The sequence below is a fragment of the Crocodylus siamensis genome, chromosome 5 (assembly GCF_052110815.1).
Source record: "Crocodylus siamensis isolate JL-2025a chromosome 5, ASM5211081v1, whole genome shotgun sequence".
NCBI lineage: Eukaryota > Metazoa > Chordata > Crocodylia > Crocodylidae > Crocodylus > Crocodylus siamensis.
The window spans coordinates 191,779,475-191,851,563 of record NC_143399.1 but is presented as its reverse complement, the minus strand read 5'-3'; the positions used below and the strand labels follow the sequence as shown (position 1 = coordinate 191,851,563).

The window sequence follows — 72,089 nt, the reverse complement described above, 5'->3', positions numbered from 1 at the left end:
TATGGAAAAGGCGGCGGGGGGGGGGGGTAGGGACTGCTCTGATATTGACATCTTTAGCTGGCCAGTGACTGTGATCTTTCTCTGAGTTCCCTTCCAATCACAGTGCTCTGGGGGAAGGACATAGAAACAACATCTCAAGCTGTGTCTGAAGTGATCTGTGCCTTTTGTGAGCTCGCTCTCTCTTGGAGCAGCAGCGTCTGAAAGGCTCTGGCTTGCTAGCTAGTCTCTCTTCTTGTAAGTTGTATCCAGTCCTTTCCTACTTACCCTTGCCTACAATCCCTATTGTTATCCCTATCCATTCCTTTCAACTTATTCTTCTGGAGAGCTGCGAGAGCCCCCCGCCCCAAACATAGACACCCTCTTTCCTGGCAGTGCTGAGTCCTCTCCTGTGAGTGGGAGCACGGAGGTGGGAGCAGTGCCTGCGCCTGCACCACCACTGACACCTTTAACCAGCAGCAGCACGACACTCTCCACTCCAGTTTCAGTTCCCAGCGTGAGCTTTCCAGTGCCAGAGGAGGAGCTGGATCTGGAAGCAGAGGAGCTGAGGGCCCTAGCAAAGGAAATTCTGGGGAAGGAGGGGGAATCCTTTTTTTTTTTTTCTTTTGATGGTCCTTTTGCTCCAGTCAAGCTGTGTGGTTGGGCCAGCTGTATTCATCAATCAACCTGGTTTCTTTTGGAGTTTGTCCCGCAGTTTTATTTTAGTGGGCCATATAATCCAGCCCAGAAGTTTTGAGGTGCATGCATGCTGGATGGAGCCACAGTCACTCCCCACATACACACTCAGGCTCTCCTTGGGAGGAAAGATCAGCACTCTACCGCTTTTCCAGGAGCAACAAGGGGCCTCTTGCAATTCAGAAGGACCCATGCTCTCAAGCAGCTCCCCACGGTGCAGTGAACCCAAGGAGCAGCTCAGCACTCTCCGGTGTGGGCCCCCTCTCCAGCCCACTGCTGAAGGGCAGGTATAGGGGTGCAGGCCCCCAGAACTACCTGTTGGGGAGCCCCAATTCCCAGCCTGCCTGGATATGAGTGAAGCCTTCCCAGAAGGGTGCCCCCTATAGACTTTGCTCTGTAGTTAACAGTGTTTCAAAATTATATTTAATGTTCTCTTTTGTTTTATTCTCTGTAATAAATTTGGGGTTTTGTGTTTATACTGCTTGCGAGAGAGGGGCTTGTTTGCACAGGATATCCCCGCCAAATTTAGTATTCCCAAGTTTTCTGGGTGGGGGCTTGAGCCACAGGTATAATTTATGAGGAACCCCAAAATTTGAACCCATCCCTTTTTGCTGCCGAATGGTGCCCCGGCAAAAGTGTTACTTAGATATTAGAAAGAGCCTTTTAAATTAAATACAAACCTGATACAGGCAGGTCAGTGGGACAGAACTGTGCTCTTATTTTCACAGAGATGCTCCATGTTGAAGTGCCCTGAGGGATACAACCTATCATAAACCCTGGTTAGGATCCTAGTGGAAGCTAGAGCCAGCCATGGAAACAATTGGAGAAGTCATCAGATGCACTGTGAGAAGACAATGACGTCAATGGGAAACACCCTTTCACATCCTTCACTAGTTGTATGCCTAGAAGTCTTGCTGTGAACCATGGTATAAGTCTTATAAATTACTTTCTCTATTTTTGTGCTTCTAAAAAGATACTTGCTGTCTTTGCAATTGCCACAGCCACAGATAGTACTTCATCCACAGAAGCTTCATTTTGAAAACCATCCCTGAGGGAAGAAGGAAGACAGAGCTGCTCTCCAAACCCTGTTTGCCTTTTCATCTTATATCCTCTCCTATTAATTTGGATCCAGCTTCCTTCAGGGACCCATTTGGGGAGGGTAGGAAGACAGGAAAAATGTTATGAAAAAGAGTACCTGTTGGGAAATAAATTCCAAAGAGGTAAGGAGAATACAAGTAGACTAACAACAGAGGCAGGGATAAATGAATGAACCAAAGTGCCCAAACCATCTCTTTATGTGTCTTTTCTTTATGTATAGATTTCAGAAGCATGTTTTAATTGTAAAAGCAGCCATTGCTTTGAAGCTGTTGTTTTTCCCCCAGTTGCCTGTCATGCCTCTTAAATGAGCTGTTGCTTTAATCTGACATTTTGCACTGGGCTTTTTTATTCTGTGAATGGGTTCTCTGGGGGGAAGAGGGGCTGTTTTTTAAATTGCTTCCCCTTGAAAGCTCTCACCTTTCTCCCTTTTGCACTCAAAGTAGTTCCCATTTAAAATAGGTTTTTTTATTTATAGCACATATAATATATAGCGTATATATATGCAATTTTATCACATTTGTTACGTTTTTGAAAAAGGTCCCCCTGGAAGCTTCTTGCCCATCTAAAAAATCAGAAAAGTAAACAATGGCTTACTGGAAGATGCACCAGCTAGATGATGCCTCCAGCAAGTTTTTCTTAGCTAAGTGCTTTTTTCAGTGTTGCAGTATCTGCAGCCCTAATAAAAGTAGGCCTTATTGGTGACACCTGTGTCTTAAAGATTGGTGTGGGCATCTGCTCTGTCACTGGGGTAGATTTTTACATACTCAAAAAGATTAAGAAAAATGACTTATTTCCCCCCTCTCCCCCCCCCCCCCAAAAAAAAATATTAATAGTTTGAAAGGGGTTGGAAGGAGTGATTAGTAAAATAAGTCAGTCCATTCCTATCCTGCAAAGCAGAGAAGCATGTGCTTAAATTTAAGCATACAGGTAAGTGCTTTGCTGAACAGGGTTGGGCTTAAGCATTTTATGAGTTACTTTACTGAGCTAGAGACTGAAGAATTATGTCTGCCATCGTAACCAGGGACTCTGTCTGAGTTCTGGATGTAAAAGATCTAGCCACCAAGTCGAGTGCCAATAGAGTGGATGAAAGGAAATCATTGGGACTAACGGATGAAACTAGCAAAATTATTACTCTCTCAAGGGAAATGATGGCTGTTATTGTTTAGGTCATGCAAGACTAGACTGGTCAAAATACTATCAAATCACTGTCGGGAATAATTCCTTGATGGCTTAGTGCAGTGAACTGTTCCATCACCATTGTTTAGCATCTTCTGAGAAGGGTGGTAACCTGCTACACAGCAACGTGTAGCTATGCTTTTTTCCATTTTATTTGGGCTAGTGGTTTTCAGCAGATGCTTTTTTCCCTTGTGACTATACAAGAAGGTAGCTTATATTTGTTCTGAAGTTCATTGTATTATTAGACAATGATTGAATTCCGTGTGCGTTGGTTACCTTAAAAAGCCTACTTTCGACCTGCTGCAATAGAGTAACAATTGCAACAATGTCAATGAAATGTAATATACTGTATGTGGTCTTTAGGCACTCTGTCAAGGCATGAAAACTGGAATGAGACTCTGTGTTTCAGAAACTTGCTGAAACATCCCCTGAAACAGGAGACTATAATTCCTTCAGCTAATAAATGCTTGTGAAACTCTTGTATTAGAACAAAGCCAGGAAATTCTGTGTAGAAACCAAAAGGAAGACAAGGAGGATATTACCTGGAGCTTAATCTGAGAACCCATAAACTCTGGGGTCTGATACAGGGCCTACTATTCTGATCTCTGAAGATATGACACTTACATTTCTTGAAACAAATTTGTAAGATTCATTTTCGGCAACAATTATTTATCTATATTTTAAAAGGCTAATTAAAGTAACAGTTCCACCAGGTGCAAACACTGCTGGCTAAGAAGAGGTCAGAGTCCTGGAATAGAATGAAGTTGAAAGCAGATGAGGAGAGAGAAAAATCAGTAGCATTTCTAACACAATTTAGTTAGGAACATGCATTTTTTCTTCCAGTCCTGATACAGCAGAAGATATCCGTGAAATATCAGCAACCTGATGGGTTGGCGATAAACATTCATATGCGGGGACTGTACTTAACTATTCCAGAAAACATGACAAAGTATTGAATGGTGAAGTATCTCTGTAAATTGATGAACATTTGTATAATTAAGGTTAAGGAAAAAGCCTTTTTTGACAAGTTTGCTAGAAAAGGTGTGCCCTGTTGACTAACAAACCTGTAACTGAGCATCCATCCTGAACAGACATATTATTGCTTCAAAAGGTGTCATTGGTAAAAATCAGTCTTTTACTTAGTGGGCAACATGTTGCCTGACAAACCCTGTGGAAATCCATAGCAATGAGTCAAATTTCATGGGGTTACAGCAGCATCTGCCAGGTGACTGCAACTTTGGCATTATACCTACCAGGAGATTCTTATGAGGGTCTCCTGTCTTTCTGAATTATAATATTATTTTTGCCTTCCCTCCTTCTGCCTCTTTTCTTCTTTGCATAATGGGACCCCCAATAGGTTTGGTTTTTTTTTTTGTCAAGTCTTTTTATATAATTAATTTGGCAAGCTAGTCAGTGAAAGACTGATATTGCTAATTAACAAGGCAATATCCAGTACCAGGTACTATTCAAACATCATTGTATAGTTCCACAAGTGCCATTCAGTCTTTCTTTCTTATTTATTATTTGTATTACATCAGTGCCTAGGAAGCCTAGCCATATTAGACACTGCACTCGTGCCGTGCCATATTGGCCTTTTGCTAGGTAAGATGTGGATGGCTGGTTTTACCAAGTATTGTGGAATGTTTTGACTTACTCCAACTTAATATCATGTGCAGCTTTAAAATCATGCTTTAGATACTTGAGTATACGTAGTATTTAATTCTGCCTTGCCTACCTAAGTGTATGCAACGTTCCATACAGAAGGTGCGAGGTAAACAACACTCCGGCAGAGTCCCTGGGGCTGATCCGTTCAGTCATCAAACACCAGGCACTCGTCTCTTGCCAACACTTGGGGTAGCAGTGTGGGGCACCAGCCCTGAAGGCTGCATTAGAGGGGGGCCAGAATGGCAGCCCCTAAGGAGCCCATGCTGTGGCAGCAGCAGCAGCAGCAGGATGTGGGGAGACTGTGCCATGGCAGCAACAGTCAGGTTTTTTGAGCATCCAGGGTCATGTAAAACTCCCTAGAGTTTGGTTCTCTGTTCTCCGGCATTTCTGCCCAGGGCGCAAATATTGCTAGATACAACTCTATTGCTATTGGTTTCAAGAAGAAGGTGCTCTTCAGATCTTAACTGAGAGGTGAAGGTACAGGTAACAGCAATGATGCACATGAGGCCAGCTTGAACACATTGACAGCAGCACCTGATAAGAGTGTAGATTTTTATAAGGAGATAAAGTTAGTTCAAGTCTTTGCCCAGTGCAGCCTTAATGGAGGGATAAATGGTGCCAATATTCATGTGCCCTATGACTTCACTCAAAAAAGTTTGGAAACCTTGTATATTTTATTCTGAGTTAATACATTGCCAGATTAATAATTTAAAGGTACGCTTAAATCTTTTAGATGCGTTATATGCACACTGAGATTAAAAAGGCATTGATTAACCAGGTTCGGCTGTGCTAGTGATGGCAGTTCTGCATGGAAATAATACAATAACAATATGCCTAGTGGGGAACAATGGAAAATGCCCTAAAATCTAACTGGGAATATTCATACCTTTTCATTAGCCATATTTTACTAGTTGCTAATCATATCCCAAGTCCAAAGTCATGCTTAAGGGCAAGCCATAGCTAAAGACTTTTAAAGCAAAAGGTTCTTTCATTAAGGCTTATAGAGAGAATATAAACCTCCACACACCGTCTCTTACAATCTGGAACAACTGAAGAGATTCCTGCTGACCTAAGGAATGCTACTATTGTCACAATTTTTAAAAAGCGAGATAAGTCTAACTGTGGAAACTATCAAGGTATTGCCTTTCTTTCCATTGTGGGGAAGATGCTTGCTTGAATTTTGTTGAATCAGCTGCTCCCTCTTTCTGAGGAAATCCTTCCCAAGTCTCAGTGAGGCTTCAGACCACTGAGAGCCACCATGGACATGATTTTTGCAGCCCACCAGATCCAGGAAAAATGCCAAGAACAACACCTGGAACTGTATATGGCCTTTATCAATTTGACCAAAGCCTTTGGCTCCGTTAACTGTGAGGATCTATGGAAGATCTTAGCAAAGTTTGGCTGCCCAGGGAAATTTATCACCATCCTAAGACTCCTTTATGACCAGATGACTGCCTCCATCCTATGCAGTAGCTCTGCTATGGAGCCCTTTGCCATTTGAACTGGTGTCAAGCAGGGCTGCATGATCACACCAGTTCTGTTTTCCATCTTTCTAGCAGTCAAGATGCTCATCTGTGGCCATCTGCCACATGGCATTGGCATCAAGTACAGGATGGATGGGAACCTTATCAATCTCTCCTGCCTCCATGCCAAAACCAAACCAAACCAAGTACACTGATGATTGTGCTGTCATTGCACATACTGAGGAAGATCTACAAAAAGTACAAACGGCTCTGAACTGCTTTTCCCAAACATACCAGTGCTTGAGACTAACCCTTAATGTCAGAAAAACAAAGGTGCTTCACCAGCTTGCTCCAGGCCAATCAACTCCCCCAGCAAAGATCCTCGTTGACAGACAGGAGCTAGAGACTGTTGAACATTTTGCACACTTCAGCAGCCATCTTTCAAGGGAGGCTAGCACCAATAAGGAAATAGAGTATAAGAGTTAATGTGCCAGCTCTGCCTCTGGAAGACTGAATCATCATGTGTTCAACAGTCAGGATTCAAACAAAGCTCCTACTGTATAAGGCTGTGGTAACTCCAACTCTTATCCACAGCTATGAAGCTTGGGTGACACACGAGGGACCACCTGAAAAGCCTGGAATGTCTTCACCAGCACTACCTCTGGAAGATTCTTGGCATAAAGTGGGGGATCATTGCACAAATGCCCATGTCCTCACCGACACTAACACCACCAGTATGGAAGCGTTGATCATTCAACATCAGCTGCAGTGGACAGGGGATTGTGTGCACGTTCCTGATGTATATTTATTAAAACAACTGCTATACTCCCAACTTTGCCAAGCACAAAGGACATGCGGGGGCCAGAGGAAACACTTAAAGGATACTCTCAAGGTGAACATTAAGAAGTGTGGCATTGACATCACAAACTGGAAAAAAACTAGCCCAGAACAAGGCTATATGACAATGCCTTGTGAGAGAAGGTATATTTTACTTTGAGGAAAACTGTCTTCTGTCATTTTGTTGCCTCTAGGAGAAGTTGAAGAAAAGGAAACGAGACTGAGAAACTCATGGTCCAACCCTCTCTTTAAGTTCCACCTGTGGCATATGCCAGAGTCTAAAGCTGTAGGATCAGCCTTCTTATTCATCAGTGGGCTCATCTACAACTCTTTACTTGACCTGTGGGAATGATCATTCTCAAACGTGAGAGATCGCTGATGATGAGAGAGAGAATCTAAACTAGTGTTGTTTAGCCAGTGTGCCCTGAGATCTTTTCAAGGGTGCCACATGATGCTACACAAGGTTAGCACTCTTAGGTTTACAAACATGATACACAAGATAAACCAAGAGATTTAAAATAGAAATCCATACCTGTGGTCCTGTTGAGTTCTTTGCAACAGAAAAACTACTCTATTATTTTTCTGTAGTCAAAAAGGATTGAAAACTAAGTTGGCATTTTCCAAGTGGTTCCTCTAGCCTATCCAGGAGTGCTTTGAATCTAGAAAGGTTGAGAACCACTGATCTAAACGCCTGAAAGGGACAGAGCAATTGAAGACTTGTGTTTGATTCCAGATCGCTGTTCATTTATTGTCCCTTTGATCAGTCACTGGTAAAATGCTTAGAAAAGAAACAGATTTTAAAAACAATGAGCACTGAGCTTCTCAGGGGCCAAAATAGGGACTCAAAACTGATGAAGACAAACAAGTAAAGTAAGTAGCAGAGACACCCTGCATTATTCCTCCTGTACTGGCTATGCACAGAGAGTCATACCCAATGTTCAGAGGCATATAAGCTGATTTACCATTTGTCATACCCCAAGGATGAGTCAGTGTATGACTTAACTGATCTGGCACTGTATGCTGTGTACTATGCCAAGTTTGATCAGACTATTTCAGTAGTTCAGCATTATAGAAAAGAGGCACTAAAGACTAAAAGTGATGTTGACTCAGCCATTTGGCTCCTGCCAATGAACATTAGTGATTCTTGAACTCTTTAGATTCCATTTCTAATGAAAATCCATTTAGAAAAAGTAATTTACATGCACAGCTCATTTTCATATGGAGTTTGAAGCCCTCACCTCCTTGCTAAAGAGATGCAGTTCATAATGCAGTTTTTTTGTTATTTCATAATCAGTTATTTTGTTGGTCTTATGAGATAATTGTTGATATGAATGTCAACAGGATATATTTTACACGTGCCAAAATACAGTAAGGGTTCCTTACATGTGGTGATAGGGAGAACAGAAAATTCTACTAGGGAAGAGGGTTTTTTCCCCTTTGAATTGATTTGAAATTTTAGCTAGTGCATCAAGAATGTTTTGATTCCACGGCTAATTCTAAAATTACCCAGTGATTGATGGCAAGAAGTCTGCAGGCTATTAGAGTAGGTGTAAAGTGGTAGGGTGAAATACTGGCTGTACTGAAATCAGTGGCAAAAAAACTCTGTTGACTTGAATAGGGGGTCAGGATTTCATCCTTAAATAGCAATGCCAACTACATGGGTAATTTAGAGCCTACATTTAGATCTTAAGGGCCTGATCCACAAAAAGGATTATGGAACTGAGACAGAATTTAGATGTCCAAATCCAAAGTTGCAAGCCTGAAAACCTAACTACCCGAGAGATGCCCAACTCTATAAGGCATCACAGTTTTTGAGTGTAAAGCTTCCCAGGCACTTGGAAGCTCTACTTCTGCACAAGCACAGAAATATCTTGGTTTTGACAGAGCTGAGCAGTTCGTGCTGACCTTCTGCTTGAGCCTGGTCAAGATGCAGAAACCAGACAATCCTCCACCTTCATTGCATGAGGAGATCACAACATACAGATGGTGGCACTGCTTCCTTCTACAAGGCTGGCAGGAGAGGAACTCCCCTTATTATATAATGGCCTACTGGTATGAACTGCTTACTCAGGAAGTGAGAAACTGAGGTCCTGAATTCCCTTCTCTGTTTGAGGGGGTTCAACACTACCGCTCCCAGGAGTGTCCTGTAATCACCAGCCTTGAAGCTGGCCTGGGTGGGGCACTCTCCCTGCTTCCAGTTGTAGCTGTGCCACTGTGCAGGAATGAATTCAAGATTCAACAGACCCAAGAGAGGAAGTGTGAGAATGAGCCTGACTCTTGCTCAGTAGTGAGGGGATTCAGCTGGCAGGGCTCCCAGAACTGTTGCTGTATGTTTCCCACCACAGTCACTGAATGATCTGCATAGCTGTTCCCATGTCATGGGTGCAGGAACCGAGACCCAGAAGGCTAAAATAACCTAAGACTGCACAATAACTCTTTGTTAGAGCCAGGAACAGAACTCAGATTCTCTGACTCCCAGCAGTTATGTTCAGCTGGAATCATGGTTTGAGTCCACAAAGTTATTGCTAAGTCACTCATTTTGTGGACAAGGAAAACCAGATCCATGGTAGATCAAACAATAGCCAGGCCTGGAATGTCCGAGGGTCACCAACGACATGGGCTGGTCTTCCACCGGACAACTGGCGTTTTATATGAAAAGTGCCCAAGTGCAATGGTGATGACTGACTGTCTAAAACTCTACAACACAGAGAGATGTTGGAGGGGAAACATGGACTGCTTCTGCCTTTTCTGTTGATAAATGGAGGCCTCTATTTATCCTGGCACCATTCACAGACTCTACATTTACAGAATGAAATTACGTCTGATGCTGTGCTCTTTCAGCAAGCTATTTAAACTGTCTAAGGGCCTCATCTTGGAGGTACTGAGTAGTGCAGGGCAAATTTTTTTGGCACATAGTACAATCACCAAAAAATGTGCTTTGGGTTGACCTGAGGCTCCTGTGACTTTGACCTGAAGCGTTTCATCTGGCAACAAAATAATCAAGGCTAGATTTAAGAAGGATATGCCCTCTGCCTTTAATACAGTAGCTCAGACATCACTGACTCAGGATGCATAAGACCCAAGGCTAAGTTAAGCGAATACCCTACCAACCACCCTACTGGGGTAAAGTTGGGGTAGATTGCAGCTCTTCCCCCCCACCCTTTTTTTTTTTTGTATAAAATGATTCACTGGAGCAGGATCTGGAACCAAAGTGTCCCACTTCCCATGTGAGGCCCCTAACCAGCAAGTTGGAGAGACATTTTTACTTTCTGGCTCTGTCTCAATGGCCATTTCTGTATTTTAAAATTGAATGGTTCTGACAGAAAAGCCTGAGGGAGTCCTACACCAGAATGAGCTTTAGTCCAGTGGTTAGAGCTTTCTCCTGGGAAGAGAATACTTCCACTAGTGACTTTTCTGGCAGTTTTGTGAACATTGCACTTAATTGCTTTTACTTTTCTTGCAGTGGCCCAAAATTGAACGTTTTATTTGGGGTCAGATGTAATGCTATGTCTTGCAGAATGTTCTTGTATATGAAATAAATATTTTGTGCCCTTTCAGGGAGTTAAGCCAAAGCACTTTAAACTTGGCTGGGTCTAAAAGGGTATTTCTTTTGGTTAGGCTGCTGAATCAAGGGGAAAAAAAGCAGTTATCCACACAACCATAGGGCTAAAAACCTGTATGCCCCTCTCAGAGCTGACTAGAAGAGAAGGACACCTAACAACTTCATGGGAGATGATCAAGTACCTTTTTTATGAAACTCCTTATCATTTTATCATATTATAATAACAAATGAACACTGGTAGCTTGTAATTTTAAAGGGTCAATTAATTTGAATGTTAAAAGCTATACACACTTTTTTTTACATTGTACAGTTTCAGCAGTTCTTCTGTAGGTGAGTATATTATTTTTCACCTCCTGCAGACTGTTATCAATAGGACTGAAATGACATGGCCAAATTTAGCTAACTTCACTTTGAGCTGAATTTTAAAATTATCATCTCCAGTGGTGAAAGTGCTGTTCATCATTATTCTACATCATAGGACTTCAACAGAAATCAAAGGTATGAATAATGAAATTTTGGAATGTAAGAGGTAAAAGTTCAGGAAGCTTGATTTGAATATGAATTCTAACTACCAACCCTCCCCACCCTGGGGAGTCCTCTCCTCCTGAAAATACAACACAGCAGGATTTCTTGAATCACAAGTTCTGAACAAGCCTATGCTGATTTCCCAGACCTGCTAGACAAATCCATTTTAGATCATGAATAAACTGTAGAATGTCAGTCTTACTAGATATTTTAGCTTTAAAAAGGGACAATTGGAAATGAAGCTTAGCAGAGAAAATGGTCTTCTAAATACACGCAGGAAGCAAATGGGTATTTTCCAGAGCAAAACCTCAGGAATAATTAATCATTCAAGCTAACAATTCCATTTATAACACCCCTTGCCCTGGGTGCCAGAGACCCTTTCCAGGTGCAGCTCACATGTACCTAAAGACATTATATGTTTGTTCATTCTGCCATTTATATCTCAAATGTGAACATATCATCAGGGCTTTACTGAGATATCAGATTTACAGATAATATCATCCAAAACCCCTAGATCTCCCTAACGTTGTCCAAGTTCAGATGTGGGTGCTCTGTTTATGAGTCGTTTGTGTCTCTCATAATGGGTGGAACCAGAACATCTGAGCCAAACTTTCCTACACATAGGATATGGAGTGGAAATTCAGGACCATTTCTGAATACAGGGTGGTAGGGGTAGGTGGAGCCAATGCAATAAGGATTCTCTCACACTTTCAAAGAGCAAGTCATCCAAAGATAGACTAAGGTCAGTCAGTTGTTATCCTCACAGCCTTACTATCTTTTATATCTCTTTAAAAAATGAGAAAATTATGGTGCAGGGACATGAGGTGGTCTCCTTAGGTTATATTTAAAACTCATAGATATTAGAGGAATTATTATAGGAAGGGACCTCAGCAGATCATTGAGTCTGACCCCCTGCCCCGGACAGGAAAGAACACTGGAGTCCCCCCAGTGAATTTGTAGACGGCCATAAGATCACCTCTCAGCCGTCTCTTGCAGTCACCTCTTAAGATCACCTGTCAGCTCTTCTCTTAGGTGTGTCAACTCAGGTTGATGCACCTAAATAGTAGGGCTGTGTGAAGCTTTGGGTACTGATTGAATTCAGTGGTGATTCGGCCCGATTCGGTGGCCGAATCTCCAGATCCGAATCGAATTGGGAGACCAATAAAAAGGGTGAATTAGTCAGTCTTTCCCATTATTACAAAGACAAGTGAGATTCTTCAGAGCAGTCTACCATACATTTCAGTTGCAGCATGAAGGAAATAGCAGAAGGCTAGGCCAGGGAGCACTGAGTATGACATAATCTGTGCCTAACTGAGCTTCTGGGGTAACTTGCTTTTCAGGCCCTCAGACCACGAGTCTTCTGCATGGGTTGGGCATGGGTTGGATTCTCTGGTTCAGCAACCTCTTCCATGATGCACTGCCACAAAGGTATAACAGGGCATAAGACTGTTTCAGTCTTATGACTTTGTGTGTCAGTTCATGATGAAAACAAATTAAGAAATAACAGAATTTCCTACAGCATGGAAAGTCAATCAGTTCTCTTGGAATAATTCTTTATTTAGGCTGTTTTTTGTAAATTCACCACAAGCCACCTTCTGGGATATGCAAAGAGGGGTTGTCAGCTCAGACAACATACATGCATCCTATTGGCTTGCTCAGAGGAAGGCTCACTTTATGCTCTTTGAATCATCTCCCAGAGCTGCTGTTAATGAACTAAAAAGTCCAGTTTGGTTGTTACCTGTATTGAAGCACAGAGCATACCCACTGTTAGCTCAGGCTAGCAGGTAAAGCAGTCAACTGGTGAAATCTGTTGCATGGAGTCTGGGAGAAACATTGGGATGCAAGGATGGGTTAAGCTCCTGTGTGAAGCCCTAATGAGAAGGAAATTGTACAGGCTACATCCCATTTAATATAATTGCCAACCATCTAAACCCTCAAGTACTCAAGCTCCTTTGAATACTTCAGTCTAATTTAGCTTTTTTTTAAAAAATACTTGATTTGTCCCAAATATTTGATCTCGACTTTAATTGCCCTTAAATCCTGTCAATTAAGGTTTATAATAGTGAAAAACCTGTTAATAGTGAAATGAATCCCCTTGCATTTTCAAAGTGTGCAGTAAATCTTCTTAGCCAATTGTTGTAATAAAATTTGCAGCAGCATAGTTTTTGGGATCAATACAGCAGGCCAGTGTCAATCAAAGAATTTTCTACTTACTTAAAAGTTAGCAGACTTCTAGCTTCTTTGTGTAGGACTAAGGACAGTCTGAGTTACCACAGAAGATTAAATCTTTAATTTTACATTATTTCCAGCCATCTCTATAGAACAAAGTGGGCTTTACCTGTTGAATATGAGGCTTATGCAAGCTGAAGTGCTCTTGAGACATTAAGAGGCAGTCTTGAACAGTTTCTGAGATTTAAGCTGAGGGGAATTCTAAAGGGATTACTGCAGCATTTTACATAAAATGAGAAATAAAAACAGACTTGAGCAATACATGATCATAAATGCATTCCTGCTGTGATCAAGAGCCCTGTTCCCATTGCTGTTCTAAGACTGAAGCAGGAAGAACTGTCAAAGGGCAACCATACTTGTAAGGATTTGTACAAGTCCAATTTATAATGAAATTAGGGGCTGGGTAGTTTTGAAAGATTTGGGGGAAAATGGACATACTTTTCCTAGTCTCTTCATCCCAAAGGTGAGAGGCATGCATTGCTTTAATGCCATTTTTGAATGAAAGCCTACTACTTTCTATGAACAGGCTATGATAACAATTTATATGTGAATAAGTAATTTTAGCAAGTATTACTGTTGAAAGTATTTTAGCCACTGATTACTTGCATTTTGTGCAAAGTAGCTGTAGTAAACTGTAGTGAATAGACCCATAAATAAAGCATAGCCTTAGAGACAAAACTAGACAAAGCAAAATGTGGTACAAGAATGGCGTGCATATAACAGATACATAAGTTTCTGTGAGTATTATGTGATATATAAAATAACATACAAATAAACAGTGTGTGTATTTTGACAAGATCAGGCTGAAGACTTATTTATCTTATAGCCCTTTTACACTGTCAGAATAGTGAAAAAAGGGACTTGGTGTCAATGAGAAATGCAGCTTATATATACATCTAGAACATGTGTGTAAATATAAGTAAGCACATATTCATGTGCACACACATGCACACACACACACACACACACACACACACATATACACACACACACACACACACTGACATTACCAAAGAAGAATTAAGGTTTTCTCAGGACCATAGGTCAAAGTCTTCTTGCTAGCTAGCAACTCACAGACATGCGGAAAGATATTGTTATTTAGTCCTATAGCACTTACAAAACTATACCGTAAGAAAACCAAGTTTGTGTTGGTTCCAATATTTTGTTGTGGTAGCTTGCATGTGAGTGACCTTTCTGGAATAAAGGGCAGTAGGTAGTTCTTCTGCCTCTGGACATGGAAGATCATCATCTGGCTTTGCTGGGAAAGCAAGGAGTACATTGTGCTGGATCCATGCCTAGTGTCGGGGGAGGATCGTGGGGTGTACCCTGGCATAGATATGGTTCTGGGTGAATGAAAGGCAAGCAAAACTAAGGCTCCAGCCTTTCCAACCCCCCTCCCTTTCACCTGTATCACATAACCACCTAGAAATCCAAGGTGTGTCCATTAGGCCTGTGCAAAATGGTTAGTATTCACTTCGGATTTGGAATTGGTCAATTTGGGGGACAGTGATTCGATTTGGTGATTCAAATCACTGTCCCAAATTGATTCGGCCAAATCTGATCCGAATTGAACAAGCCCCATCCCAGCCCCGCTCTCCCAGCCCCATCAATAGCTGCCCCGCCCACCCCCAGGGTTCCGGCACTTAAAAAAAAAAAAGCCCCACACTCGCCAGCTCTTGCCGGGGAGGGGGCGATGATCTCTGCTATCCAGTGCTATGCTTTCCATCCATCCTGCTATTTTTAACCAGTTGCATCTCTACGTTAGGCCTTTATGTTATATGGCAAGTGTGTCAAACCTTTCATCTCATCACAGGCCAGTTTCAGTGTAGGGCACAGGGCAGGGGTAGTGGCCACAAGAGTGATGGTGGCTGCTAGCAAGGAGGCAATGACTGGGGTAAGTGGTTGTGGACTAGGTGACTGTTTGCCATCGCAGAGGGGGCACAAGTGGTGGCAGGCCAAGCAGACGCAGGAAAAGTGATGGTTGTGTCATGCAGACCCTCATTCACCCCCTGCCCCTCAGGGCTGTGTCCACCAGGGCACCAGTCCCTCAACTACAAGACCATCCTTATTCAATTAAAGCATCTTGTTGAAATTTTACCTGCAGTAGTTGTGACAGGTCATCCCAAATGAATGCCAACCAAACTTTTCTCGTATGTCATATTATTGTATTTTCTTCATAAGCCTCTTATTTTACACTGGCAGCAGAAGATGGAGTGCTATATTTTGTATTCTCCACCTGCAAAAGTAGTTGCATTAAGTACTCTGGCTAAGGCTCTGGAAGGAGATAAAATGGAATTTTTTTTGCAGCTTTTGAATGTATTAAAATAGCTTTTCCACAGATAATGTTTCAGTTCTAAAGTCTGAGCACTCATAATCCAGTATTCAATAAGAAAGAGGTTATTCCTAGCTTTTTGGTTGTGCAAAGCTCTAGTGGATATCCCTACAGATTCACAAGATGGTGAATGGTAAGTCTACTGCTGATCCAGGGATAAATGTTGTTTATCATAGGCCTCTGTGTAATGTCTTTATATGGTTTGTTGATATTATTTTTAATGATGGCTATTTGTAGCTGCTTACAAGTTTAAAGTGTTAGAATTAGTTCCAGTATCAACAGATTAGTGGGCAGAGTGCAGGTGAAACAGTCAAAGATGTACAATAGATTACATTCATCCCATGCATGGCTATAGCTTGTTACATAAAAATCATTGTCACTGGGCAAGTCTACACATGCATTTACACCAGCTTAAATTTACTGCATAGTAAGCAGGAATAGGCAAGTGTCTACACATGCAGATGACCTGAGACTAACTTTAGACCCAGGTCAGAGCAGCCTGCCATGGACCCCTGTGGCCACTGGGGGGAGCTCCAGCCTCCAGTCACATGGCTGCCAGCACTTGGCAGCCATGTTGAAGCCAGAGGCAGCTGCTGGCACTTGGCAGTCATCTTGGCAGCTCGCCCCTGCACTCTGATCCCTGGCCAGCCCCTTCACTGTTTGGGAGCTGCATGCCCAATGCAGAGGCAGCGCATGGCAGCTCCCTCCTTGCCAACCCTGCCTTCCAGTGCCATGACTGCCCCTGCCCCTTCTATCAATGACCTGTGCCCCATGCTCCTGCTGGCCATGGTGTTGGCCCTGCTGGTGTCAGGACTTCAGTGGGGCAGTAGGTGAAAGCAAGGGGTCCTGCAGGGCTGGGGCTGGGGCTGGGTGCCAGGGAGCATGGGTGCACCTGCCAGATGCAGGAGGGTGTCCAGGGCCTGGTAGTCAGTGTCCACAGCCACCACTGCCCAGCCCTGGCTCTTGAACTGTCATTTGAGGTGTGCGATGCAGTGCTCCTTGAGAGCCTCCATCTGGCCCCAGTGGTCCCACACCACCCGCTGGAATGCCTCCTCCTGGGCAATATCCCCCACCCACCATGCCAACTCCCATTCTCCCATGCCTGGTCTCATGGCTCCTACTCCTTGGCCATTGCCACCAGCTGCTGGAGGAGGATGGTCCAGTCCTAGATGTGTTGCTGTTGGTGCCGGCACCTCTGGGTGGCTCTGGCAATGGTGGCAGTGACCTGGACCCCTCATCCTCATGGGGCTGGTGGCCTCTGTCCTACATCTAGATGTTGACCCCACAGAGGTAAGAGACAGAAGCCTTTTGAGAGAGTTTGCAACAGTTCAGAGATAATATGTTCTGCACCAAGGACTGTGCATCGCTGCTGGCATCGATGCCTTCCTCAGGATATGAGAGGCCCGTGTCCACCTACCTGTGTGGACATGCACTGTCCAATTAAGTTCTGAACTGTGTCCCACCTCTCTGCATGCTGTGGGATAGCACAGGGCCAGGGGAGTGGGAGCAGTGGCTGGGGTGGGGTCTGAAACCACCTTCCCCCCCAGCATGGGACTTGCCACATGTCTGGGGCTGGTGAAGCTAGTGCCTCAGTATGGGACTCCCTGTTGGCGTGGGAGTAAGCAGCTGCACCCAGTGTCTATGGCCCATGGTGGTTGGTGGGCTGGTGCCCAGCCAGGGGCACCCCCCAGGGAGGAGCTGATGTGGCTGGCAGCCAGCAATGTCGTGACCTGCCACACCTTGTGGCAGGTTGGGGGTGTGCGGAGCTGGAGAGGCAGCCACTGGCCAGGGCTCCCCAAGCTGCTAGTGGGTGCAGTGGCTAGGGAGGTGGGCAGGGTGGGGCACTGAACAACCCAAGGCCCCCCCCCCGGGGAGGTGCCATGCCAGGGCTCTGCCAGGCTGCCCTCACTGGTGAAAACCTCAGGGTTGTGGCCTGGGTCTTGGGGGTGCCAAAATGTTGGTCAGTTCCCACATAAAGGGCATGGTCTTGCAGACATAACTGGATCATTGGCTGTGGCTGGTCACAGCCACCCACTGTGCATGCAAGGCCTTGACCTTTATGCAGCCACAGCAACTAGGAGTGGCCTCTGTCCTGCATCCCACCCACCAGGGCCTTATAAAGATGGGTGGTTGAGTGCCCACCCTGTGCAAACTGCCTCTGTATGTACTTCTGCATCCCCCACAGAGGGCCACAAGGTTGTGCATCTCCTCCTGGGGCCAGTTTAGGCCCTGGGTGCTTGGCTTGGGTGTGTGCATGCAGGTGGGGCAAGGCTTCATCAGGGAGGACATGATGTTGGTGCTGCCTGCACCAGCTCTCTGGGCCCTGATGCAGTTGCCCCTGTGTGGCCGACCCTGGACAGCGCTCAGAAATGCTCAGCAGTGGGGTAGCGCCAGGGCCTGGAAGCCACATGGCAGAGGCAAGTGTGTCACAGCATATGCGCATAGCTGGAAAGATAGGAGACAGTGCTGGGGGTGCATAGAAACAGTGAGCTGGTGCTGCCCTCCTTCCACAGCCAGGCAGGCTGGGTAGGGGGAGCCGCAGGCTGCAGCCCTTTACAACACTTAGCTGTGGCAAGGAGCAGGTCTGGCTAGTGGACATGATGAGCAGCAGCAGCCTGGGTCCTGTCCAGGGGGCACACAGGGTTCGCAGTCCCCCAATCTCCTGTGCAGTGTGCCCCAGGGCGCAAAATGGCTGCAGACTTTTATACCCTGCAGCTGTGGGATGCCAGAGAGAAGCCCAGCCCTGGGGGAGGGGAGGGGGCCAGGCCGGCCCCCTAGTGGCTGGGCAGACTCAGCAGGGGGGCCCCTGGGTTACTGTGCAGTAAAGTGTCTACACAGGCTTTACTGTACAGTAACTAATTGGGCAAAAATTTGATACCTGCACGATGCAGGTATCAAATTTATGTTCAAGTTGGTGTAACTCACCATATTCACTGCACGGTATGAGAGTACAGAGGTGAATCTAGAGCATACACTGAATCTATCTCCTCCCAAACTCTAGAGAAGTGTAAATTCAAGTCTATTGCAAAACTGTGCTACATGGACTTTCCTATGTAGAAATATGAAAATATTTAACCCTTTCATTTCCAAAATTAGTGTGCTATTTACAGATGGTATCACGGGAGATGAACATTATCCATCACACAGAATGTTTTCAATACACTTTCACTGCAACCTGGTCTTCCCTTCCCTCCCCTACTCCTAGTGTCCTTCAGAATGCTTGTCTGTAGTCTTGATAAAATGAGGAGAAAAGAAATCATGAATGGTTGTTACAGAAGGGGATTGGTTAAACTGTTACCTTGAATTAGTGGCTAACAAGTTTTGAGTTTCTGAGTTCCATCATATTTAAAAATATATGTATTTGTTCCCTAAAGAAATATGAACATTTACCATGGATAAAGATATATGTGAAACTTGGATATTTTACAGAAAGGGTGAAACATACCTTAAAACTCATGAGAGCAGCAAACACCTTATTGAGTGTGGCTGGTGATACTGACAATTTACTGTAAAGTCATCCCATTGTGAGCTGAAGATTAGATTGCTCAGTCTGGGCTGTGTTTATTTTACTGTGTTGAAAATGATATCTCAGTTGATTAAAATATATATATGTATATATATATATATATATATATATATATATATATTATAGATTAAAGACATTTTTGTCATTTTTAATGACTTACTACCAGTACTTTATAAAAAGTATTTGAGATTATGTTGACATATGCTTTAAAACAAGAAAAGCTTAAGCGGTATTTAATGGATAACTTATTACAAAGAAAGAATTCTCTAGACCTGCTTTACCTTTAATTCACATTGTTCAGACAGAGCACTTTTTCACACAGTAAAGTACTATATGTACAGATAGAAAGACGTGATCAGTTTGGCCAGAGAGCTAGTCACAGTCATGTTTTTACAAACAAGAGAGCTTCGGTGCTACTGTACATTCAAAAGAGGACTCAAAAATGCTAACTGGTGTCATGCCATTGATTTTAATAACTATGGCCTGTGTAAATGATTGTTTAGCTCAGAGAATATTAATGACACAACATGATCCATGAGAACTATTTAGCATCATTATTATCTTATTAAAGCAGTATTTGTACTGTTGAAGCACATAGGCCTATTGGAGATCAGAGACCCTTTGGATTACATGTATATGATAAGAAACAGTCCAAGATTCCCAGAGCTCACAGTATAAATAGGCAAGGCAAATGAAAGCTGAGAGAAAGGAAGTGCTTTTATTCCCATTTTACAGCTGAGGCACAGAGAGAATAAGTAACTTCTCCCCAAGCTGCACAGGAAGGCGGCTGAGGAGTTAAGAACTGAACCCAGTTGTCTTGAATCCTAGGACAATGAGTGGATTTGAATATCTAGATAAAATCCCATTTCTAAGGTCTGATTCTAGATCAGTCCCAAAACCAGCAGCCTGTTCTTCAGATGTAGTTCAAATGAGGAGCAAGTTCTGACATTTGGGCCTGAATCTCACAACAAAGACTGGGGCACTTGAATGCACACACTCTGAAATGTGGGAGAACCTTTTCCTCTTGCAGTTTTTCACAACTTAATGTAGTGCTTATATACCGTATTTCCTTGCATACAGTGTACCCCAGAACATAATACATACCTTGTTTTTGAAGGCAGAAAGAAGAGAAAAAATGGTTCTAGAGTTATGGCTTTATAGATCAGAGAAAGAGCCTAATCTTCATCTGATTTACCTTGCCTTTCCTGCTTAACTGAAGCTCAAATCATAGCTGCTGCTGAGAACTGGTCCCCATGTGTGGATCTGTGATTTTGAAAAGAGCTAAAGAGTCTCCAAGGCTGTGAAATAGGATGAGAGAGATCAGGAGCAGCTGGCAGACAGTGAGATTGCCTGATTAATGGAACATGGAGATTATTAAAAAGGAGAGACTCTTGTTGATACTTCTGGAGTGAAGAACAATGAAGCGTTAATCGACTCCTCAGCAGCCTGAATAGTAATGCAATAGTTGCTGCACTGTGGAACAGGAATCAAAGCAGAGTGCTAATATCCCAGGTAGAAAAGCAGGTTCCCCACTTAAAACATGCACCCTAATTTTAGGGAGCTGATTTTAGAGAAAGAGGTATATGTTGTATATGAGAAAAGATGGTATGTCAAGGAAGAGCAGCTTATGCTGTTTAAGAGCCAATGAAACACAAACTAATCACAGTAACTTGAATTCAAACCTGACACTATCTCTTTGGTCCCTTCTTTGTCTTGCTGCTCATTCTCTCCTTGTCACTTCTTAGGTGGCCAGATTGTGACTGGGCTGGGCTTCAGGATTGGATGTAGCTAGGCTTTTCATTTGAAGTAGAGAAGACTAGAAAATTATATTTAAAATAATGGCTTTCACCCAAAACTGACCTGAGCCACATTTTAAATGGTGACTTAGAGACACATTTTAGTGTCAGAGCTCTTGAACTCTCAGTTTAGCAGCATCCTGTTAAAATACATCTTGCCTTGATCAAGGCAAATTTTCTGTAATTATAATATGGGCTGCAGTTGTAACATCTAGGAGTTCTCAGCTTAGTTATTTTGTTGCTGTATTTTTTTCACTTGGTTGATGCAAAAAATTAATAAAGGAAAAAACTTTTGAAGTTAGTGGGAGACTGGGCAAGAAATTTGATCCAACTGACTAGTATAAAAAGGACTTTGGAAAGAAAAGTTTTCATTAAGGGCTAGATCAGACTTTAGGCCCAGCTCTGAGCAAGACATCTCTGAAGCACAGCTCTTTTCCTGCATCCTCTGTGCTGTAGATATGATAACGAAGTACAGAACCAGCAGTAAATGCCTCTCTCCCCTTCCAATGTCCTGCACAGGCTAAAGTGTGCTAGAAAGTCAAGGGGAAGGTGCAGCATGGTTATTCCTCTTCCTTGACTGTCTTCCTTTCCTCACTGATTTGAAGAGAAAATAGTTGAGCATGTCGCCCTGCTTACTTTTCTGAGCACAGACACCAAGGTCTGGGCAACCTAGTTAGGGAGGCCAAGAAGGTGCTTTCATCCCTGATGCAGCCTTGCAGGGACAGAGACCAAAAGTCACCTTCGAGACCAGAAGGTGCTTAGAGGCATCAGTGAGACAACCCCCTAATTGAACAATGCACATGTAACCTTTGGGAGATTTTGTACAGTAAAGGGGTTTCCTCATAAATTAATATCAGGTGCCATCAATTTGAATTATTTTATTACTCACCACAAAGAATGCTTTTGGCAAGGTATTTCCACAATAATTAGATAATAGTTGGAAAACATAAGTAATTATTAAAAAACTTAAAGGACTTTAATTCTCGCTGCCTTGAATGCCATTTATGTAGGATTTTTCTGTCACTTGAGAGGAAAGGGCTCGTAACGGGGCCTCTTCTGAGTCAGTTACCTGACGGCAGCATTTTTTACAAAGGATTACTCAGCACATAACAAGGGATATAGTCAGCATTCGGTGTGTGAGCCAAAAGAAACGAGCAGGAGCGGGCAAGCTCTACTAGCTCATGGAGGGAAAAATCCCAAAGAAGGGCCTTATTTTGCAGCCCCCTTGCATGTATTGTTCCAATTTACTGATATCATTGTTGTCACATGACCTACCAGAATGGGCCCCCAAATACCCAACGGGTTCAGGATTCTCTAATGCAGGACCTAGGAGATCTGGTGTTCAAGTATTATTGACTTGTGGGTATCAGGATGCATAACTGAAGAGAATAAATGCCAAGGGATGTATGTGGTTCTCATGTCCTAATAACACCTAGCCGTTATTATAGTACTGTATAGTTTTAAAGCATTCTACAACCATAAAGCCTTACAGCACCTTGTAAGGCATGAAGTGTTACTCTGCCCATTTTGGGGCTAGGGAAGCCATAAAATAACTTTGAGAGGATAAATGAGTTTGGTTTTGCCTAGATGGAGGACGTTGCACTGATTGAACAAAATAGATTGTAAACTGACCTTCTAAAACTTTTAGGAAACTCCTAAAGTAGATGTACATTGCAACCATATAACTTTTGCATAAGATGGTTTAGCCTAACCCTTGTTAATAAATAACGCACTGAACCACTGCTAAGTGCTTATGTGCATAAATGGTTTGGGAGAGCATTTTCAGAAGTCCCTTGTCAATATAGCAGTCTAAACTTTATTTTAAAAAGTGACTTAGGGCCAGGTCTTTAAGTGTATTTAGGAGGTCAGGTTCATTTTTTTTCATATTCCAGCAGGCTTCCAAATTGTCTAAGTGATTAGGTGCCTCATTCCTATTAAGACCAATGGGGTTTCCTAGCCATAGAGGTAACTACCCAGGACTAACTGTTACCTAGGTGACCACGTGTGGACACTTCTTTCAGCATAACTCTGAGCGTGAAGCAATTTTGGGGGAACAATTCTGCTTTAAATGCACCTTTTGCCTTAAATCCTTAATACTTTGATTCAGCATAACTTTCCTGTTTCCAAAAGCTCTTAAATGCCTAACCCACTGAGTCTCAGAGAAGGGTTTCCATGAATCACACCTGTGGCCTAGGTGCATCATTAAGTGTCTAAATATCTCTGCTATTCTGGCCCTATCCAGTTAAGTTGTTTTTCACAATGGGACTCAGATTCCTAAATCACTTAGAGTCTTTTGAAAATGATTACCATTCAACTAGTCTCTCAACAAGTTTAACACATGCTTGCTTACAAAGCATTTCCTTTGCTGTTTGGCTGCTCTGTTGGTCTTTGCCAGCTCGTGTGTGATATTGGCTCCTCCAGTTTGTTTTTAGACTGAGTTGAGAATGCCCTGCATTCAGTTTGCATCCTTGCCCTTAACGCAGCTCCAGAGCAAATATTACCTTAGGGGAGTATTTCCAAAGGCACCAATAGAAGTTGCATGCCCTACTCCCACTGGCTGTCAATGGGAGTTAGGCATGTGACTGCCTTTGTGCCTTTGATAAATCTTCTCTAAAAGTAATTTGTCATATTATGATGTCTCAATAACCTCATTTGATTCCCCGTCACATTCTGTCCATTTCCATCACAGCAAATGAGGAATAGCTTGAATTTTGCACTTGAATTATCCTTAAAAAATGTTCACGTTCAAAGAAAGCCACTCATGAGATCTGTGTCTGAATCTTCATACAGTACTATGCAAATATTTGCATGTTATAATTCAACTTGACATAAATCAAGATTCCTGTCGATGAATTGTTTGATTAATCAGTAACTTAATTTGTTCATCGGAGAGAGAGACAAACAACCAAAAACAGCTGTGTGACTGATTTTTTTTTCATGGACCAACCCAAAGTATTATATAAATTCTATTGTGGTTAACTTTGTGAAAGACAAAAGTAGAGATGCCAAAACTGCTTGGTTTTTTTTTCCAGTCCTCACCCTTCTTGAACATGGGTAGTTCACAGATTGGGAAAATCAAAGTATGATTTAGAGATGGTTCCAAATATTTTTGTCCACTTGGACCCTGTCTTGCTGCAATACACCAAAGGTGAATTTGGCTCTGACTCTCCTCCAACAAATATGAAATGAAACAACACTGTTGGCCTCAATAAAATGTATGTCAGGCTTTGAGTTCTTTGGCAGGTTGAACAATATGTAGCTCCAGTCATGCCATGTGGATGACCATTTAGGATACCTAGTTCAGCACTGGATATTCAAATCTCTTCAATAATGGAAGTTTACTCTGTTCCTATCTATCCATCCATCCCTCCATCCTGTGCCCCAAAACACAGCATTTTCTATCTTTGAGGCCAGTCTTCCAACTTGGAAGCTGAAATAATGACTGTGGATGGTCTGTGTCAGGGATCGACAATGTTCTGGAGCTGATGGATGCTCACAGAGAACAGCTGTGAGTGTGAACTGATTTGAACCCAATCCATGTTTCCACTTTTGCAGTCAACATCCCCCCACAGTTCTGCCACCACTATTTCTTTCTGCTGCTTGGCCACCACACAGGAGGAGTCCTCCTCATAAGCCTCCTGCCCCTGAAACACTTCGGAAAGCCCCCCCGTCCCCATGTTGAAATGCCTCTGAAACCCCCTGGGTCCAAGGACCAGATAAAATGGCTTCGTAAGCCACATCTGAGGCACAGGCCATAGGTTGCTGACCTCTAGCCTACCGCCATACCTTGCATCCTGACCTTGAGTTGGAGTATGATCAACTCCTGCCTAGTTATCTTGCTATTTAAAGACAATTCTGAAGGTACCCCTGAATCATATTCTTTGATTTCAAGACCATTTGCAAAAACTGCAGGTGCTCTTCCAGCATTTGTTTCAATTAAGTGCCTTCCTGTAGAGTGGACTGGACATTTAGGAGCAGGGACATGTCCAAAGAGCAAGAGCTTCTCATGAATACTTTGTATGAAAGAGGGAATGTTAAATTGACAGTTATGAAAGACATGCATAACCTACTTGTATGGATGAGCCAATTTTCTCTATAACAACAAGTCTATTCAAGAACAGCTATGCTAAGATACTCTGCTGTGTCACACCACATGATTCTCTGACCAAGTAAGAAATAAGAAAAGCAGGGAGACCATATGCCTTAGCCTGCATAATGAAAATGTTCATCTCGTGTGATGTCCCCCATTGTTGAGTATTTGACAGCATGAATTGAAGAGTAGGGGAGCAGTGATCACTTCCATAAACATAGGTATATGTGAATGAGAAGAACTACACAACAAGTTTTATTCTGGAGCAGTAAGAAACCCCCCAGACCCTATGTCTGTTTCTGACTGACTAGCTTACCTGAGGGACCATCTCCCAGTTATCAGTTCTTCTAAATTAGGTGTCCTAAATTATAATGATCACTACCAAGGGGACTTGTGAGGAGTTGAGGAACTAGGAGATAGAAGTCAGGCTGTTAGAAAACGGTGGTAAGGAAAGGTTGTTGGGTGGTAAACACACTGGATGGGGACTTGAAAGATCTTTTCTTAGTTCTACCACAGGTTCCTGTGACTGTGGGCAACTCACATAGTCTCTCAATCAATATTGGTTTAGCAGTAGTACCAAGAGTGTCAGAGAAACATTCAGATGCTACAATGACAGGGTCACATAAACAGATACTGTAAAATAGCCCACAGATTAAGAATCATAGGGTTGGAAAGGACTTCAAGGATGATCTGGTCTAACCCCCTGCGTGAATGCAGATATGTTATTCCTAAACTATCCTCATCAAAGACTTATCCAATCTCCTCTTGAAAACCTCCGCTGCAGGAGAATCCATCCCTTCCCTGGACGGTCGATCCCATTGCCTCACTGTTCTAACAATGAAGAAGTTTGTTTGCTTGTTTTTTCCTGAGAGCTAATCTACATCTGCTTTGCTGCAATTTAAAATCATTGTTTCATGTCCTGCCCTATGTGGTAAAGGAGAATGGTTTATGGCAGCCCTTCAGATATCTGAAAACTACTATCATGTCCCTCTTTAATTTCCTCTCTTCCAAGGTAAACATACCTCTCTCAACCTTTCCTCTGAGAGCTTGCCTTCTAGCTCCTTTTTCATTTTCGTCACTTAACTCTGGACCCTCTCCAGCCTGCTTATATCCTTAAAATGTGAAGCCCCAAACTACACACAATGCTCTAGATGAGCAACCCTCACCAAGTACAGTGGCACTATCACCTCCTGGGTGCATCTACATGTACATTAATGCACTTTTTCTTAATGCGCATTAAATTTAGTGCCTCCAATGTGAGGTGCTAAATAAATGCACATTAAGCTGCCCTAATGTGCAGTACCAGAAGCACACATTTTAAAGTAATTCTTAATGCTCAGTAGCCTATTTTACTGAGCATTAGCATAATTGCACGGTCTTTTATGTGATGCTTTCATGTACATTATAATAGACTACTTCACATTAAAGTACATGTGTAGATGTGCCCTGTCTTACACCTAATACTCCTGTTGATTCTGCCCAAATTGCTGTGTTTTGCAACTGCATCCCATTGCTTACTGACTGAAAAAGGAACACTGTTTCACTGGCTACACAAGATGTTTCACAGAGCAGTAGCATAGTTTACTATGCAGTAAGTATGTGCACAAGTTAACTGTGCAGTAAACCTCACTAATCGTGAGTAAATTTGCTAGCTGCAAATGCAAGTAGCAAATTTACTTTCAATTACTAACTGCACAGTAGTGCTTGTGTAGATGTCTGACCAGAAGCAAATGTGCTCATGGTCAGCCAGCCATCATGGGATGGGAGATTGTTCTCTGCTTCCAGGAGCTGCCTGCTGCCAGGGTGCCACTACAGCCTGGGTGGAGACTGCATCTGGCCCTGCAGGAGGGAGCTCCAAGCCTCTCACTCCAAGATTGTAATGGGGGAGTGGGGGCTGGGAGATCTTTATCTCTGGGAGATCCTTATCCTTATAATCCTTATCCTAGGAGATTTCCGTGACTGCAGAGCTGGTGCTGGGAGATAAAGGTCTACCAGCCTGGGGCCCATGACTGCAGAGCTCTGGACGGGAGATAAGAATCTCCCAGCCCCCTACTCCCAATTTGCAATCTTAGAATGGGGGAGCTTGGAGCTCCCTGCTTCTGGGGCAGGGGAACATATTCCCCACCCAGGCTTTGGTGGTGAAGCCTACCCTGGCAGCAGGCAGGTCTCAGGGACAGGGAGCAATCTCCTGTCCCCTGGTGGCCAGTTGATTGGGAGCAGATTTGCTCCCAGTCAGGTGTCTACATGAGTGATACTGTGCCGTTACTAATCAAGAATAAATTTGCTACTTGTATTTGCAGGTAGCAAATTTACTCACAATTAGTGAGGCTTACTGTGCAGTAAGCATGTACACATGTATATGTGCATGCTTATTGTGCAGTACACTGCACTACTTCACAGTAAAGCGTCTCATGTAGACACACCCACTGTCACTTGCATACAGCATTCTTGTTAATACATGCCGTTATGCTGTTTTTTGCAATGTTTATGCTGTTGACTCAGATACTATAATTTGCAGATCCTTTTCTGTAGTACTGAAGCCAGTCATTCTGCATTTTTGTATTTAGCACTTGATTGCTCAATCCAAAATATAGTACTTTGCCCTGGCCCTTAATCAATTTAATCTGCTTTATTTCAGACCATTTCTCCAATATATCAAGGTAATTCTAGATCTTAATCCTGATATGCCTGCTCTCTCACCCAGGTTGGTGTCATCTGCAAATTCACTAAATGGACACTCAGCTCTAACCTCCAAGTCGTAAATGCAAATATTGATTAGTAGTAGACAGGACAGACCCTGGGGGAACCCCACTTGATTTGTTCTGTTGCTCCCAGTTAGACATTTGAGCTATTGATGACTACTCTTTGATGACATATGATTTATTAGTTTGATCTAGACTGAACTTCTTTAGTTTACATAAAAAATTTGTAGGAAACAGTGTCAAAAAGGTAATCCTATATGAATAACATGATCCATATCCTTATCTAGATTAGATAATTTAAAAAGTGTTTCTCAACCCATGGGTCATAACCCAAAAGTGGATCGCAAGAATGTATGAAAGGGTCGTGAACAAACTTTAAAAACGGATTATCCTTTAAAGGAGAAAAATGTGGGAAATGGTAGCTTTTCCCCTGCAGGATGGCAGAGTTCCAACTGGCAAACAGCTGCTTGGGGCCCCCCATGCCTCCCCCCCATCCCACACATTGTGGGGCTGAGGCCTGCAGGTGGGGGACAGCGGGTTGGGAGTGAGGGGCACTGGGTTGGGACTGGCCATTGATATTTACAAATGGGTCCTGGTATAAAAAAGGTTGAGAACCACTAGTTTAAAGGTATATCCCTAATGGCAGTGGCCAAAGGCTCTTACCATGATCAGGAACATCTTGTTCAAGGTATAGTAGCAGAACTTGACTGCTGGCACTTAAGAGTATAAAAGAAGACTTTCCAGGCAACCAGGGAGCCTGTGACCAGGGAGCCAGTGAACAGGGACTGCCAACAGGGGAGCAGTTTGCAGGCAGTTCACAGGCCAGTTGTGGGCAGGAATACATGGGAGCTTCTAACAGAGACGTCAGGTAAGTGAATGAGGAGCGGGGCTACTATATGGGTGGTGACATGGAGCACAGCCAGGGCCCCTTCCCTGCTGGTGCCTCTGGCCTAGAGCTCCTGTGAGGCCTCTACCCAGACAGACCCCTTGGATGGGTCAGCAATGCCCTGCCCCCCCTGTCTGCAGGGGTTGCCTGGTGGGACCTCTGAGGCCTGGGGTAGCATGGGGGCTGGGGGTTCCCTTGCCTGTCCCACATGTGCCTGACTGAGGCCCTGGAGGGGCAGGTAAGGGAGCTCCAGGCAGAGGTGAGCAAGCTGTGGGGGATCAGGGCAACTGAAGAAGAGATTCATGGCTACTTTCATTCCGTGCAGGACAAGATTCCTGGTGGAGAAGCTGTGAAGGAATGCCCTGAAGCAGATGCTGGTGAGTGGAGGACTGTCACCTCAGGGGCCAGACCTCTTTCCCAGAGACAGCTCCCCTGGTGCAGCTGGGGAACAATTGTGAGGCCTTGGCAGCACTGAAAGAGTGTGTAGTGGGGTAAAGTGCACTGGAGGGGCCTGCCACCATTACTGAGTGAGCTGAGGGCCGGCCAGATAAGCAGAAGAAAAGACGTCATGTCATCATTGTGGATGACTCCTTGCTGAGAGGAAAAGAGGGACCCACCTGCCGTCCAGATCCCATGACACGTGAGGTCTGCTGCCTACCCAGAGGCAGAATCAGGGACATCACAGCGAGAATTCCTGACCTCATCTGGCCCACCGACAACTATCCCATGGTCCTCATCCATGTGGGAACAACTGATGTGGCCAGGAGTAGTCCAGACCATATCATGAGTGACTGCAGGGCTCTGGGGACCAAACTTTGGAAGACCAGGGTGCAGGTGGTCTTCTCGTCAATCCTTCTGGTCAGCAGTCGCAGTAGGCATCACATCACCTGTGTCAGAGAAATCAACCTGCAGCTCTGGAGTTGGTGCCATCGTGCGGGTTTTGGCTTCCTGGACCACAATCCACACTTCCATGCAAGGGACTCCCTGGGACACGATAGGCTTCATCTCTCCACAAAAGGTAAGAGTCTCTTTTCTTACAGGTTGGCTGACCTCCTCTGTCAGGCTTTAAACTAAGTATGACGGGAGATGGGGAGGCAGGAGATGAAGAGAGTCTAGAACCTACAAACTGTGAGACATGCATCAGTACACCTCAGGTCAGTACTAAGGGGCCCTTTGGGCATCAGAATGGGGGAGCACCAAAGGCACCATTTGGAGGGCTCAAGTGCTTCTATACTAATGCTAGGAGCATGGGGAACAAGCAGGAAGAACTTGCACTTCTGCTTGCAGATAACTTCGATTTAGTGAGGCTAATGGAAAACTGGTGGGTGGTACACATTGAGGGCTACAGGTTGTACAGAAGGGACAGAGTAGAGAGGAAAGGGGGTGGGGTTTCTCTCTATATCAAGGAGCATTATACATCTACCCTAATCAAAATGGGATCAAAGGAAGAGAAAATTGAGGCATTGTGGGTTAGGATACATGGGGATTGAGGGGAAAAGGGACTTGGTGGTGGGGGTCTGCTACAGACCACCACACTAAGAGGAAAAGCTGGACTTGGAATTCTTGAGGCAGCTCTCAGAGGTCATACAGTCTAGAGACATGGTTGTCACTGGGGGCCTAAACTACCCTGACATCTGCTGGGAGGAGCAGTCAGCCAAATCCAACCATTCATGTCGGTTCTTAACCTATGTGCACGTCCTTCACCTAATGCAGGAGGTATACAGTCCCACTAGGGGGAATACTTACTGGACTAGGTGTTGGCTACAGGGGAGGACCTGGTAGGGGAGCTGCAGATTCATGGTCACCTTGGGGACAGTGACCACCAATCAATCAAATTCACCATATGGCATAGGGTGGGTAAGATAACTAGTGGAAGAAGGGGTGGAAGTGCTTGACTTTAGGAAGGCTACCTTCAGTGTGCTTAGGAGTCTAGTCAACAATGCACTGAAGGAGAAGAGTATTGGTGAGATGGGAGTCCAGGAAGGCCGGTCGTTCCTAAAGGAAGTGATCCTTTGGGCGCAGAGGGAGACTATCCCACTACAAGGGAAAGGGGGGAAAGGAGCCAAAAAACTTCCTTGGCTAAACAGGGAAATCCAGGAGAGCCTATGGGCAAAAAAGGAGGCATATAGGCAGTGAAAGCAAAGGGGAGCTACCAAGGAGGAGTGTACCTACTTGGCCTGCACTTCCAGGGAGGCAGTTAGAAAGGCCAAAGCAACTACAGAGCTGAGGCTGGCAAGAGAAATTAAAGACAACAAAAATTCTTTTTCTTAGGTATGTAGGAAGTAAAAGAAGGTGCAGGGCAGCATAGGACACCTACTGAACAAGAAGGAGCAATTAGTGACAGACGGGGGGACAAAGCTGAACTATTCGATGAGTTTTTTGCCTCGGTGTTCCTGAACAGGGCTCAAGATAAACCTCCTAATGGGTTCTTAGATGGCCATCAGAAGGACAACAGCCCACCAACTGTCGACACTGACTTGCTGCAGAGTCACTTGGATGGACTGGATGTGTTCAAGTCAGCAGGCTCGGGTGAACTGCATCCGAGAGTACTGAAGGAATTGGCCGGTGTCATAGCAGAACCACTGGCACAGCTGTTTGAGTGCTTGTGGTGCTCAGGTCAGGTCCCGGAGGACTGGAAAAGGGCCAATGTGGTCCTTATTTTCAAGAAGGGGAGGAAAGTCTCACCTCCATCCTTGAAAAGGTCTTTGAAAATATTATGAAGGATCCTATTTGTGGGAGTCCAGCAGGAAAAATAATGCAGCAGGGAAACCAGCATGGATTTGTAGCAGGTAGATCATGCCTGACCAATCTGGTTTTGTTTTATGACAAGGTCATAAAATGCTTAGACACAGGAGTAGAGGTGGATGTTGTTTTCTTGGATTTTAGAAAGATATCTCATCTCATTCTCATAAATAAATTAAGAGGCTGTGACAGATGTTTACATGGTCTGATGGGTGGCAAATTAGATTAGCGGTTGCACCCAGAGCGTGGTAGTAGATGGATCGGTATTGACCTGGAAGGATGTCGGCAGTGGGGTCCCGCAGGGCTCGGTCCTTGGACCTGTACTCTTCAATATCTTCATCAGTGGTGTGAAGTGTACTCTATCCAAGTTTGCGGACGACACTAAATTGTGGGGTGAAGTGCACACTCCGGAGGGTAGTGAACAATTGCAGGCAGACCTGGACAGGTTAGAAAAGTGGACAGGACACAATAGGATGCAGTACAACAAGGGCAAGTGCAGAGTGCTGCACCTAGGGCGCAAAAATATCCAGCACATCTGCTGTCGGGGGAGTGACCCTCTCAGCAGCACAGAAGCGGAAAGGGATCTCAGAGTCATAGTGGACTCCAAGATGAACATGAGTCAGTGTGACAAAATCATCAGCAAAGCTAATGACACTTTATCATGAATCAGCAGATGCATGACAAATAGATCCAAGGAGGTGATACTTCCCCTCTATGCAGCATTGGTCAGACCACAGTTGGAGTACTGCTGCATCCAGTTTTGGGCGCCGTACTTCAAGACGGATGTTGATAGATTCATGAGTGTCCAGAGGAGGGCCACTAGTATGGTTGGGGCTTACAGGACAACCCCTATGAGGAGAGATTGAAGGACCTGGACCTCTTCAGCCTCCGCAAAAGAAGGCTGAGAGGTGAACTTGTGGCCGCCTACAAATTCATTAGGGGGATGCAGCAAGGGATTGGAGATGCTCTGTTCACCAGGGCACCTCTTGGGGTAACAAGGAACAATGGTCACAAACTGACAGAGAGCAGATTTAGGCTGGATAGCAGGAGAAACTTCTTCACAGTTAAGGGTGGCCAACGTTTGGAATGGGCTTCCAAGGGAGGTAGTGCTGTCCCCTACCTTGGGGGTCTTTAAGAGAAGGCTGGATAGGCGCCTGGCTGGTCTCATCTGACCCTAGCACTCTTTCCTGCCCAGGGCAGGGGGTCGGACTCGATGATCCATTGAGGTCTCTTCTGACCCTAGCATCTATGAATCTATGAACTTGTTCTGATGAGTTCATCCATCCTGTTTATTTAAATTGAAAGCCTGGAGTTTATGTGACTGTATGGAAGAGTGAAGTGAGAACTTTAAGTTGTACATGCATTTTTATTCTGCAAAGAGAGTTTGACCCAGGAAAGATTAAAGACAAAGACAAGAAAATGAAATAGATGGAACTCGGAACATTATAGCAAAAGGAAATTGAAAATGGACATTCAGGTGCAATGGTTCATACAGAAGCTCATCCAGCAACTGTTTTCCAGGTGTCAGATTTGACAATAGTGGTAAGGTCCCAAAGGAACCGGCCATGTTCTTAGACATATTAAAGAATTGTTTCCTTACATAGTTTGTTTAGCAATCAACAAGAACAGACACTGTTTTTTACTTTGTCCTAGGAAATGAGCCAGGTATGATAAATAATTTAGGAGTTGGTAAACATCCAGGGTCTCCTGTTCACAAGATCATCAGAAAAACTCCTGAGGTTATGTGCAAAAGTCAGCAGCACAAAAATATTGGCAATGTGTGACTGTACAATGAGGTAAAGAAAGTTGACTGATGTTGCCAGAAGAAACATCTTGTAAAGTGGAAACATAAAAGCGAACATTAGGTGATTTCATTTCTACAAATAGAAAGAGATGTAACTTTTTACATGCAACAGAAGGAGCAAATTTTAAAGAAATTTGTGAAGAAAATATCAGATTTATGCATGCAAGTTTTGGCTTGCTTGCACGGGTAAAGCAAATATGGCTGTGCATCTAGAAATCAAACATAGAGTCTAGACAAAAGCACTCTTTTTCACTTCTTACACAGTAACTGATGACAGGGTCAGCCACTGAACTTGCACAACTCTTTATGTTCAATAAAACAATAGTGTTTACCTTTTTCTGGATGCCTGTTGCAGAAGGGCTATAAGTGCAAATAGTTTTACCTCACCAAGGGTGACTGTTGTCTCATTCTTTAGAAAAAGTCCATCCTTTCTTGAATTTTGCTAAATTTTTGAACTGCAGATTTCAAATGACAATAGGTATTGCATCATGGAAGAAAGAATCTCCCTTTTCCAGCTTTATGTCTATTGGTCTTCAGTTGCATTTTCAGATGATTTTTGCAGCTAAGAGCATAAAGAGATACACTTATTTAACCTCCCCCAAGCCATTTATTTTATATGTTGTTATCATATACCTTCTTATTAGACTCCTTATAAACTAAGTTCTCCCAATCTCTTCGATTTCTCCTCATGCAGAAGTATTGCAATATACCTTTTATTTATTTTGCATCTTTGAATCTTGCCATTCTGCTGTAAGTATTTTGGGACAAGAGGGCTAGACTCCAAAGCCCCAGTCTGTATGTGAAAGGTAATAACATGGTCTGGTAAGATAGAAGAAGCTATATAGTGTGGGCATGTGAGAAGAAGAGAGTTAGAACACGTATACTCAAATTAGAACATATCCAGTTGGGTTGTATTTTTTCCATACAGAAAATTCCAGCTTTTCACTTAAAAGGTTTTGGGCCAATCTTTTCTGTTTTAGTTCCTTCATTGGTTTTTCTTTGCTAAATAAAAGGGGAAAGGGAAGAGATTTATTGGGAAAGCAGACACTAGTCATAAAAAAAACTTGTCTTCCTAAAAATGTTTTGATGAAAAACTGCTGGAAATTAAGGCTTCATGGAAGTTTTCTATTTCATTCTTGATATTCTTTTTGTATTTTGTTTGTGCTCTTTTGTATACTAAGCAGTACACATTGTATATTAAGCAGATGTTGTTCACAATGACAGTGTGATCTATTTCCTCAGCTATTAAAGTTCATTCAAAATACTTTGATGAATACGTTTGATACACGGTTGGCCACTGGCCTGTGGCAAGTATTAGGTCAGTGTATTGCTAAGAGCCTATATACCAGACCCTCAAAGACTTTCTTTTAATTCTTTTTTCCTTTTAGGTAAGCTTTTGTCTGTATGAACAGGTATTCCCTATATTAGAAATGGAAATACTCTCTGGGTACGGCCCTCCAGCCAACTGGCAACCCATCTAACCGTGTAGGGATTGATACCACAGTCACCTAGTTTTTTAATGAGAATGGGTCGAATGAGAGACAGTGTCGAAGGCTTTTCTAAAGTCCAGAAAGACTATGTCCACCATGACGCCTGCGTCTAAGGATTTAGTGACCTGATCGCAGAAGGCCACGAGGTTGGTCTGACAGGACCTGCCTCTGATGAACCCATATTGGTTGCCCCTAAGCATACACTCCCCTGCTGGTCCCTCACAGATGTGCTCCTGGATAATTTTCTCGAAGAGCTTACCCAGGACCGAGGTAAAACTAATGGGCCTATAGTTTCCTGGGTCCTCCCTCCTCCCTTTTTTGAAAATGGGGACCACATTGGCCCTCTTCCAGTCCTCTGGCACCTTGCCAGAGCACCAGAAGTGGTCATAAAGCTGTGCTAGGGACCCGCAATGTCCTCTGCTAATTCTCTCAGCACTCTGGGGTGGAGATTGTCAGGACCTGCTGATTTGGATGTGTCCAGTCCCACCAGGAGGTCCCTGACTATGTCCACTCTGACCCTGGGCATGGCTGCACCTCCCCTGGGACTGTCAGGGATCATGATGGCGGGGATGATTTGGTCCCTGCTCAGAAAAATGGAGGCAAAGAAGTTAGTAAATAAATTAGCTTTGACATCTGGTACGACCACCAGACTTCCTAGCATGTTCTGCAGAGGCCCTACATTACCTGGAACCTTCTTTTTACCCCCTATGTATTTAAAAAAGGACTTCTTGTTGTCCTTGATCTGGGTTGCTAGTCCCAGTTCTAACTTCACCTTGCCCTACCTAACAGCCCCCCTACAAACCCAAGCAAGGGCTATATAGTCCTCCCTGGTGATGGCCCCTCCCTTCCAATGGGTGTACACCTCCTTTTTAGCTTTGAGATGTTCCTGGATGCTTTTTATTAGCCAAGGGGGCTTTTGAGCACTCTTGCTCCCTTTGACCCTTGTTGGGATTGCCAACCTTTGAGCTTGGAGGATTGTCTCCTTAAGGAACGACCACTCTTCTTGGACTCCCAACTCCTCTCCCCTCTGGGACCTCAGTCTCTCCCCAACTAATCTCCTTACCTCATTGAAATCCACCCTCCTGAAGTCCAGGGTTACTGTCTTGCTGCAGGCCTTTGCTGCCCTGCGCTGGGTGGTGAATTCCAGTAGGCAATGATCAGTGTCGCCCAGGTGATTGAGGCACTGATTTTAATAGACTCTATGTCACATTAACTGTCCTCTCAGCCATCTCAAAAAAAAAAAACAAACAAACCCATGCATTTACATCAGTAGATAAAAGTATCACATACATTTAAGCTAGGAATGCTCCTTCAATTGCCTCTTTGAACCGCATCTTGTTACACCCTTTGGTAACTCATTTACATGGTAACCCATATGTCCTTTAGCTATAAGAGCACCCTGGGTTGTAGGTAACAGTAAAATGCACCTCTTAGCAATTCTTTTATATTGAGAAGGGAGATGCTTTTGGAAAGGCATTGCTTTTTCCATTTAATTCCCAACTGCATATTGCTCTAACTTTCCTGCCTGCAACACCATGCTTCAAAATGTTTTTAATTTCCTGAGAGTAAAATGTATTACATATTTACTCCAAATCTGGAATACCACCACTGATTTCAGGAGAGTTACACTATATTTATACCAGATCAGAATTTGACCTTGTGTTCAAGTTTATAGCCCTACAGTTTGCCCTTGAAGAGGATAGCTCACTAGCTAGTAAAAATGTTTTTTGTATTGCTGTCATCTTCTTCAGAAAGTCGACTCCTCCAACTATTTGAAAGTAGATCCAACAATATTACTGCAATCTTTCAGACTGTTCGCTCCCTTTGTTGCACCATATAGAGGGCAGTCAGTATATACGGAGCTGTCTGATCTCCTTTGCTGCAGGGGCACGATGGTGAGTTTGTAAGGCCCATTTTATGTTTGATTTTGTTGAAGGCTCCATAGCCTGATCGCAGTCGATTCAGGTTTACCCATGCCTCATGTGGCAGTTTATGACCAGGATGGTATGAAGATGGTAGTTGTATGTAGTTGTGTAGTGGATTGTGGTTGTTATTCCATTGCTCTTCCCACCTTCTGTGGGGCCATGATGACAGTATGGTGTCTCCTGCGTCCTCTGTGATATTTCTGGTGGATACTGGTAGGGGTTTTCTGCTTTTTAGACATTTCTGCATTGGATATTTTTCAGTCATGTCATGTAGTGGATGGTTTCCCTGTTGATTGCCAGGTCAAGAAGTATTCCAGACCTCTTGATGTTATGAGGATGGTTTCCTGCCAAGATGAACATGTTTTCCTGTTTCATGTATACCAGGCAGCCACTTATTGATTGTAATAAGGAATTCAGGGCGCTGTCCGATTGGCAGCTGTGGGTGCTATTGCCCACAAAGAAAGGCAGTATTCTGCTATTGCATAAACCAAAGCTAGTGTAGATGTTCTCAAGGTAGAGAAGTCGGCTCCCCATGTTGTGCCAGCTAATTTCTTCATGGCCGCTGCCCTTGAGGTTATCTTGTGCCTCAACTTCTTCAGGTGGTGGCAGAAGGTTAGGCTTCTGTCTAGAGTGACACCCAGATGGGTTGGTGTCTTCTTGAAGAGTAACTCTTTTTCCCTCCACAACAATTCTTATCTTGGCATTCATAGCACGATTGTTCAGGTAAAAAAGAGTTGAGGTGGTCTTCTGTATATTCAGCTTCAGTCACCACTATTTTAGGTAGGAAGGTATGAGTCCCATGTCATGGTTCAGTTTGGCCTGTATTGATAAAATGTTATTGCTGGCAACAGCAAGTGCCAAGTCACCTGCATACATGTATCTGGGTGATGTGGTGCTTATGCAGTCTGCCATGTAGGCATTAAACAGGGTGGGAGCTAGGATGGAGCCTTCTGCTATTCCATTCCTGAGTCTCTTGTGACAACTTGTCTTTCCACATGATGTACTTAAAGTAAAAGACCAATCTGAGATCATCTCCATGATGAAGTTAAATAGACTTCTGTCTGGTAGTGTGGTAAATAGTTTATACTGAAGGCCTGGGTGCCAGACTGTGTCATAGGCTGCTCTTAGGTCAGCTAGAACCACTCCAAGCTTTGTGTTGCTGTTAATTTAAATCAGTTAAAAAAATAACATCAGGACGGCTTCTGTGCAGAGTATATACAAACACTAAAGAAAGATCCTTTGGTTCACTATGTAACAAGCCAAAGCCTGAAAGTTCACGTGCATGCTGTTGTCAGCACAAAGAGATAGTTACTGACCTTTTTTAGAAGAACAGTCTCTTGGCATGTGACAACGAGACCTAAAACCTGTTTGAAATTTTGTGTACGCGCGTGTGTGTGTGTGTGTGTGTAAACAGACTTCTATACAATATGTGTACTGTAGCAGTGAACTAGCCAATTAAAAGAGCTGAGGCAGACCCAAACTTGGCTCTGTGCTCATGAATGAAGAGGAGCCAAGGAAGAGCAAAGGACACTGAGAGTATTCTGGCACAGATTTCTGGCAGTCTGTGATCACTTCAAGTATTTCTCTTTCAAGGTGTGTACAGGCACATCCAGTGACTCACCTGTATTTACGTACAGAGAGCCAAGTCAGACCCTTGCCTTGGCCCTAAGCTGTATCAAGTGCCCATATTATTGCCTGACTAGGTTTAGTAAATAAAAAATAGGCAGGAAAATCACTTCTTAAATCATCACTCTGTAAGACTGATAATTTATTTAGAATATCCCTATAATTTTCCATGTAGGGTTGGGTCTGACTTGGACTATTGCAGTTGCTTTGAAATGTGGAGAGAGCCACCAGCTGACAGGCTGACCATTTTTCCTTCTCTTCACGGAAACTATAGACCTTCTGGGTCCTTAATTGTTCTCATAATTTCTTCCCACCTCTCCTTTCCAGGGTGTATTTTTTCCTATATTAGATATTTTACATTAAGAATTATCTCTTGCTCAGCATTATCCCTTCATCTTCATCTGGAAAAAATTCATCTTTCAGTCCCTGGAAAAAATTATGGATCAGATTCTCAAGGAATCCATTTCAAAGCACTTGGATGAGAAAAAGGTGATTAGGAACAGTCGGCATGGATTCACCAAGGGCAAGTCATGCCTGACCAACCCCATTGCCTTCTATGATGAGATGACTGGCTCTGTGGATGTGGGGAGAGTGGAGGATGAGATTGTGAAGAGGCTAGCAGTGCCTCTTCAGAGGAGACATATGATCCCAGCCAGGGTTTACTTAAGAGGGCAGTGACCATGTTGAGGAGGAAACTCCCGACATGCCCGAGACTGAAGCTACCCAAGCACCAGGTGTGTCTCATTGGATCCTCCTGGTGCCCTGGGGCTACTTCCAGTAGGGAGTTTTCCCTGGGGAGAGAGAGTGGGGAGGAGAGAGAACACCGGCAGGACGGACGCTCTGGTTGAGAGTGAGGGGGCTATGCCTGGGAATGGGGCTTGAGACCAAGATCTTGGAGGAGCTCTGTGAGCACTGTGATCTGGCAGTCACAGTGGTGGTGAGGGTTAAAATCCTGAAGCCTTGTAAACTGCTGAGTATACAGGGAATTTTTTCTTCTTTTGAGTTGCACTGGCAATGTGGATCAGCAGACTGGGTAGCCCTGGGGGGAGGGGGCATTGCCTTGTGTTAATGAGGGCAATTAGTGGAACCCAGGGGTGAATCCTAGCCAGCTGAAGAGGGATTGCAGCTGAAAGGACCCACACCTCTTTTTTTTTTGACGGTAGAGAGATTTATCCAGAGGAGGAAACGATAATTGGCATTGAGTTAAAGAAAATGGCCAGGCCGACCACATGCATATGTTCCGGTTTATATCTATTCCCATGATGACTGGTAGGTGTATGACTGAGGTAAAAGGGGAGGTTGAAGCCCCACTGGGAAGATGCCTAGCACCACAACAAGGCTCGTGAAGATGACATCACCTACCAAAAGAACAATCCATCAAATCATGGCAGGTGAGAATTAGGTGGAGATCAGAGTCTAATTAGCTGGCTAAGACACCCCCGACAACCATGGGCAGGTGAATGTCATCCAGATGTCACGGGGCATGCCCTTATGCAGTGATCCCATGACAGTGGTGTACCTTGATTTTAGCAAGGCTTTTGATACGGCCTCCCACAACATTCTCGCAAGCAAGCTAAGGAAGTACAGGCAGGATGAATGGACTGCAAGATAGATAGAAAACTGGCTAAAGCATTGGGCTCAGAGAGTAGTAATCAATGGCTTGGTGCTTAGTTGGCAACCACTATCAAGTGGGTGCCCCAGGGGTTGGTCCTGGAGCTGGTTTTGTTCAATGTCTTCATCAACAACATGGACAATGGCATAGAGTGCACCCTCAGCAAGTCTACAGATGACACCAAGCTGTGGGGAGTAGTAGATATGCTGGAGTGTAGGGCTAGGATTCAGAGTGACCTAGATAAATTGGAGGATTGAGCCAAAAGGAATCTCATGAGGTTCAACTAGGACAAGTACAAAGTCCTGCACTTAAGAAGGAACAATCGCATGCAGCAGTACAGGTTGGGGACTGGCTGGCTGTGCATTAGCTCTGTAAAAAAGGACCTGGGATTTACAGTGGACAATAAGCTGAATATGAGCTGAAGGCTCACGAAGGCTAGAAGGCTAATGGCATACTGAGCTTCACTGGTAGGTGTCTTGTCAGTAAGTCAAAGGAAGTGATTATTTCTTTCTATTCAGCACTGGTGAGGCCACATCTGGAGTACTGTGTTCAATTTTGGGCCCCCCACTACAGAAAGGATGTGGACAAATTGGAGGGAGTCCAATGAAGGACAACAAAAAAGGGGAAGGGTCTGAGGGACATGACTTATAAGGAAAGACCAAGGGAACTGGGCTTATTTAGTGTATAGAAAAGGAGACTGAGAAGGGACTTAATAGCTGCCTTCAAGGACCTGAAGGGGGGTTCAAAAGAAGATGGAGCTGGACCGTTCTCAGTGGTGGCAGATGACAGAAAAAGGAGCAATGGTCTCAAGTTGCAGCAAGGGAAGTTCATAATAGGAAGAATTTTCTTACTAGGAGAGTAGTAAGACACTGGAAGAGGTTATCCAGTGAGGTGGTGAAAGCTCCATCCTGGGAGGTTTTTAAAACTCAGCTAAACAGAGCTTTGGCTGGGATGATCTAGTCGGGGCTGGTCCTGCTTTGAGCAGGGAGTTGAACAAGATGATTTCCTGAGGTCCCTTCTAACCCTAATTTTCTATGATTCTGTGCTTCTAGGGTTGAACACAATAGGAATGGCCTTACAAGAAACACTTTGCTACTCTATCTTCTTGACCACATACCCTGCCCACTGAAGTCTTTGGTTTTTCTTGGCTCCTCAGTGCATCTTGGTTCCACAATCAAATAGTAGTTCACAATCCTTCATAAATGATTTCCCCTTATTTGGCCTCAACATTTGTATCAGTACTCTTATTTTCAGATGTGTGGTTAACTTTATTCCTTCATAGTTAATGCCTAGGTCTCAAAAATCTCCTTCAGCAAGAACTAGCATTTACAAGGGGAATTAAGTAGATATAGTGTATCTGGATTTCAGCAAGGCTTTTGACAAAGTCCCACATGACCTCTCATAAACAAATGGGAGAAATGTGTGCTAGATAAAACTACTACAAGATGGATAGACAACTGGCTCAATAGCTGCAAGCAAAAGGCAGTTATAAATTGATCCATGTCAGAATGGGAAGAGGCTTTGAATGGAATCCCACATGGATCTATCCCAGGCTGGTGCTGCTCTACATGTTTATTAACAATTTGGATGCTGCAGTAGAGAGTTTTTTGAGCAACTTAAACTAAAACACTAAACTAGGAAGGATTATAAACACGCTGGAGGACAGGAGCAAAATTCAGAAGGATCTTCATAGACTGGAGAGCTGGGATGGAGCTAAGAGGATGAATTTCAGTGCTGACAAATGCAAGGCGCTTGGGAAGAATAATCACAAATAAAAACACAAAATGGATGACAACTGGCTGGATGGTAGCATTGCAGAGAAGGATCTAGTCTTGGTGGATCACCAGCTTACTATGAGCCTGCAGTCTGATGCAGCAGCACAAAAGGCAAATGCAATTTTGGGCTGCATCAACAGGAGCCTTAGGTGCAAGACATGGGAGGTGAGAGTGCATCTTTACTTGATACTAGTTAGGCCTCATCTCAAGTATTGTATGACGTTTTGGGCTCTACATTGTAAAAAAGGACATAGAGAAGTTGAGAGGGAAGGCAAGGCATATAAGGAGAAGTTGAAGGAAACAGGCATGGTCAGCTTGCCCAAAAGACATGTAAGAGGGGACGTGATAACAGTTTTCAGATATCTGGGATGCCATAAAGAAGAAGGAAAGCATCTTTACTCTCTCTTGCTGCGGCCAGCAGAATGCAGATAAATGGATTGAAGTTGTAGTAAAATAGGTTTAAATTGGACATCAGGAAAAACTTCACTGTTAGAACAGTGAGGCAATGGAGTAGATGCTTAGGGAAGTTGTGGAATCATCATCACTGGAGGTGTTCAAGAAGAGGTTGGCTAAAAATTGGTTAGGGATAGCCTAAGAGCTATGTCTGTGCTGTGCTATGGATATTTTCCATGCTTCTGGGCTTTGCTGCTTGCTACATAGAGCTGGGAAGGAATTTTTTCCCTCCTGTTGCTACACGTGTCAGGGTTTTTTTTCACCTTCCTCAGAAGCATTGGGTGTTGGCTGCAGCCAAGGCTAGGGATTCTGACTGGGGTGTGCCAGTGCTTCAGCTGGAACTAAAACCTGGAGATTCCTAGTTTGAGAGTCTGCCCCTCTGCTTGGGATCAGACCAAATGCCACATTTAGGGGAAGGAATGAATTTTACCCTGTGGGCACCTTGTTACAGACTGTGGAGGAGAGGGGGTTGCCTTCCTCTGTAGTAGTGGGGTGGGGGTGGCCCTCTTGAATGTATTTTAACAACCCTTGCAGCAGCAGGATACTGACTGCCATTTCTGCACCTTGCTTTACCTGTGGACAGATAGGGCACTGTGCCTCATAGTCGCCTGGCAGGGTTGATTGTGTAGCTTTAGTAATAGCTTTCGTAATTTTAGTAATAGAGAGGGATTCATATGGGATGTTTGGCTAGGGATGGTCCTGCCTCAGGCAGGGGATTAAACTAGATGACCTCCCTTCTAGCCTTACTTTTCTAAGATTATATGAAATGTTTTATCATACATAAAATATATAAATGTGTAACTGGGCAATAGGCTGGCACCAAGGATTCGTTATCAACACCACCATTTTTTGGCAGTGACATCACTGAGAACAATACAGTTCCTTCTGCCCTCCCTTTTAAATGTCTCCTTAATGTACACTTCTTTCTGCTAGCATTTGGTCCTATTTATTTTTTCTCTCACTTATACCTGACAAAGGAGAGGGAGGAAAAGCAAAATCATTTGCAATATATAATGCATGTCAGAAGGGTACTATAGCTTCTCCTTTCCTTGGTTTCTTTCCATCTTATTCATTCTGCGTCCTCTTCCCTTGCCTGTTTTATCATTATTTTTACTTAGTTCAGGGGCTATGGCACAGTAAGACTATCCTTTTCTGCTTTGCATTTGTACAGCTTCTTGCTCAGTAGCAACCCAGTGACTTGGGCTTTTAGATGGCAGAGTCATTTATGTAATTATTACTAACCATAATTCATTTATTGTAATATGTATAATAATTATAATAATTTAGAGATATTCTGCACCTTCTTCTTTGGTGAGCAGCCAAAATCAAATGTGATGCACATTGGAGCCATCAAATTGGATATCAGTGGTGACACCAGTTGTTGGTTTATTTAGCAGGTATTGTTCAGAATGGAAACAAGGAATAGGATTGCCTGCTGCATTTTTAACCTGAAGCTGAATCAGCTCAGGCTGCGTTCTCATGAGACATTAAAAACCAGGGTCAGACACAGCATTGCTCGGATGGGAGACATCAAAATCTCCAGTTCAGGGAAAAATGGTGTTCATTAGAGCTGTGCGAAGCTTTGGTCTCTGATTCAACTCAGCAGAGATTTGGCCTGATTCGGATTTCAATCTCTGAATCCAAATTGAATCAGAGGACACTTTAATTTCTCTAAATAATTTTGGACAGATTAGGTGGTTCGGACATAGACACAGCTTTAAATGATTTTTCTACATAGCTCTAGGTAGCAGGGGCAGTGAATGCTGCAATGCTGGGGGCAGATGCAGCATCCCACAGAAGCACAGGGGGCTCCCCAACGCGCTTGGCAGCAGACGCGGAAGTGGAGCAGAAGTACTTCTGGTCCACTTCCAGGTTAACTGCTGAGCATGCTGGAGAGCTCCCCGTGCTCCTGTGGGATGCTCCATCTGCCCCAGCACCTCAATGATCACATTTTGGGTGAGCATGGACCTTCTAGAGCAGAACCTAAAAGGCCTGGGGTTTTTCAGCCTTTAGTTCTGGTTCTTACGTGAACCATGCAAAAAGAAACTTGTGTCCCTGTATAAAGAGCGATCACAAGCTGTGCATGCTACCTCAAGGTATGTAGGAAAAAACTTTTTAAGTTGTGCCTGTGTCCGAATGGCTGATTCGCTGAATCAGCACTGACTCTTCAGCTTCAGATTTGGCCGAATTGAATCAGGGACAGTGATCCAAATCAATGAATTGAATCACTGTTCCTGATTCGGGCTGAATCTGAATCAAATAGGGCCCATTTCACACAGCCCTAGTGTCTATAGTTTAGTACATGACATTTGGCAGAAGCTTATTCTAAAGAGTCCACAGTTTAAGCTCTTTATACAGGGACACAAGTTTCTTTTTGCATGGTTCACATAAAAACCAGAATTGAAGCCTGAAAAACCCCAAGCCTTTTAGGTTCTGCTCTAGAAGGTCCAAGCTCACCCAAAATCCACAGGCTTATTTCAAACCACAGCTGAAAAAAAATGGTTAACATAAGAAAAGAATTGGAGAACAAAACAAGCCATGTTCCATATATAGTCACTGATGGCAGTGTTGTGACAATCAGGTAGATAGTATGGCAGTGCAAAGCTTTGGTCCCTGATTCGATTCAGCGTGATTCAGTGGCTGAATCTCCAAATCTGAATCGAATCAGAGGACCCTTTAATCTCTCTAAATCAAATTGGAACCCTCTGAATCCTTTTGGAAAGATTCGTCAGTTTAGACATAGACACAGCTTTAAATGTTTTTACTACATACCTCTAGGTAGCAGGCAGCTTGTCAGTCTGCAATGCTGGGGCACATGGAGCATCCCACAGGAGTGTGGGCGGCTCCCCAGCGCGCTCGGCAGCAGACCCGAAAGTGGACCAGAAACACTTCTGGGTCTGCTGGGGAGTGTGCAGGGGGCCCCCTCTCACCCTCGGGCTTGGTGACTGGTGCCTCCTGGGTCTGAGGGGGCTCCCAGTTTCCCCCTGCAGCTGGTCGCCGAAGTACTTCTGGTCCACTTCCAGGTTCACCGCCAAGCATATGGAGGGCCCCCATGCACTCCTGTGGGACGCTCCATGCACCCCAGCGTTGTAGCATTCACAAGCCATGCTGGTACCTCAAAGTATGTAGAAAAAACATTTAAAGCTGTGTCTATGTCCGAATCACTGATTCTCTGAATCAGCATCAGATCTTCAGATTCGGCCAAATCGAATTGGGGACAGTGATCTGAATCAACGAATCACTGTCCCTGATATGGGCCAAATCCGAATCCAGATTGAATAGGGCCTGCTTCACACACCCTTAGAAGATAGAGGCATTGGGTCTTGTCAGATGCCAGGGCTGGGGTTTTTGAATGGCTATGCCAATGTTGCTGCTGGGACCTAAAGCCAGAGGTTCCTGGCTGGAGGGTCTTGCCCTTCCACTCAGGGTCAGACCAATCACCATATTTGGGGTCAGGAAGAAGTTTTAACCCATGGTCAGATTGGTATGGACTGTGGAGTTTTTGCCTTTTCCTGTGACATGGCCCTCTTCCTGGGATCTCTTGAGCCTATCTTAACAACTTCCATAGCAATAGACATTAGCTGCCATAGTTCCCCTGCTTTACCTGTGGCAGGTTAGGGTGTTACGTCTTGTGGTGTGTCAGAGATGACTATAGTTTTGCTAAGAGGATAGACAGTGGATTTGTGTAAGATGGTTTGGATAGAGATGATTCTGCCTCTGGCAGGGAGGTTGCACTGCATGACCTCTGGAGGTCCCTTCCAACCCTACTTTTCTACGATTCTGTGATTCCTCGCAATGCTTTTAATCTGGTAGGAAGCTGTATCCTCTCTGTAACTGCCTAGGGACACACAAGATTTTTGTGGTTGCCTGCAATACTTATCCAAAGGTCACTGTCTCCACATTTCTTCTTCTTTCTCCTGCTTTAGAAAATATCCTCTCTTGTATATTCTGCATCACTTGTGATATTGCAGCCATTTTGGTTTCTGCTTAATTGTGAGAAAGCTATTTAATTAATCAAGTATCCCCCTACAAAAAAACTCACAACTTACCGATCTCTTATTTTAAGTTTTATCTGAGACGGTTTTGATTGATCAAACCCTGGGACAAAAGAGGAGCCACACAGATCTTTAGACATGTTACCCCTCTGGCAATTAACTCAAATGGGCTGTGACTACACATTTTATTTTGTACACTTCACAAATACTTAAAGTGGGATCATGGGCTTGTACTTTTGTAAGATTCCAGGACAACAGGCTTTCTTCCTGAAGAAATGCAATGTCTGTTTTTACCTTTAAACTTAAACTTTTCATTTTAATTTTGAAGGACAAAAAATTATTTGAAAACAAGCAAAAAAATCATTCAACGCACAGTATAGATGTAAGGAATACAATAAGTAAGATTATTAGTTCTGTGCAAATTATTTGAATTGGAATAGCGTTGTAAATATAAATAAAAATAATTACCGAATCAGGAAGAAGTAAGGCTGGAAAGGACCTCGGGAGGTCATCTAATTCAACCCCTGCGTCAAGGTAGGGATCTGAATCATTCCAGGCAAGCGCTTGTCCAATCTACAGTGCCTTGTAAGTTGATGAGCCATCTGCAAACCAAGTTCTCCTAGTTTCTGCACAAGTGCTCACTATTTCAGGCTTACCAAACAGTTTAACATATACATTCTAAACTATACGTTTTTACATGGATGATTTGATAAAAATATTTGGCATTCATATTAAGTGATTGGTCACTACAGTCACGTAATGATTCTGCTCTCTCATTGGCTAGCTAAAACATCTTTAGGACAGTGAGAAATAAAGAAAAATAAACCTTGTGTTTTCTGTGCAAGTTATCAGAGTAGCAAGCCATCCTCTTTGAAAGGAATGAAAACAGAGAGGAACAAACAGATGCCACTGTTCTGATTATTCCTATATACAGAATAGCATGACCTCAGAAACCAATGAGAATAATAATCAGTCCTTTCACTTGTGAATCTATTAGTGAATCAGGGTTTGGGTTTAGTTTAGTTTAGTTTACTTTTTCTATTTAAGCTCTCCAAGTGGTAGATGATGTAAATAAAGAATAGAAAGTAAAGAATTGAGAGGTAGCGAAAAGGTGGTAGAGGAAAAAGATTGAACCATAGAGAGTTCAAATGGGAAGAAAGGAAGTGAAAACTTAGAGACATGTTGCTGGAATCAGAAATCATGCTGAAAACTATTAGTGGATCAAATATGTGGGCTAAACTGTGATCAGCTCTGGAAGCTCCAAGGAGACGGTGAGTTTGTCCTGGCAGTTATGGCGGTGGCTGTTATTTGCTCTTTGTGTTACCATAGAACCGTAAGGTTGGACGGGATCAGCATGGGCTTGAGTTGCTGTGAGCGTGGCATGGGCTTCTTCCACACTGGCTGCAGCAGCCCCCAAGGCACAGACTACTTCGGGGAGGCCACCTGGGTCTCATGCCCTGCTTACTGCCCCTAGTTATACTACTGATTTGATAATGACTTTCATGCCTCTAAATTAATCTCCTGTTCCCCTTAACTAAACATACCAAATTCATTTGAATATAAGATGACCTTGAATATAAAATGACCCCCCAATTATTAGATTCTATATCTGGAAAAAATATAAATGTGTTATAATTTTCCAGATATAGAATTTAATTATTGGAAGTTGGCCTTAAATTTATCCTGCTCCCACTGCCACTGCAGGGAAAATAAATTTGGGGAGGGGGATCAGATAGACCCTTTGCCCCTCCTAACTTCTGCCTCCTGCAATGCATTACCCCTCTTCCTAATGGCAGACCCTGCTCTCCCTGGACACGTGGAAGTAAGGGGCAAATTTGAAAACACTGGCCTTGAAATAAATATCATGTAGTAATTTGCATATAGTACCCATAGGCTTAGTTCATCAAGAATTGATGCATTTTACCTTTTTGAAACCATTGCAAGTTTTAGCATAGGTACTTCACAATCACACTTTTAAGCAGCATGTTTGTACCTATTTGTATATGGTACAAACTAGGCGTACTATTAGTCCAAAGCCAAAAGGCTCATTGTGATTTACCATATAGTTCATTGGTCAACAGTATCTCAAGCCATGGTGACCCCACAGCTCAGCACTTCACAGTATGTGTGTACTCCAGATACTGCCCCCAAAGGATCCATGTGCTAATTAGCTCTCAGTTGTAGAGCCTGCCATCGGTCTTGAAAACCTGAAAGCCTGAAGCCATTTTTAAGGCCTTAGCATGAGCTGGTGACCTTAAGTGACCCAATGACCTACATAGCTGCCTGCATAACTGCTTGTATAGCTGACCTAGGAAAATGACAGACAGACAGAAAGTGAGTCACAAAAGTAATGGGGTGCTAGCTGCTGCAGATGATTGGCTGTGAGAAGGATGAATGTCAAGCTAGTTGAATGATAGAGTGATTGACAGGGTATAGTTGCTGTGGGAGAGTGATTGGTGGAGGATAGTTGCTGGGTATGAGTGGTTGAAGCCTGTGATATCATTGTATAGGGAGGCTGTCAATTATGTGGATGCATAAAAGGTTATTGAAGAAATTTGACCTGTGTGGTATGTGAGGGGAGACTAAGAAATGAAGCAAGAGGACATCTTAGTGTTGGTGGTGGAGACTCCTGGGTTGGAGAAGCTCAGCAGTGAAGAAGTTCAGCTGAAGACACTGTGCTGTTTGGGGCTGAGAGCCTCCTCTCCACCCCAGTGCTTGGAAGACACCTGACCAGCCAAACCCTTGCCATGTAATGGAAGGCATACAAATTGGGTTTTTGAAGCCAGAATAGCTTCACCAGTCAATCAATTTCATAAGTGCCACCCCTTTAATAAATTCATTAATTAGTTAATTAAATTTGGTATAATACACTCATTCCTGGAACTGGGTGTTCTTGTCATGAGCACTGGGATCCTCCAAAAATTTATATGCAGATAAGGCACAGGGCAACCTGATCTAGCTCCTTCCCTTGGAGTATGGGGCCACACTAGTCATATTTAACAGGGGGCTGAGAGAGGGGGTGACAAAGGGATTCTGGGTGAACTGGTTGAGACCCTGTTTGGTGATATTTGCCAGACATTTCAGGCTGGTGAAGAAACAGGAATAATTGGAAATGGGAAAGAAAGACATATCTCAGCTGTGAGAGTGAAGAGGAAGTAAAAAGGTATTTGATGTAGTGCTCACCATGACTTGCAAACAAAGCCAATGTCAAGGGGGACTGAGCTCAATGGGCACTATCATATATTGTATTCAGATAAGTTGCAATAACCTATTTTTCTGGTAGGTTCCCATTGGCATGTTTGACCCATATATGCCATGTGTTCTATAGTCATACTCAGTGTTGGTTGTATTTAACTCAACTTCATAGTTGATTTCCATGACTGAGCATATATTGCTTTTAACAGCAGTTTAATGATAGACTATGAGGTTTCCTTGTATGAAGTATAAGATGAGAGGTTTTTTTCCCCCCATGTTGTTTTGGGAAAAAAACAGTCTTGTATTAAAGTAAATATAGTATCTAGTAGACCTCTGTGAAGTGGCTAGCTTGGATTTGGATTCAGCTGATTCGGGGGACAGTGATTTGATTTGGTGATTTGAATCACTGTCCTGAACTGATTTGGCCAAATCTGATCTGGAGATTCAGCTGCAGTTGAATTGGCTGAATCTATGAATCAGACCCATCTCCCACCCACTCTCAATGGCTGCCCACCCACTCCCCCAGTTCCCAGTTCTTTTAAAAAAAAAAAAAAAAAGGCAGCACTCACAGGCTGCTGCCAGGTGTGTGTGTGTGGGGGTGACCTCCCCTGCCCCACACTTCCTCATGCTGTGTAGGGAGCTCCATCACGAGCCCCTCGACCCTGGCCCACTTTCCCAGCCCCACCATGGCTGCCCTGCCCACCCCAACTACCAGACCTTTAAAAAAAAAAGAGAAAGCCCCCACTCACCAGTTGCTGCCAGGCTGGTGGGCAGGTGGAATGATCCCCACTGCAACTCAGTGCCCCACACTGCATGGGGGGGCTCTGCCATGACCCCTCAGAAGCCCCATGAGACTGATGCAGCAGCTGGTGAGGCCAGGTTTTTCTTTCTTTTATTTTTTTTAAAGGTCTGGGAGCTGGGGCCATGTGGGGCAGCCATGGGAGGGGCTGGGAGAGCAAGTGGGGTGTGAGGGGGTCTTGTGGCAGAGCTCCCCATGCATCATGAGCCGGTGGGGAACAGCAGGGATCACCCCCCCACACCTGGCAGCAGCCGGTAAGTGGGGGCTTTTTTTTAAATAGCCAGGAGCTGGTGCAGGTGGGGCAGCCATGCGGGGGGCTGGGACTGGGCATGGGGGGCACTCAAGGGGGCTAGGGGAGCAGGATAGGGCCTGGCAGGGGTCCCACTCTGGTCTCCTCCCCCCGCCCCTTCCTCTGCCCCCACTTAGCAGCATGGAGTCCAGGTCCAGCTCCCTGCTTGAGTGAGCGGGGACTGCCTGAATTGCCGAGCCTCTCTGAATCATTTCCAAATCGATTTGGGGAGCTTTGAATCGATTCAGACCTTTTCATTGGTCTCCTGATTCAATCCAGATTCAGAGATTCAGCCACCAAATCAGGCCGAATCTCCTCCAAATCCAATAAGTACCTGAAGCTTTTCACAGCCCTAGCATCTAGTTTGTTCAGTTCTTTGACCATCCCTGTTATTTGCTTGTGGATACTCTCCAGTTTCTCTGTCAATCATTTTAAAATGCAGTGCCCCAAAGTGGATATAGACCTTCAGCTGAGGCCCAACAAGTTTTAAGTAGCATGGTACATCCAATGCCTGTCTTGCATACGATGATCCTGTTGATGCAACTAGAACTAGCCAGCATCACATTGCTCAGTCATCCTGAATTTGAGATCAAGCAAACCATCTTCACAGCAGTGCTACTGGGGCCATGGACCAGGTACCAGCTAAGAGCCCTGGTTATAGAATAAGATATGATTATGTAATGGGTAAGACAAAAAAAAATGCCTCAAACAGCTTACAGTTCACATATAGGACATCAGGCATAGATTCATAAAAATTGGACATTACCAGGAAATGCTTTTAGACCCCTTTAATGGTGTCAGTGTTTGCATGCCTTGGTGGCATATTGCACATTAATTCCAGCTGCTGTAGGAAATTTGGCGGTGCAATGTACCTTAAATGATTTGGGGTGCAGCAAACTAAAACACCTCTGAGGAGTTTTATTTTGCTGCCCCTACAGCCGCAGAATGAAGCACCGGGCTCTGTGCAGCAGCCCAGGAAGGCAGGCTCTGCCCAAGACAAGCAGTGAGCCTGATTTCCCCTCTGGAGCCTTCCTGCTTGCCTGAGCCTGGTGCTTCCCTCCATGGCTGCAGTGCCCCTGGGACCACCCGAGAAGGTGCCTGCAGGGGGGTGCCACCGGGGTAAGGGGGAGCTGCTTCCTCAGAGGGAAGCATCAGGCCCCTCCTCCCCCCGCAGTCCAGGGACCACTCTGCCCACTGGCAGTTCACCCTCCCTGCCACCAGAGAGGCAGGTAAGTGCGGGGCGTGTGCATGACACAGGGGTTTTAAGGGCTCTAAATTGACGCGGTGGGTTTCAAAATCCACCACTTCAATTTCGGGCCCCCGTTTTGTCTACACACGCCCTTAGATACAACAGATCCTGGAGAGTAACAATGAATATCCATATGCATAGCATGCCCCAACAGAACACACTGTTTTGGGACAGAGATTTTTTTTAAATGCCATTCAAAATCACAAACAACAAGTGAGAACAAAGTCTCTTTTTTCTTCATCTTTCTCTCACATGAACATTCCTGCCTTTATTAGAGCAGGTGCTCTTAATTCCTTTTATTAAAGATGGGTCGGTATTGTACTTTATTTTAAACCTTATTATTTGGAATGTGTGTGGGTCCAAGGTAAATAGAAACTTTCCACTGAACTCAAGAAACGAACATTTCTATGTAAAACTTGATGGAAAACAGGACAGTTTATCTTTAAAAATTGCTTAATTGATTAGTTAACAAAATTGTAATATATTCCAATTTCTTCTGACAGCTCAAGCAAAGTAAAATGGACATTCAGTAGGACTGGACATTTGTAGGTATCGAAGTAGTCCAGGAAAGAGGGTAGGTATCATTACCGCACCCTTCCATGCACCCATACTTTTACACATAAGATATCTGATTCACTCAAAGAACCTTGTCTGTCTTTCCACATAAGACATTTCATTCCATCCAGGAAGAGCACACACCAACTGCTGAAACTTCCTTAGCCTGACGAAGAGTTTTTGAACCTGAAAGCTTGCTTAATAATTGTTTTCCAACTATTTAAGTTGGTCTAATAAAAGATATCAGATTCACGCAAAGAACCTTGTCTGCCTAATTCCACATAAGACAAATTTGAACACAGAGAGTGCCAGTGATTTTACACAGCTTGGAGGAATAAGGGATCCAGAATCAGACCCTCTATATTTAATAATGCTAGATATAGCATTATTTTTATAGTGTTGCCATTTCCATTACATGTAAAATAAAAAAACCTTGTCCACCACATTTTTCAGAAAAAGGTCCTTGGGGGAACATCACAATATCATGTGATGAGTTGTCTTCTAACACACTGCGTATACATGTGTAGGAGAGGAATGCCTTAGTCACAAGAGACAGTCATAAAAAATGGCACATCCTTAGTGTGAATGAGCCTTGTTGAAGGCCTCTGCTTTAAGCAGGTATGAAGTGACCCCTTTGAGAGTCAGTAATGGCTAGATCCACAGAAGGACTTACTTATTGCCTGTAAGTATTGCCTCACTGCCTTTGTAAATGCTTTGAAATTTTGAAAATTAGATCTTTAGAAGCCCCTACTCAACTGTTACCTACCCCTGCAGACATCTGTAAAGTCCTCAGGTGCCTAAGTTTCCAGCAGTAAAGTTCCCTAAACAACTCAAGTCTGCTCTGGGCATGTCTGAAACTGCCTAAGGCCTAATGTTGCTGATCAGCTAGGTCAGCCAGGTGTCTGGCTCATGCCTAAGCCCCATCAAACTTGATGCACAAGACATTTTCCCATCTGTCTTTCTTGGGACTGGGGTTTTCTCACAGCACACCTTTTGACTAGGGTCCAAACAAACATGACTGGAGGAGGAGCTGGTGTACTCTATTTTCTTCAAGGCTAGAGCACTTGCCTAGACCGTGGGAGACTAGGGTCAAATCTCTACTCTGCCTGAGAAGACGTGCATGCATCTCCCATGTGAATGCTTCAGCTACCCGACAACAGGTTCTTCTGTTGAGGGGCTCTCTCAGTTCCCCCTGTTGAAGCTGTTCCTCTTTGTCTGACATAATTTAATATTCATTTGGCCAGAAACAGAGACAGGGTATATGTGCTCATGACTTCAGACTAGTGATTAATATGATCTGGAAGAGGGGGAACCAGTCCCTATTCCCATTAATGTCTCTAATCAAAACTTACTAGGTGGAAACTGGAATCCAGCTCTCTCTCTCTCTCTCTCTCTCTCTCTCTCTTACCTCTCACTCTTTTCTGCTAAATAAATAGTTTATTATTTCATGCAAAGTGGAACCACTGTGGGGATTGCACACCGGAAGGCCCTGTAGTGTGGCAGTTCTAGAGATCACCATGAGTGATAGTTCACATCCCTGTACATAGAGCAGGAATTTGAGTCCTGGTATTTCACTTCTTAGCTGAGTGGTCTACCCAATTACTACTACATTGTGTATGTACTACTACATCCTCCAATTGTGTTTCATGAGAAAGGATTGGTATAAGTGCCTGGCACAAGGTGAGGGCTCAGGGTTGTAAATCCCAACCAGAGAGCACTAAGTCTGTACGAGAGGGGGATATCTGCATGAGATGCTTACTGAGCACATCTACACAAAATGTTACATTGCTGTAGTGATGAGCTGTTGCGATGTAGTGTTGGTGGGCACAAACTGTGACACTAATGCTACTGCATAGTAGTAATGAGTTGTTGCGTGGTAGCTCGTTGCTGCTGTGCAGTAGGGTTGAAAATAACCCATGCACTGGGTGCACGTCATTTAGTACTTGCTTTAGTAACAACTGTGCAGTCGGGTGCATGTGTAGACATGCCCACAATGGAATTGCCTACCTAGCTTCACAGTAAAGCATCACTCGTCTACACATGTGGAGCTATTAGGCCTGAGTAAATTAATTAACTCAGCTATAGGTTAGTACTGCCAGATACAAGTACTATTCCACAGTGGAGTTACTTACTCCGGTGTAACACATGTGTAGCCATTGATGCGGCACAAGGGTGCTTCAGTGAGGGGGGGCTACCTCATACCCCAGTCAGCCAGCCCCTCTGCAGTACATTGAGCTGGGTCAGAGCAGCCCAGGGCTGGCAGGCTGCCCCTCGGGCCTCCTGCTCACCAGGGCTGCTCTGCCTTGCCTCAACATGCTGTCATGCTAGGCACACTTGTAAACGCTGTGCCCGGGAGCCATAAACTCCAGACCAATATGTGCCAGAGTTTATTATGTCACAATAATATGCATGTGTTAGATGCATCCAGGAAAAGCTTAAGGCACATTTATCTTTGTCATTTCTTGTCAAGCCAAAAGTAGATTAAGCTTGCCTGCTGTGTTAGCTTTTGTGGTCCCCATTCTTGGGCACCTAACTCTCTCTGGGTTCCATACAGGAAACCTGGGAGCCTAGCTTGGGATTGTGGATTCAATAAGGTGGCTATGAACCTCAAAGTTAAGTGCACCACTGTGACAGCCTGGCATGCCTGGGCTCAGAGGAGCTTCATTGTAATTGGTGAAGCATGTCTGCAATCAGGTGATTGTTGGGAGGGGATGGCCCCGCCCAGACTGGGAAGGGGGCAAAGATCCCCAGACCTGATTGAAGTGGTCCAACAGCACTCCAGGGGTGGAGCCTCTGGAGAAAATAAAAGGAGCAGCATGCCCAGCATGCAGCAGATGTGACAGGAGACGACAAAGAGAATGGAGCTTAGATCGGTTGGGAGAGCTGTCTAGTGGGATGAATGCAGTTGCTCCTGAAGACTTCCTGCGGCAGCAGAGGGCGGTGGTCAGCTCTGGCTTCAACATTTGGTGCACAGCGCAGCATACAGGACAAGATCCTGGGAGCAGTGCCAGGCAGTTCAGGTCTCTGACCACTCAGTGCACAAGTGATGCACAGAGTTCAGATCCTGGGAGCTTCTCCAGGCAGCTTGGGTCTGCAACCCCGGCATGAGGCTGGACCCTTGGTGTGCACAATGGTGCACAGGGCCCAGAACACAGTGCAGGCAATGCTGCATGGAGGATCCAGGAGGGGAATGAGCCCCAGTGCCTGCATGAGGCAAGCAGGGCCTCCAACCAAAAGCAGAAGGGGAAGCCCTCAGTGCACATGACAGAGCACAGGGCCACCAGTAGCTAAAGGGGAATCCAGGAGCCCCATGGGCTCCCACACGTGGGGAGCATCTCAACCTGAGGAGGACCATTTGTCTGGGCCCACCCCGGAGTTGTGAGTGTCAGGAGAAAAGGGTCCCACAGGGGAGGGGCAGTTCCCTATACCTAGCCAGGGAAACCCCGCTGAGTTACATATTCTCCTATGGGGGTGGTAAGAGATCCCAAGGGTTATTCAGGGTTTCCCCATTAGTTCCTTTGACACTGTCAGGGCTCCAGGCACTAGCCTGGACCTTGGGATCCTTTAATAAGTTCAGTTTATTGCTACTATTGCACACCTCAAATTTTGTGACAGCGCTTCATATTTTCTTGTTCCTATGAAACTGATAATTGCTGGTTCATGCACATATGACTCCCTGAAATCCCCACTGAGACCTCTTCCCTGCCATACTTTTGTTACTTACCTGTCCCCCTTCCACTCATGCTTACCTGTATTGATTGATTACTTACCTGTGTGTTATTTGTGCCTGTGTTCATTTGTAATTTACCTGTTCCTGAGTGGAACCCCCAGTGGTAGTATACATATATATATATATAATAAAATCAATGAGTCGGAAGTGACCTAGACAGATCATCGAGTCCGACCCCCTGCCATGGGCAGGAATGAGCACTGGGGGTGGGAGGGGTCATAAGACCCCCAGCCAGGTGCCTATCCAGTCTCCTCTTGAAGATTTCCAAGGAAGGTGAGAGCACCACCTCTCTGGGAAGCCTATTCCAGGCTCTGGCCACCCTTACTGTGAAGTAGTTCTTCCTAATATCTAACCTAAACCTATCCTCCCTCAGCTTGTGGCCATTGTTCCTGGTGACTCCAAGGGGGGCCCTGGTGAACAGATTTTCCCTGAGTCCCTGCTGCTGGCCCCTAATAAGGTTGTAGGCAGCCACAAGATCCCCCCTCAGTCTCCTCTTGTGGAGACTGAAGAGATTCAGGTCCCTCAGCCTCTTCTCATAGGCTGGCCACAGAGGCCCCCAGCCATGCGAGTGGCCTCCTCTGGACCCTCTCAGAATTGTGTCCTGCTGAGCCCCAAGGATAGCCTCCTCGAAGAAGGAAGGACCACCTTTCCTGGACCCCCATACTAGCTACACCCTGGGCTCCATGTGCCTCCCTGACTACTGCCCTGAGCACATCGAGGTTGGCTTTCCTAAAGTCAAGCATTTGCACTGTGCTAGTTACCCTCCCCACCTTTCTCTGAATAGCAAACTGGATCATTTCATGATCACTGTCCCCTAGCCTCCCTTGTACTAGCACCTCCCCCACCAGGTCGTCCCCAGAGGCTAACACCAAATCCAGTATGGCTTTTTCCCTAGTGGCGACGAGTACCTCCTGCACGAGGTGTAGGTCCTGTATGCACATCAGGAACCTTCGTGAGTGGCTAGACCTGGCCAACTGCTCCTCCCAGTTGATGTCAGGGTAATTCATATCCCCCATGACCACAACATTGTTTGCACGCATGGCCTCCCCAAGCTGCCTGGAAAATTCCAGATCCAGCTCTTCCTCCTGATGTGGTGGCCTCTAGTAAACCCCTACCACCAGATCACTCTACCCCTGCCCTCCTTGAAATTTGCCCACAAGGTCTCAGTTAAGTCTTCCTCTGGTCCCATTTGGAAGGTAGAACTGGTATACTGTTCCCTAACATAGAGCGCAACCCCTCCCACCTTTTTTCCCCTTCATATCTCTTCTAAACAACCTATAGCCCTTTATGTCTAATGCCCAGTCAAATGTTTCATCCCACCATGTCTCCACTAGGCCAGCCAGGTCAATTTTACTACTTGCAAGCAGGAGAACAAGCTCCTCCTGCTTGTTCCCCATGCTTCTTGCATTAGTGAAGAGACACCGTAATCCCCCCATGGGAGCCCTGGGCACCCCCCCACCTGAGAAACAACTAGTCCCTTGGTATATACCTGAGCTCTTACCTGGGCAGGTCCTACACCTGGTTGACTTTTCTCTTGCTCCTGTGGATCCCCATTCCCCGACGAACTTAGTGTAAAGGAATATACATTCCTTTGATTCAGTTCTCAGTATAAATAAGTTGTAGATTTGTAAATCTGTTCATAGTTTACCTCTTCTGACCTATATTTATAAATAAATTGTATATAGTTAAGATATTCTGTGCCCTTGCCTGATTCTACGGGGGACAGAGGGAACTGACTGACAGCTGCAGATCCCTCTCACAGCACTCCTGCCTAGCCACCCACCCCTTCTATTTGGAAGAGGAGAGCACATACTTGGGTGGACCTGGGTTACACCACAGAGAACATTGTGACTCCTAAGACTTTGTGAGTTTAGCCTTTAACTTACAATGTGCTACACACAACTCCTTATTGAACAGGAGTATCATCGAAACTCTCAGATGCAACTGAAAGAGATGGGGAAGAGGCTTTAGGTCTTCCTATTAATAGAACTGGTCTGAAAATAACAACGTAAGGAAAAAAAAAACCCCAGATATCTTTGCTAACCCATACTTAAAATTTCTCCTACCTCTAAAGAACCCAAAATTCCTATAGATGTTGAAAGAGAGAAATCAGTCCCAAATTTATCAATGTTCTCCAGAAGTCATTTCAGTTCAGTGCAATAAAAAATGACAGGTTCTTTTTCGCACCTTACTGAACATATTTAAAAAGGTGCTGCTGCTGTCATAAATCTATCTTAATCATCAGATCAAGGTTCCCTTTTTGCATATAAGAGTGATCTTGAGAATTGCCTGAAAGTTTGCCAAAACTTTTTTAGTATATGTAACCTTCTGAGAGGTTTTTAGAAGGGAGAGCATACAAGTGACTTAAAAAATCAAACTATGCTGTCTAGTCATCAGTGCAACAGACAGGAAGGTGTCCAACAACCACATGTGGTAAAGGATCCCTGACAACAACAAGCCAAATTGGAATAGCTCTGCCTCAGCCACAGGTAAGTGTTATATTCCTTAGCATGCAGTCTGTCAAGTGACAGACACTGACACAGCTTGCTTCTTTATGCAACTCCTCTCAGGAAGACAGCTTCCAATTAGTATTAAATGTTTACAATAGGTACATGCTTGGATAGCCTGCCTTTGATATATGCTTGATTTGGACGACTTCAGATTTCACACCTTTCTACTTCCATTTTGAGTTACTAAAAATGGCCTTATTTTCAGAAGTTAAAGCCACTAGGTGTCATAACTATTCAACACCTCTGAAATTCAGTTTCTTAAGGAATAAAGATTTGGGATGCTGCATGATAAATCTTCGAAGAGTAAGTTTCATCCAAACTGGTTCAGATAGTTCAGTCTTCAACAATGTGATGCAGCAAGAGATCATTTTATGTTTTTCTATGGGATTTGAAAGATGATATTAAAACAAGATGTAAATGTACATATGTGTAAAATAACCGTAGCATGTTATATTAGAGTGCAGGCCTTAATTCTTTAAAAAGTCATTTACTACCCTGAAGAATGTTCCCTTTACTGCAAAATGTTTTAAATATAAAAGGGCTGATTTAGATATGGTGTCTAAAATCTGCAGGCTCCTGTGGTTGATTATATCTGCTTTTATTTGCATTGTAGATACAAAGATAAGTTCTCTCCATGATCTTCAGATACAATCATGGAGTTAGAGATTTGGATCCTATCTTTTTTGCCTATAACAAGTTAGCAAGAAATGATGGATAAAAAATTGGGCTCATGGTAGAGGCCAGTTGATGTATTGTGTCCCAAATATACAGGGAAGGACATACAGCTTTCTATTAATAAGCTTCACTAAAAAGGTGGAGCTTTACAGAACCGATAGATCCCTTAACAGGGGTGGGCAAAATGTGGCCCGTGGGCCAGATGCAGCCCACCAGGACAATCTATCTGGCCCGCAGGGCCCCTAAAAAATTTAGAAAATCAATATTAATCTGCTCCTGGCTGCCTGTCATACGGCCCTCAATGGCTTGTCAAAACTCAGTAAGCGGCCCTCCGCCCAAAATAATTTCCCACCCCTGCCTTAGAAAGTGAGGTGCTATATTTATGTTTCACTATCTAGCCTATTTGAAATATTTCATATTGTTGTCATTGGCTTGCAAAATGCTGTTCACCTAAGGGTATTAGAATGCCTTTAGAAACTTCCATTTGTAAAATATCCAATCAGTAGGACCTTGATTCAGGTTAATTTTTAATCATATGCTTGTGCTTATTGCTATTCAGGAAAACCCTTAAGTATGTGCATACAGTTAAACATATACCTATATCCTAATAGATTTCAGTGACTTAAGCATATACTGAAAGTTAAGCACGGACTTAAGGATGACATTATGCATTATACTTCAAACATGTTAAGAGCAATTAAAATTGAAGCACCCAACTCATAGTAAGTGCATTTTGGGCATCTCAAAATTGTACCACTTCAGGGGAGGGTTAACTCCGGGCCATGTTAACTAGTTCATGTTAGGGTAACTTCAGTCTGCTCCAGGGAGATAAAAGAGCAATTTGCAATCCTCCATCATCCCAGGATGCACCACTCCTAGCCCCTCCACCTCCTGCAGGGAGAGAGCTCAGGCATCCTGGCTCCTAAACCACAGCCTTGTTCACCAGCCCTTAGTGGCACGTCAGAGCTGTACAGGCAAGAAATGGTATTAACCCTTAACATGTGACTGCTCACAGCACATTCAAATGTTAACACTGCTTGACAGATTTAGTATGATTTCATAGATTTCATAGACATTAGGGCTGGAAGGGATCTCGGGAGATCATTGAGTCCAGCCCCCTGCCCCAGGGGCAGGAAGTCAGCTGGGGTCATAGGATCCCAGCAAGATAAGCATCCAATTTACTCTTGAAGGTGTTCAATGTAGGTGCTTGAACCACCTCTGCTGGCAGACTGTTCCAGACCTTGGGGGCTCGGACAGTAAAGAAATTCTTCCTTATGTCCAGCCTGAAACGGAGTTTGTGACCGTTCGACCTCGTCATCCCTTGGGGCGCTCTGGTGAACAAACGTTCCCCCAGATCCTGGTGGTCACCCCTGATAAACTTATAGGTGGCCATCAGATCACCCCTGAGCCTGCGCTTTTCCAGGCTAAAGAGTCCCATGGCTCTCAGCCTGTCATCGTAAGATCTGTTTTCCTGACCTCTGATCATACGCGTGGCTCTCCTCTGGACTCTCTCAAGCTTCTCCACATCCTTTTTGAATTGTGGAGCCCAAAACTGGACGCAGTACTCCAGCTGCGGCCTCACCAAGGCCGAGTACAAGGGAAGAATGACGTCCCGGGATTTGCTCGAGAAGCATCTGTGGATGCAAGCCAGCGTTTTGGTCGCTTTACTAGCCACAGCATCACATTGGAGGCTCATGTTCATCTTGTGGTCAATGATGACCCCCAAGTCTCTTTCTTCTGTAGTGCTATCCAACGTAGCACTGCTGAGCCTATAAGGATGCTGCAGGTTTTTCCTCCCAAGGTGGAGAACCTTGCATTTTTCGGTGTTAAACACCATCAGGTTCTCATCCGCCCATTTGCTGAGCTTGGCCCAAGTGTAACATGTACCTTCACCCTAAGTGGTTTTATGGTGAGAGATGCTTTCCTCACTAGATCTTGATAATGATTATGAAAGCAATAACAGAAAATAATCTACAGTTGTGACATTCTGGTATCCTCATCTTGATAAGCAAATCTGCCCATCACAAATATCATCAGCACATTCTTATAAGTAATATAATTTAGACTAAGCCCTTTGATGATATTTGTTAAAATACAGAAGGTGCTTCTTACATGACACCGGATATCACAGGGTTTGATTGCTATGTCTGAGGGCTTAAGGCATTTCATAATGAAAGAGTTATGATTTCAAAAATCCCCCAAATTACAAACAGAGTATCCTGGCTTCTGTTTTGACTTTGAAGGGGATAACATTGCTTTGCTTACATAAGCCACCAGGCGTAGCTCCTTTGTCAGACTGTGTTTGTGTTTGTCTTTGCCGGTTTGTCCATGAGCTTCTATTGTGTTCTTCGTTTGCACTGTGGTGGCAGGAGTGTTGCACACGGGAGGCCCTATAACCATAGCATGGGCCTCGCTTCTTCCTGCGTGAATCCAGATTCAGACTAAGTGTTGGGCTTGTTCATGATCAGAGGGGGCCAAATCATGGCTCTAACCCTGATATATAAATGTGACTCCTCGTCATTCTCCTCTCTGCTTTTTAATTTGTTTCCTTTTCCATAATTCAGTTACAGTTCAAGGAAACCCACCAAAGGCATCTTACTTCCACAGGTATAGATATGTAGGTACACTTCCCTAATTCCAGAAGCTTCAGAGTTGGGACCTACAAATCATTGATGCATCTTTTACCTTTGGCGCACTAATTTTTTCAGGGGAGGGAGCCTCCAGGAGCAGAGTAGTGTGAGTGCTCCTGCAGTAACCCCTGAACAACAGTGGATTTTGGCAAGGGAGAAGGGTGAGCCATCACACCCAGGGGGTGCCAACAGAAGCGTGCAGGCAGCAAGAACAAACATGTAGTTCTGGTCTATGAATACCTGGGAGACTATGCAACCATTTTCAGTTAAGTTATGAAATTAAAATCGCTTGCATTTAAAACAAATGATTGGTCCTAACCATAAGTTTATATCTGAGTCTGAATTCCTCAGTCTTGTAGGGTTTGGGGCAAACAGGTTAGTTCATCTCTGAAATCTCCCACACCTACCATAAATTACTACTGACTGAGATCTGCCAGCCTAAACTATGGCGCACAGTCCAATTAATGCTGTAGGTTTAAATTCTCATTAGTTTAGCTATATCTCCCAGCCTTTAGGCAGAAGATGACCATCCTACTTGTAGATGGTCCTGTATCTAATAGTGCAGGTACAGTACTGAGTTCAGTGCTGGACACAAAATTCTGACAGAAGAGAGAAGTCGGAGAGGTTTTTGGAGAGAAGGAACATAAATGATTAAGCAGTGGAATGATTGATTTATGTTGAAAGATGAAAGGAGCTAAATATGTATAGCTAAAGGGAGACATGTTAAATGCCTATAAGTAGGTGGAGGCTGGAAGCACCAAGGTAGGGAGTGGAATAGGTTGGAGTGGCCTCCAGAGGAATATACAGGAACAACCAGGTGAAGACTGAGAAAAGGAAAATGTTTGGTAAATATCAGGCAGAATTTAATAGTGAAACATTGGAAATGACTTTCAGTTAAGAGCCCAGAAACATTGCCAATGGTACATTTTAGACCATTATAACTCTGCTGAACACTCCCCTTTTGGGCTGAAATTTTTCACGCTTTATCTTTACTCATAGATATTTGGAAAGTTCATTAGAAATGGTTTACATTTTTGAGCATAAGTAAAAAAGGATACATTCCCCCATCTTAGAAAAATGATGGTGGTTTCACTTGTCTCAATTGAAAGTTGCCCCACAGTGATTTGCATCCCTACCTTGTCCATAAAGATAACTTCCTCATTCTCATTATTTCACAGAGGTACAAAGACAATGGGAGCTGAACTGGCTGAAGTTTAAAAGTGTATGGAAGTAGTCCTTACTTTGTTCTGGAGGGAATTTGCCAACTTGTAAGCATTTGAACATCATGTAAAGAACCTGCACACGTTACAGGTTCTGGTGGCCTCTGTCAAAGTTGGCCTTGTTCTGTAAGTCGGTAGCCAAACATTTCTATTTAATGGAGCATTTACAGTTCAAGCAGGAAAGTGGGCTGACCTGTGTCTGCATGGCTGGGATAGCATAAAGCAGCCAGAAAGTTATCAGTAAATCTTGCTTTCTACTTCCAGTTTTTAGAAGCCACCAAAAGCCCCAAATTAAGAAAAATAAATATCCTTCTATTTCATTGCTCAACCCTCCCCTTCATCTCTGAAGTAACAAAAACACTGAGAAAAATGAAGAGCTCTATTATGGCTGCATAGTTTAATTAATCACAAGATGTGGGCTCAAAATTAAGATGTAAAAAGCACCTTTAACTCTGCCCTCCAGTTCATATGCTTTACCATGCAGTCTATAGTTTTATACTATTTCTCAAAAAATATATTCTTTCTACATCTTAAGTACTGATGTGTAACTTCTTGTAGTAATTATACTATTTTGTGTATTACCGGCAATAGAATTTTTTTAAAAAGATAAACTCTACTTAAAAACAAATGAGGGTTGGGGTATACCACCATAATAATAAAAGTAAATGGTGTTGACAATGCTAGTTAAATGCAGATCGTAGAGAGACAGAGAGAGCAGAACTTAAAAAAACCTTAAGATGCTATACTGAAATTAGTGCAAATATATAAGAATGGATGGCAGGGAATTACCAAAGTTTAGAAATTTTTATCTATGTATCTAGAAAAAAAAGTGAGAGTATAATTGAAAACTGTATTGTAATACCTATGGACAAAGGGAACAAGAGTTTTGGCCGTCTGTTCTGGTATTTCCTGGTTTATATAATATGAGCACTTAACTATGCAGTTTTAATGTTCTCTTAATGTAGTTTTATATATAATGATGGTACAAGGGATAAAGTTACCTAGACCCATGCTGCCTTGATAAATATTGTCTCTTCATTCTTTATCGGGTGTGCGTTCACTTTACCATTGCTACATTATAAAGGACATAAGGGTGTATTGTCTAGACAAAAGCGCTAGAGAGTGGAGAAGCAGATGTTCTCAGTTCTGCTCAGCCACAGTTTTGCTGTGTGATTAGGAGGAATTCCTGTATCTCTGTCTCAGTTTCCCCATTTGTAGGATGATCATGTGATGCATTACTAGGATCTATTAACTAGTCTACATGAGGTTTTATTAACTAATAATTGTAAAGCTGTCCAAGTTTCTTGAAGAAATGCAAAATATTTTTAGTTTACTTTGATAACATATGTTCTCTGTTCATTCTGAATAACACTGTTGCACTAACATCTATTTTTGCTTTTAATGAAAGTTGGCAGGGAAAATTTGAGGCTGATTTGCAAAAATGCTCAGTGTAACTGCAAGAGATGTTCTTCAACCAGTTGCAGTTCTTCTATATCAGCTGATATTCTATTCTCTAAGCTATGAATTCAGAATGACATCACATGTTGGCAGAAATAACTTGTCGTCTTATCTTCCCACTACACCCTGGCAACTGGACTGACACATCTGTTGGTGTTTCAGCCTTTAAATTTGTCATCCTACTTATTTCCACAATGCAAACATGTGTTAACTGCGATTTTAGTGTTGAGTCTAACAAACAAGTGTACAATTTGGGGTCTGCTGTCAGTTTACAGGACTGTATCAGAAAAAGAAGCAGCAAAAACAAATTATCTCCCTCTCTCAAAAAGAACTCAGTCAGAGGGGGATTATTAAAGAGCTTTAATAGATGCGATGCAAAAGCCATAGGTGTTGAGCTACAGGTTCATTTAACTATGCAGTAGAGTTTACCTGAAAATGAATCAAATCTATTCTAAACAGTTAAAGAAGCTCTTTATATATCCAGAAGATAATGCTGGAAAATGCATGATAGGACACATAAGATATGGACAGCTGCCAGGTCCCTGAACAGCTGTGTGGTGCATAAGAATTACTGCAGCTGTATTTAAACTAGAAATTAAATCTTTTTTTTTATTGAATCCGTGCAGCTTTTTTACTTATCAAAAAGGAAACATTAGCCATTATGAAATGTTTAGTTCACTGGACTACATGCTGGTTTGGGTTTTTCTGTCTGTGAGTTTGGATGTTAGGGAGATGTCCATGCTAGTCCTTAGGGACTGGCACTGCACAGAGCAGAGAGGGAGACTCTTAATACTTAAATACTTTGTGTATTAGTGGGAGTAGAGCATTCAAACTGGCCTTGGGAGTGGTCCCTGAATGAGTGAGGTAATCAGGCCTTCAGTGTTGAGGACTTCTTTGGAAAACATTCATAAGCAAGGCATGCAGCGGATGGGGAGGGGAGAAGTTTGACCTCCTTATGAGACCACCGACTTCAGATGATAGTCACAAATACTAACTCATGATATGATCTTGTTTGGGGGCTGGAGTGACTGGTTCCCTGGGTGTGGAGTATGCTAGTGGTCCCCCGTGGAAATCCTCTTCCCACTCTTGTAAAGAGAAGTAGCAGGGTTCTTCATATAAAAATTGAGTGGGGTAGGTTTGAACCACCCTCAGCTATGGCTACTTTTTCCATTCTAACCTTACCCCAACTCATTAAAACCCAGGCAGTGGCATTTGTGTACCTTGTCATATCCAGTATATTCACCCCTGAAATGCATAGAGGAGTCCTATTCCCTCTGTTTGAGGAACTGAGGCAGGGAGAGATTTGCTGAAGGTCCCACACACTGATGGGGGAAGGAGTTGAACTCAGCTCCTCTGAATCTCAGGTTACTGCCTTAACCACTGAACTGTCTTCCACCTGCAGCTCTTGTGTACATTGAGCTTTGCTCCTGTCCACCCACAGGAGACACTGTGGCATCAAGGCTCCAAAAGAGATTTAATTTATAATAAATATCATATACAATTAATTGGTCAACCCATTCTGGTGACAGGTATCATGTTCTTTGTCCCTTTTGATAGTTATTTATACCATGCCAGTTATTCCTCATGCATTTTCTGATGTCTGCTGCCTTTTCCCTTTTATTTCAGGTCAATAAAGACAGAAGTATCAATAAGCACAAATGCCGTGGATGTGTTTAACAGTATGCCACAACTGAGGTATCCTTGTTTAATATATTTGCTTTGATGCCTCAGCTCATTTCATTTCTAATTGCAGAACAAAGGGTGAAAGTGGCAGTGGATGGTTATTAATAGAGACTGTGTCAGTCCAGTGGGGTTATAACGATCACAGAGATGAACCTTCCAGTATATGCAACTAGATATTGAATTGATTTTACAGGCAAGCAGAGCCCTTTAGCATATTTAGGCTTGAGTCATTTGACCACCTTTCCAGGGATATAAATACACTCATGATCCATCCATATGATGTTTGATCACATAACCTGCTTCATTTATAAGGAATCAACATCATCATTAAAAACAAATTGGCAATTTTGCTCCACAGACATGGACTTCATGGATTTTTTAACCCATTACCAATATAAAGAATAATGTCCACTAGGAATAGGTTATTGAGGTTGACTTTAGGTAGTACTGGCTCTGCTGCCCAGCCCAGCAAGGTGCTGACAGCTCCATTGCTTCCCAGCCCAGGAGCATTGGACCATGCTGCTCTGCTGATTTCCTCCCAGCAATGTCACCTGCTTTCCTTGGAGCCCCGCACAGATGCAGGCAGCATGCTGGTTGCTCACTGCAATGAGGCAGTACCTTCACCTCCTCTTCCTCTTCCCTCCTCCCACTGCCACCACCACCGCTTGGGTTGCTAATTGCTCCCACCAGCTATGGCATGGTGTTGCAGGAGGAAACCAGTGGGGCGATGCAGTGCAACACTCCCAGGCCAGGTAGTGATGGAGCTGTCAGCACCTCTCTGGGCTGGGCAATAAAGCCGGTGCCATAGCTCACACTGTGCAGTGCCCTCTGAATCCTTGGCACTGCCTTATGTGGCTTTCCTCTTTTTCTGGTGTTGCATCATGCTCTGCCTGCACCAGCTCTGACTTTCCATGCCTCCCCCCACCACTCCCTGCCAGCCCCAACCTGTTGTTGCCGTTTTTAGCTACATGAAGAAAAACCATGTGGGGAGGAGGGGACCACTGCATTCTGGGATACTGGGGGACTTCAACTTGAATGACACAGCTGTGTGGAGTGGCCACACCTGAATGGAACAGGAGCAAGGTTATGTGGATTAGAGTAATCCTGCCCTGGAGTGACATAACTTTGACCCACATAACGAGTGCTTTAAGCCACTTAAAGGTGTTAACATGTGGCCAGTCCAGGGTTTAAGAGCTCCAAGAGCAGCCTAAAATTGCCGTAATTACACAGTAATTTTAGGTAGTTTCTGGAACTCTTAACCCCTGGATTGATGGGACATTAACACCTTTTAAGTGGCTTAAAGCACTTGTTATTTGGCTTAAAGTTATGCCACTCCAGGGCAGGATTATCTCTGATCTGCCTAATCTTGCTGCTGTTCCATTAAGGTGTGGCCACTTCAGACAGCTAATCAGACCAAGCTGAAGTCCTCCGGCATCCCAGAATGCTAGCTTATTGCTCTGAATTCCAGGCTGGACTCAGGCTGTGGGGGCTGGCAGGCTGGTGCTCACCCCTCCCACTGACCCATGGTTAAATTCGCAGCCAGCTCCACATTTTCTTGCAATGCATCCTCCACCTGGTACCTCCACTCCTATGACCTGAACATATGCCCTAGTGGGGCTGGTGGCTACAGCAGGGCGAAGCTTGGTGGGCTCCAAAGAAAAAAGGATCAGGCCCCTTGGAGCTCAAGCAGCAAGCTGGTCCTTCCCCTACTGCCCCTAGCACCTAGTCCTGCCCCTGCTTACTATGGCTGTAGTAGCAAGTCACAGGTGTGAGGGTCAAGGACAGTCAGAGATGTTTTTTTGCCTCAAGGTGTGACTGCTTCACTAGGCCAAACAACATTAAGCCAATTAATATTCAGCTTCCAGGTTAAGGTGAAGTAAGGCCCTAACAAGGCCCTTAGATAAGCTTTTGAATGCAAGACATTCTTCTTCAAGTCTCTGATTACAAGGAGCCAGGCACAGGACAGTGAAAAACAGTAGAGGGGAAGGGATGAGCGAAATTCTCAGGGGTAGCAGACACACAATTAGCAGAAGGAAAGAAGCTGATTACAGGGAGATCAACGCCTATCAAAAAGAAGGATTGCCATTTCCACCTTTTCTGTATGGAAAGTATTCAGGACTTGGGTAAAATGTTATATGTCATAAACCAATATCCAAGTTTAGTTCTGGGTTCTTAGTGTCCAGCCAGCTTATGACATGGACTTCATGGATTTTTGTCCCCAAGCTCACCTTTTAAAGGTTTTAAGTTGATTTCCCTTGAGTATGACAATAGTGAGGATAGAGATGGAGTAGTTGTTCTGTTAGAAACGTTCTCCTAATGGTGCATGTATGTCTCTGCCCTTCGTATTTTTTTCTGTGAGTGTTCATTCTGGTGTGCAGTAGCTGTTTAATTTCTCTCACATAGTTGTCATAATGGTGAACTGGATCAGGTACATCACATTTTGGGAAAAGAGGCATGTGTAGGAGCCATAGATTCAGAAGGTTTCTTTATTTTTCTCAAGGTCTGATCTTTGTGGAGTGTAGGCTATAGTTGTTCAGTGAGTCTTCTGATCAGCTCCAGTGTGGAGTGGTAAGTTGATATCACGCCAAGAAATCTTTGCCTCTTGCATAATTATGTTATTTCTAATGTTCTTGCATAGAATTATATTTCTGTAGTAGGAAAAGTTTGTATGAGAGATGGATAAAACTGTATAAACATAACATTATTATGTTTAGCACTATGCTCTTCTGTCTGGAAGGTTAAATACTTTCTTAATGGCTGCTGATAAAGAAAATAACCTGGCCCTGATTCTTTAGGTAGGAAGTACAAAGTGGATATGAAATTCTCCCATCTTCATCAGATATCCAACCCCACAATATACACATGCAAATGACTTCCCAAAGAGCAGAACAGTGGAAGACAAGACCAAGGGTTGCCAATTATGCTTTTGAAACTGGTTTCAAGTTTGTACAGGAACAGCTTCACTTTCTGACTTGCAGGCCATTGACACATTATCTTTATTGTGCAATTAACTGGTTAACTGCAGAATAAATTTAGACATGCTACACATGCAAAGTCATTATTACAAGGTAAAAATGGCCAAGCAGCCACAAAAACATTGCTTAAACAACACAGAATATTTTTGTAATTGGTTTCTATGAAGCTCTAGTTAGAATGTGTGGCATGTTACACATCAGGTGTCAGGTCATTGCTGGGTCCTTCAGTATCCCAAGGTGCAATACACCTTTTCCCACCTCACCAGCACCTATCTGATGATGGTTCTCAGCAATGGCTTGGGGCTAGGAGTCAGCACCAGGACTGGGACATCCCAGGTTCAGATGCTGAAAATGTACTTCTGGGGGAGTGGGTTTAAAGGTTCCACAATAAGGGAAGCTGAGGAGCTCCCCCTTCTTGGAACCTGGCATCCCTCAAGCATGGCAACCTTTTTTGCCTTGCTATGGAGTGCAGTGGCAATGCGTAGTGGGTGCATGGGGGTGCACATGCACCCCCCTAAGAGTGCTGGTGAACCCCCTGTCAGGCCACATTCCCTGCTTAGGTGACAGGCAGGGGGGCAAGTGGGAGTGCTGGTGCCCTCCCCACCCCGTGAGTGCTGGCTGGGGAGCGGGACTGCCCTCCCCGGGTCGCTGACTGGTGTTGGGGGGGGGCACATGGCAAGAGGCACCAGTCACCCATGATGGAGCCCCTGCTGGATTGTGGGGAGCTGAGCTGAACACACATTTTTTAGATTCATAGATTCATAGATGCTAGGGTCGGAAGGGACCTCAATAGATCATCGAGTCCGACCCCCTGCATAAGCAGGAAAGAGTGCTGGGCCTACATTACCCCAGCTAGATACACATCCAACCTTCTCTTGAATACCCCCAGGGTAGGGGAAAGCACCACCTCCCTTGGGAGCCCGTTCCAGACCTTGGCCACTCGAACTGTGAAGAAGTTCCTCCTAATATCCAATCTAAATCTGCTCTCTTCTAGCTTGTGATTTTCAGGCCTGGTTCCCAGCAGTTTCTGTTCTCAAATTGGCTCTAGGACCACTGATTGTCAGAGTCTCTCGAGACAGACTGAACTCTGGAACTGGCTGTTGGCAGCTCTGTGTCCAGGAAAGAGCTGCTCAATGCCTGATCTGCAGAACTGGGCTGGAGGCAATTGGTATCAGAGGAATTTTATGCCTGATCCTAAACATTTAGCACAGTAGGAGGCATTCTGTTTGGGATGACATTACTAGGCTAGACTAGGGACAGACATTACTCATAAACTGGTTTAAGTGATCAGAGACTAGCTTAAACCTGTAACTGAACAGAAGATCAGTGCACATAAACCAGTTTGAAAATGGCTGCAACCAGTTTGAGATGAACCTGGTTGAATGTAGTATCAGACTTAACTGATTTGGGTCAAACCAGTTTATGCAGTGTCTGTTCTAGACCCCTTCCTAGTTTAAGTTAAATCAGATTCTTCCAGCATCCTGGCATGCTGTCTGGGCTGGGTGGGGCTCTCTGCTCCCAGGCTGCAGCTCTGTCAGGTACTGCAGAGTGCTCCCACTCATAGCTCCCTGCTAAAATGGGATTCTCCCCTCCCCTCTGCGTTGCTGAGAGGTGTCTGTGTATTAGCTAGCAGATCACATGCTGGCTATGGTTTGTGCTGTGGTAGATGGGACAAAGGGAGAATCAACAGGTAGCTGGTAATGTCCCTTTGTTGTTTTCTTAATAGGGTGATAAACACTGAATTAGGGGTGATAAACACTGTTATCAATTACCTGCTGGGCTGGTCAGAAGGAGGGGAACACCTCCCTAACCAGATGCCTGGCCATGCCCCCCTCAGCTCAGTACTATACAATGGAAGAAAGGGCTGTTCTAGTGCCTCCCACCCCTCCAACCTGGCTTCTAGCCTGAGCCATGCAGTTGCAAACTGTTTTAGCCTAGCAAGGTTAAACTAACTTGCAAAGATTGAACCAATTTAGGGTCAGACTTTTGAATATCTGTCCCTAGCCTTACTGTCTGCCAGGGGCCATAGACTCTGCTGCTTGTATCTGCCAGTTGTCAGAGGTGTTCTATCAAAAAACGTTGAAATTTAGAGCTGGGTAGAAATATATTTCTCTTCCTGTGAAAATATTTGTGTTTTTTTAATGATGTTTCTTATTATAAAATAAATTATAAATAAAATTAAAATCTGCAACATTTTCACAGACCAAAATTGAATAAGAATTTATGTTTGAGTGGATGAAAACTTTAAAAATAATTTTAAACTTTTGTCTAATTTTAAAACATTTCATGATGTTTTAATCACCTTTATTTTATTTTTTTTCCTGTAATCAGATTAGTGTTTGAAGCTGAAAGTCATTTCATCTTGGAAAACCTCACTCCCCCATGGCAAATTTTTTTAAAAATATTTCCAAGTCCAGACATTTGTCAAATCCACCTCTCTTTCTCTCTCCTTCTCTCCCTGGCAAAAGTTCCAGGTCCAATGAATCAGAATTTTCCACCAAAACCATTACATTATGTACATCCTTGTACCCTAGGTTAATCCTGCTCCTTCTGAAGTCCCTGGAAAATGTCCATTGATTTCAGTAAGATCAGGACTTGATTACATGAGAGTCACCATTCTTTTCCTTTCTGTTAATAACCACTTCTGCAAACTCTAACACCTTTTTTGCTGGTGGGTCAGTGAACTTTTGAGGCTACCTCTGATAACTTTAAAGGAACCAGCAGTGGGTGCTGTTGAAAGAGAGTACCTGTGACTATAAAAAACTGAATTTTATAAAAGAACAGGTATGTTCATGATAGAAAAGTGACAAATACCTTTAAAATGTCACTTGAAAAAAGCTCACAACACTTCAAATTAGACAAATCAGCACACTGCCATACAAACCTACACATTCTACTGATTTCCAGGACTTTATGCTTTTCAAATGAGTCGCTAGATGATACTATGAGAGCACTTCTTTTGTATTTCAGTGGTCACATCTACACATGCATTTACTCCAGCCTAGATTTACTGTGCAGTAAGCTACCGTACAGCTGGTGCATTTACACATGCTGCTACATTACTGTACCAATGTGTTACAGTGACATAGTGTCAGTGGTCACAAGCCATAATGCTTCAACTACATCGCCATAACAACACG

General features: G+C 43.9%; 1 pseudogene; it reads left to right on the top strand.

The window, feature by feature from the left end:
• Window positions 1-28,515: 28,515 nt before the first annotated feature.
• Window positions 28,516-52,079, top strand: LOC149865072 (uncharacterized; annotated as a pseudogene).
• Window positions 52,080-72,089: the final 20,010 nt, after the last annotated feature.